This window comes from Pleurodeles waltl, chromosome 8 (genome assembly GCF_031143425.1).
Source record: "Pleurodeles waltl isolate 20211129_DDA chromosome 8, aPleWal1.hap1.20221129, whole genome shotgun sequence".
NCBI classification, from domain to species: Eukaryota; Metazoa; Chordata; class Amphibia; order Caudata; family Salamandridae; genus Pleurodeles; species Pleurodeles waltl.
Genome location: NC_090447.1, coordinates 68680601 through 68752689, shown reverse-complemented (window position 1 = coordinate 68752689; position 72089 = coordinate 68680601). Strand labels below are relative to the sequence as shown.

The 72089-nt window shown below is 46.5% G+C and overlaps 1 protein-coding gene across 1 annotated transcript; it reads left to right on the top strand.

Annotated features, from left to right (window-relative positions):
• The first annotated feature begins 26501 nt into the window (after positions 1-26501).
• Positions 26502-67940, top strand: RRM1 (ribonucleotide reductase catalytic subunit M1). The gene is made up of 19 exons (XM_069203703.1): positions 26502-26803; positions 33801-33889; positions 36274-36451; positions 37289-37389; positions 42359-42418; positions 47667-47706; positions 49080-49242; positions 49903-50044; positions 50164-50247; positions 53423-53584; positions 53685-53764; positions 60584-60785; positions 61476-61625; positions 62314-62535; positions 64547-64623; positions 64871-65006; positions 65446-65541; positions 66144-66332; positions 67455-67940. The coding sequence occupies exons 1-19, from the start codon at positions 26785-26787 to the stop codon at positions 67638-67640; spliced, it is 2376 nt and encodes a 791-aa protein (XP_069059804.1). The 5' UTR covers positions 26502-26784; the 3' UTR covers positions 67641-67940.
• Positions 67941-72089: the final 4149 nt, after the last annotated feature.

Sequence of the window (72089 nt, the reverse complement as noted above, 5' to 3'; positions counted from 1 at the left end):
GCAGAGCGTGTGATGCCATTTGTGCTGCAATTTCAGCGCAGAACGCATTACTGGCACGAAAAAGCAGCGCAAACGGTCAGTCAAGCACATTATTCCACCTGTTCCCAGAGTTACGCCGATTCTCGTGGAGTTGTTTTGCAATTCTGCAGAGCAAAACTCCACGAGTTCCTCCCAGGCATGTTAATGGTAAGCATTTACCAGTCCTTCCTACTGCTCGATTCGTCAGACAAATTACAAAGACAGACTGAATGAAGATTTTCTACTTAGAACAAGAGAAATGTAATATGGGTTACTCAGTGCACTGTTGTGGTAGGCTGATATCATACTGCCCTATCCCTTGTCTTGTGATAGCCAGAACAGTCTAAGATAATAAATGTGATATTAGTGTAAATCTGAGCTATTTCTACTTAAGTATGAAGTATGAGAAGGAATACAATATTGTGTCAAGAATGTCCTAAGTTGGTTCACTCACACTCCACAATGCAGTAAAAAAGGCAATTGCTGAAAGCTGCCATCTGACAGATGCCAGTGAGTTACCACCTTGCTTTGCTTCCCCAAGAATGTAAGTATGGTAGCAGTGTAAAAAACAGCCTCTTCACTAGTATTGTGGAGGCTCACCTGATAAGTTTCATAGGGGTCAGTGCTGATGTGATTCATTCTAGGACAATGGGGCATCAAACTTCCATAGAACTGGAGGACATGCATCATATCTTTGTCTGCTTTAAGGAGCTGATTCCTGACAACTTTCAACTTAAAATCAGACAGAGCATTGTGTATTGTGTTTTCCACTCCTGGAACATGCCTTGCAGTGGAATGCACATTCTTGGACAGGCAAATTCTAATTGAAGACTTAAGCAAGAGCAAACCAAAGGACACTGTGCCCTCTATGTATTAATGGCGAATAGGACTGACTTATTCTCGAACAAAATACAATTCTTCTTCCCACCAAGATTGTTCCTCAAATGTGTAACACCACCACAATGGGGAAAAGCTCCAAACGTTTACACTTCTGGACAGACCCTTTTGTAACAAATCCTCTGGACGGTGCTGCATCTACCATATTTTGGCCAGAATATCCCTGAAGTCCACACTCTCTACCACTTCTGTGTACAATGCTAACTCAGAGTCGCTGGGTGCTGCCTGCGGCCAAACCACTAATTTGTTGATGTCCTGCATAAAGTGATCCCATATATGTAGGTCCTTTCTGACCTCCCTGGGTAGCTGGATGTCATGATGCTTGGGCTGCAGGCTGGACATTGCTCCAACCATATTCTTTGAGAACACACTGCCTATTGGTGTGACTCTGAGCGCAAAGTTCAGTTGACCTACTAACACCTGAAGCTGGTTAAGGGTCACTTGGGGAGACTGCAGGCCACACGCTAGGGATTCTTGAAAGGCTTCTATCTTGGCTGGAGGAAGTCTGCAGCAAACTGGGCTTCTTTGCAGATGCCCCTGACACTTTTTGACCCCATTTTCTGCCTGATGCTGTTGCTTTTGACCTGAAAGTGTACTGAGGCTTGCTTACCAGACCCCAGTACCAGTGCTCTTTCACTTAAATTGTACTGAGCTTTTGCAAAACCAATTGGCAAGGACTTTACCACCCCTGTAAGGCTGTAGTAGATAGTACCAGTGGTACCCAGGGCAAGGATGGTAAAGGGGTAACCACGGCTGCAGCACTGATTGTGCCATCATGTATGGCCTAAGTAAAAGTGAAGCCTGAAGAGCTGCCATGTCAGCCTTCAAGAGCAGCTTGTCTGCTCAAGTTTGACTCTGTCCACACCAGGTGCAGGCAGAGTCCCTTCACTGCCACAGGTCAGTCACCCCTAAGGCAGGCCTCCTATAGCCCAGGAAGCAGAGTGCACTGTGCTATGAGTGTGGACATATATGCACAAGCATATATGACCCTGTGATAGTATTTAAAACATAATGCTATCACAAGTGACCAGCGGTCCATAGGATAAAATAGGCTCGCACTCTGGCAGTCCCCAGATGTCCAGTGCCATAATGGTTCAGACAATCTCCACTGTGTTTGGTATCAAACACCATGTTTTTTTTTTAACCCTGAGCATGATTCTTATGCCCATTATTAGCTAGCATGTACCCTGGTGTCTTCCTTAGAGGATGCCCTCCAAGATGCCAGCTATCTCTTGCCTTGGTGCGCTCTCCTGAGCCATTTACCACCAAGACAAGAGTCTGCCCTCATGCTGGTCATGCTAACACTTCTGCCAGGATGGAGACAAAGGACCTGGGCAGGAAGGAGGCCATACCTCCTCCCTCCCAGGATGGCTGGTGTTTACAATAGTCAAGGCATTAAGAGGGTCATTCTGACCCTGGCGGGTGGCGGGAGCCGCCAAATGGCCGCTCCGCGGTCAGAAGACCGCGGATGGCATTCTGGCTTTCCCGCTGGGCCGGCGGGTGACCGCCAAAAGAGCGCCCGCCGGCCCAGCGGGAAAGGCCCTGCAACAAGGAAGCCGGCTCCGAATGGAGCCGGCGGAGTTGCAGGGGTGCGACGGGTGCAGTTGCACCCGTCGCGATTTTCACTGTCTGCTAAGCAGACAGTGAAAATCTTTATGGGGCCCTGTTAGGGGGCCCCTGCACTGCCCATGCCAGCGCCGCCATGGAGATTCAGCCCATGCAGGGGAAATCCGGCGGGAAACCGCCGGATCCCCTTTTCTGACTGCGGCTTTACCGCCACGGTCAGAATGGGCTGGGAAGCACCGCCAGCCTGTTGGCGGTGCTTCCGTGGTCCCCGGCCCTGGCGGTCTTGGACCGCCAGGGTCGGAATGACCCCCTAAGTCTCAAAGGCTTTGACCGCCCTTAATGTGTAATCTCCTATCCCACACTTGAGGATAAAGCCCTTCCCACCCTATCCAGGCTGAGAGGTGGGAAAGGTGGGAAAATTAGCTAGTCAGGAGGTGTACATCTCCAAAAGACTAGTCACACCTTTAGGGTGGGCTAGGAGGTCTGTACAGCCGAGGGAAGGTTCTGTCATGTTGGCACACCTTAGAAACAGTGGGTTCTGGGTAGAAAAAGTATGTACTCCCACAGGAAGCCATAACTTCAGGGGCGCACTAGCCACAGGGACCAGTAGCCCATTGGCCACTGTCCTTCACACCCTTAACACCCCCTCAAACCTGGATTTAAGGGGCTACCCTGCCACCAGAACCTCAGTTCTGACTTTGAATCTGAGAAGAGACACAAAGAAGACGCCATCACTGACAACATGACTTGGAACTCCATCGGAGTACAAAGAGAGGACACTTAAGTGCACTGAGGAGTCCATATACTAGATTTTTGTGATTGACGTGTGCTTGTGTTGAAAACTCATTGCTCCCAGAATGAGTGACTCCAGTTGATGCTAGAAACTAAAGCACACTCCCCTAACTGGTGGAACCAGTCATCTGCAACCTGCAGAAGAATTGCTGTGCTGCGTCACAAGAAGAGCAACCCATCGGGTCCCACATGAGTGAGCCCAAATAAAGTCAGTGGCCTGCACCTTGGGAGTGGTAGTGAGGATCTCACCAGGTTTTGAGCTGCTACCCCCTTCTGGGCGACCTCCAGCCAATTAAGTAACCATGGACTACTTTTCGCTGCCAAGACTTGTCTGTCGCCAGCCCAGTAACCAACGACTTCTCTGACATCACCGACTCCAGAGTAGTTCCGACTTCAGCAATGACCCCACTCCTGAGATCCTGATTCCTAAAAGAGGCAACTTAGGGAAGAGCAGAAAAGCATCTTTGGCACGACCAGTCCCGTGAGTGACAGCTGCAAGGCAACCTCTGCACCCTGAGCCACCAGACGTGATGGTGAAGTTCCAATTGTGGAATCCAAGTTCTTGGACCCCAGGGCCTCTACTTTCCAAGGGTAGAGTGTAAGTTCACCCCAAACTGTGCTTTTGTCAAATGCTGCAATTTTGACCTCTTCGGCGGATCCCGTTAGCACCAAGGGCAGCCAGAGCACCTCTGCACCCGGACTCCCTGGGCACGGTAACTAGAAACTGACTGTTGAGACTTGGTCTAGGGACCCGCAAGACCTTAACTCTAAGTGGGTTCCCCAGAACTCACCCCACAAGTGACCGATTACACACTGTGATTTTCGTCATTGACTTCAATGGTATTCGTTTGACCATTAAAAGTACTCTAGTTTTGAATGCTTTAAAAATTCACATCTCTGGTTGTATGTAAGATAAAAAGTTTGTTTTGGTATCTAACTTAAGATAAAATTCTGCTTTATTTTACTAAATTAGTGTTGGATTTCTTTCAAGGTGTGTCATTTACTTATCATCCATGTGGGTGTTGTGAAATGCTTTACACATGATCCTCTAAGTAGCCTGACTGCCCTTTGCCACTCTACCAGGCCGGAGCTAAGATTTACTGGTGTGAACCTGAGCTCCACTTCTGGGTAATATGCCACATTGGTGTTTCAGAGGTGCGGATCTTGAACTTGTGTTTCACTTCACCACTTAGACAGAAGATTATTTTTGGGTACGCGAGAAACCCTCAATTGTCCTTAGACCCAAAAAGCATTTCTTAGATTTTTTTTTCAAAATCAACTTTAATTGGAATTGCTAGGGCATGCCTTACATCCCCATTTCAATAGGTTTCAAAAAGTTGTAAAAGTTCAAAAGTATCTCGGTAGTTAGCGAAAAGCAATTTTATACAGATATAAAAAGTACCCAACTCTATAGATAACCAGGGCACAATGGAGAATATCCTGAGCCTCGATCAGCCTATCCTCTCCATCCTCAAGATCAATGATCTGAGGGCTTTGTGCAAAAGTAGTGGCATAAGCTTTAGGGCTACTGCCAAAAGAGAGAACCTTGCAGAGGCTCTCACCTCATTTGAGGAAAGCAAGCTTGGGGAAGAGGCTTCCTCCTCAGAAGGAGAACCTGTAGAGGTGGATGATGGAGCTCTAGTAGCCCCCATTGGAAGTATGGGTAGGATTCTCAAGCACAAGCTTCAGCAACTCTCCCTGGAGGAGAGGAGGATTGAACTCGAAGAGAGGAGACTAGCCTTGGACGAGAGAAGGGCTAGACTGTGACCAGTTCCCAAGAATGGCAGCAGCAAAATAAATAGGAAAAGTGAGGGTTCTTGTGACCCTAGGGTCCCCAAAAGGATTGCCCCCATGTAAAGTGCAGGAGATGACATTGACAAATGGTTTGCAGCCTTTGAGAGGTGCTACAGAATGAGGAAGGTACTTCCACAGCACTGGGGCTCTCTACTTTGGGCCTTATTCCCAACTAAGGGCAAAAATAGACTTCTGACTCTTCCTGCAGAAGTGGCAGAGTCCTATCCCCACATGAAAGAGACCTTCATAGAAGGGTTTGGACTCACCACAGAGGAGTACAGAGTCTAGTTTAGAGATGTCTGAAAAGGTCAAGGCCAAACTTGGCTGTACTTTGTTGACTCCTCAGTCAAGGCCCTAGAAGGTTGGATAAAGGGCAATCATGTAGAAACATATGAAGGGCTGCATCATCTTTTGATGAAATAGCACAACTTGACCAATTGCTATGCAGAGGAATTGTGACAGCATCTAGTGGATTCTGAGTTGTCTTCTCCCAGGGAGCTGGGGAAGATAGCTAACAAATGAGTCAGGTTCAGGGTTACCCAGAACAAGGTCCATAGTGGAGGTGACTCCAAGAAGGGTGCCCAGACTTCCCAACAGGGAAAAAGGAGGTAGCACCGACAAGGGTAAAAAGAAAGAGTCCTCTCTAGGTCCCCAAAAGAACTCTGAGGACTGTGGGCCCGAGACTCCTCCCAGTCTAAAGGAAATGGGTATCAGGGTAAAAACTGGGATCCCAAGAAGGCTGGGACATACTTTGACTGTCAGCAGCAGGGCACAACAGCGGTGACCCAGTCTGTTCACAGAAGGTGGTTAGCAATGGGCTGTCCAATATAGCCATAGGGGAGGACACCTCAGATGAGGAGGCCCTCATAGCATTTAGCTGGGAAAAGGGTCCAGATGGCACGTAAATGCAATCCTGAGACCAAGAGGCCCCAAAAAACAAGAAATCATTGAAGTAGTGGACTATATCTTGCAACTCCAATGTAGGTAGCTCAGTGGGTGAGTGGTTTTGTCACAGAGATCATTTTGTTACTTGCAGTTCATAAGTTACAATCTGTTACAATTAAGAGAAGAAACCGTAGTCCTAGTATGCACGGTTTATTCATCACAACATCACCTCCAAGTCACTTCACTCCCAGTGACAGTTCTTACCCCAACATTCTAAACTGAGCACATTTTTATGTCTTACTTCTCATAGTCATAGTTATGTCCTATGATGTCCAGAGCTAACTTATCTGAGGGTTTGTTTAGTATTTTTATGGGGAAAACTGGGGTTCCCCTGGCTACCTTTGTTTTGTTACTTTGAACACATTTTACACATTCTTTGTGTCCATGCCAGGAAACCAATAGTGAGCATGCGCTTTATTTTTAATGAGACTCCTACCAGGATGTCCTTTATGTGCTAGGCTAACAATTCTGTCCCACAATTTCTTTGGTAGTATCAACTTTTCCCCTCTTTTGGTCAGTTTACCCTCAATATTAAGTTCTTGTCTGACTCCCCAATAATCTTGGAGTTGATCCGGTAGGTGAGACTGTCTGTTTGGCCATTCCTGTATTATTCAGTCTTCTAATAAAGGTAAGGCTTCATCCTTCTCGTCCCTGCACCCATTCATCTCTCATTATTCCAGGAGAGGTGATTTCAAGTACAGGTTCTTCATGTATGTGTTCATCCTTTTTGAGGCATAAGTGTTAATATCTAGAGAAAGATGAGTTGACTGTGATGAAATGTGAAAGAAGGCAACTTTATAGGTCCCCTTTCAGATGAAATTGGACAAACAGCAGTAGAAGCAGGCAGGCAGATCGTGAAATATGCATAGAAACAGGATACTGTGACAGAATATTGAAAGTCTGGCATCTTGATCCCACATGCTGTTGCCAGCATGCCCTTGAGAAAAGTGGGACAGCCTGTTTCCCCCCCATCTGACCCAGAGCCTTAATGACAACCATTGACCTTTCCTCCACCTAACAATCCGACTGATACTTGTCAGTGCACAAACCTATACCCCATGTACCTCCTTGTGTGTGCCAAAGGCTTGGACTGGAAGTGTTGCAGTCCCTATCGGACTCTGATGCTCCTCGCTGGATCCTTCTCTGTTGCTAATCTAATCTTACACATTTAGCATTAGAATAAGAGCATTTCTCAGGTTATTAAATTGTATCAGCAACATGCCTTACAATAATATAAAAGTACACATCATAAAAGACTAAAAAGAATTAATGGGGCGTGGCCAAGATGGCAGCGTGAGCGGACGCGTTGGTCCGTGCTCCGCCGCCTAGGCCCTGAATCGGCAGCCCAACCCCGATTGGAGAGGCCCGTGGGGTCCCGGCAAGATGCTTGGCGCTGTCGGGCCCCGGGGGCCCGTGCATTGAAGGCGCCCCGACATCGATTGGCGGCGCGTGCGGGGCCGCGTTTACTTTTAACCGGCACTGGCGGCTGGTGGAGGCGGCGGCCCGCGGCCCATTCAGGGCGGAGGGCCCAGAGCTGAGAGGTGAGCCAGGAGACAACTGTGGTGCGGCAGGCCCCTTAGCGGGGATAAGACCCCCTGAAGGACGGGCCGGTGGCGGGACCTCGCTGGTGGGCTCGGCGCCAGAGAGGGGAGACGGCGGGGCCCGCTGGTTGGGCCCGGAGAGCTGGCCCTTAAGAGAAGACGACGGTGGGGCCAGGACCCCCCTGAGTGACTGTGCTTTGCGGCGGTGGTGACACTGGGGGCCCTGGACGCCGGCTGGAGGTGTAAACGGCCTGTGGTGACCTTGCCTGGCGCGGAAGCGAGCTGCTTTTGGGAGTGGCCCCATGGAGTGCACTGCGGAGAAGAGGCTGACGGCTGCTGGCGAGGGGCCCGTCTTGGGGGTACGGAGCCCGGTGTTGGTGCCCAGAGGTCTGGCTGAATTCCTGGGCAGTAGCTGTCAGAGGTCATAGATATGGCGACCTCCAAGCCTAAGAGAGACCGGACGGTAAGAGAAATGCTGATGGGGGGACGCCCGGTGCTGGGGGGCCCCTGAAGATCTGCCGGCCGCAAGGTCCCCTGAAGCAAGGAAGGAGACATCGGAGGAGGACGCGGCCGGGGTCACGAAGGGCTTCCTCACCTCCCTGTTTGAGTCACTCCGCGGGGACCTGCAGGAACTCCGTAAAGATATATCGCAGGAGGTGAAGGAGTTGTGGGTGGAGCTCTCGTCCCTGGGTGAGCGGATAACCCAGGTTGAGGATGGGGAGGTGGCCCGAGGCGAGGAGGTAGCGGTCCTGCAGCAGGAGGTTCTGCGCTTGCGGGAGCAGCAGGACCTTCTTCAGATGACAGTGGAGGACCTGGAGAACCGCTCGCGCAGACACAATATCCGCATTAGAGGAGTGCCGATTGGAGCGGAGAGGGATGACATTAGAGTCTTTGTGGTGGCGTTGTTCCGTTCAGTGCTGGACCTGAAGGCGTCCCAGGAGATTGTCCTGGACAGAGTACATCGTGTGGGCCGCGCTGGGGGAGTCGGGGACCGCCCGCCGGGTATCCTGGCATGCGTCCATAACATACGGACTGAAAGAAAACATTTTGCAGCGGGCACGCAATACCCCGCAGGTCCACTTTAGAGGTCATCAATTGCAGTTATACCTGGACCTGTCGGTTCAGACCTTACAGCGGAGGCGGGAGTTTAAGCCTATCACAGAGCACTTACGGGCACATGCTGTATCCTATACATGGGGACACCCGTTCCGCCTTGTTTTCCGCTGGGAGGACCAGCTTCGCCAGGTGAAGACGGTATCGGAGGCTTGCCGGATCCTGGGCCTGGAGGGAGACGCCAGGGGCTCGGACACAAGTCTAGGTCCAACGGGAGGAGATCGCCCGCGCTGGAGGAGGAAGGAGAGAAAGAGGAAGCAGCAGCGCCCCACGGAGTCGGAACGGATACTGGAACGTCAGTCGGCAGTGAGCAGTGTAGCGGCTGGGACAAGTGCCTAGGCGGGGAGGCGGGCTGCCATTGTTCAGCAAGGGGTCGCTTATAGTGGGCTAGTGCCCTTGTGGGAGGGCCTGGGCGGCAGAGGTGGTGGACTTAACGGGCGATCTGGTGTGGTTCTACGGCACTGTGGAGACTTTCCTCTTGGGGATGGGTGTGAGAGGACTTTTTTGTTCTGAGCACCTGTTGTGCCTTTTAGACATATGTTTGTATGCTTCCCTGCGGGTTTGGTCATCATGGGCTCTAATGGGTCGGTCATGTTACTTGGAGTGGTGGAGATGCTGTTCTGAGTTCCGGCCCCTCAGTGGTTTCTCTCCCCCCCTGAGCGATTTTCTCCCCTTGATGGTATGGCAATTAAGTGCTTAAGTTTAATGTTCGTGAGCTTAACAACCCAACCAAATGGTTAGCGATACTGTCCGCTCTGGAGAAATCAGGGAGCCATATCTGTCTATTACAAGAGACCCATTTGTTACATAGGGATACGTTCCGTATGCGATCCAGATGGTTCCCTAGGCAGCTTTGGTCCTCAACAACTACAAAACATGCGGGGTGGCAATATTGCTCTGGAGGACATTTGCTGGGGAGATAGTGGGGAAGGTACATGAAGTCCCAGGAAGGTTCCTGGCTATTAGAATTAGGCTTGGGGCCTTCTCTTTTACCATTGCTTCCCTCTATGCTCCGAATTCCCAGCAGGAGACCTTCCTGAGACAGTCAGTTTTTCCGATACTTAGTTCGCCTGATAGTGCCATTTTGGTAGGGGGAGATTTTAATCTGGTGATGGATAATGTGCTTGACCGCTCGGCCAGCGCTTTGGGCAGACTAGAGCTTTGTCGGAGATGGGGCGTCAATGGCTGGCGGAGTGTGGGCTGGAGGACGTATGGAGGAAGTCGCATCCCAAACTCCGGGATTACTCCTTTTATTCAGCTGCGACCAAGACATATGCACGGCTCGATCTTTTTCTGGCCTCGCCTGAGTTTATGTCCCGGGTTAGGGAGGCTACGATTGAGCCCAGGGCCCTGACGGATCATGCCCCTATCACGGTCGAGCTGGCCATGGAGATAGGTCGCGTTGGCACTCCGAGCTGGCGCTTTAGAGACTCCCTGCTTCAGAGCGAGATAGCGGTGGACTCGCTTCGTCGTGCGATTAGGGATTATATCAGCTTCAACGATGAAGTCAGTACTTCTTTGGAGACTGTGTGGGAGGCGCTGAAGGCGGTAGTGCGGGGCGAGGTGATGGCATTATCGGCGAGGGATAATAGAGCGAGGAGGGAGGTGAGGGAGAGGCTAGAGCAGAGGGTAGCTGTCCGGGAGCGTTCCCATAAATCCACTGGTGTGCCTAGAATTTGGCGCGAATTAGAGAAGGTACGGCAGCAGTTGAAACGACTGGACTGGGATAGGGTGGAGTACCCAGTAGCACGACTTAAGCACAAATACTATATCGGGAGCAATAGATGTGGAAAGCATCGGTTACGAGCGCAGCGTGCGGCGTCGGCGGTCAAATTGATTCGTTCTTCTTCGGGCGAAGAGGTCTGCATGAGCGATCAGATTGCAGAGGCATTCGCGGGATTTTACCGGGGGTTGTACGCGGCGGATGAGCGGGTTGATGCGGCCCTGGATTCTTACCTAGAGGGCATAGCAATTTCTCCTCTTGGTGAGCAGGAGGCGCCCCTGCTGGACCAACAGATAAGGCCGGAGGAGGTTATATCGGCTATCTCCCGCTTAAAGAGCGGGAAGTCCCCTGGACCTGACGGGTTCACGGCACTGTTTTATAAAACCTTTTGTGTTGAGCTCGCCCCGCTTCTTGTGAGGCTTTTTAATTCCTTTTGGACGACGGGAACCCTGACGCCGAGTATGCTGGACTCTACCATTACTGTTAATCATAAACCGGACAAAGACCCGGAGGAGTGCGCTTCATATAGGCCGATCTCGCTTCTGAATATTGACACTAAGTTATTTACGGTGATCCTGGCTTACCGCCTTAATCCTTATAGGCCGGGTCTTATTGATCCGGACCAGTCTGGTTTTATCCCGAATCGACAGTGTGGCGACAATACGAAGCACCTTCTGCATTTGCTAGATAAAATTGATAGATCCCGCAGAGAGGCGCTTTTTCTCTCTGTCGACACCGAAAAGACGTTCAATAGGGTTAATTGGCCATATTTATTCCGGGTCCTGGAGCGTTTTGGTCTGGTCCCGGGCTTCAGTTCTTGGATCCAGTGTGCCTATCGGTCCCCTAGAGCCGCGGTCAGAGTTAATGGCGTGCTTTCAAGGCCGTTCCTGGTGGGGTGTGGGACCAGGCAGGGGTACCCGCTTTCCCCCCTTTTGTTTGCGTTATATATGGAGCCCCTTGCACAGTGCTTGCGGGATAGTCCCTTGGTTTCTGGGGTGAAATTTGGCGGAGACCACCATCTTATTACTTTATATGCTGACAATGTTATTCTTACACTTGCGGAGCCTGCGACCTCTTTGCCTGCGCTTATGGAGATACTAGTTGAATTTAGCCAGGTTTCGGGATTTAAAGTGAATATGCAGAAATCTCAGGTCCTTGGTCTGTCTCTGAGCGCTGATCATGAGGAGGATCTGAAGGCTCGATACACCTTTATTTGGTCGTCCTCACGCCTTTCCTATCTCGGGATGAGTTGGCGATGCCTGCCGTTAAAACGGCGAGTGTAAACTACGCGAAGTTGGTTCGCGATGTACGGCGGGACCTGGAGTTGTGGGGGAGCCATAAACTGTCTTGGCTGGGTAGGGTGGCTGCGGTCAAGGTGACAGTCTTGCCGCGAATACTGTATATGTTTCAGGCGCTCCCACTAGCCCCACCTCCCTGGACGATTGCCACCCTGCAGTCGGCGGTCTTGAGATTTATATGGGAGGGTCGTCCGGCGTGTCTACCGCAGCAGGTTTTATATCGTCCTAAGGGCAGTGGGGGTTTGGCGATACCATGTCTTCTGAGATATTTTCAGGCAATACAGCTGCGCTTTCTTGTGGAGTGGAGTCGCCCACTCACGGAGAAATACTGGTGTTTTATGGACCAAGCGGTGGCAGGCTCTCATATATGGAAGCAGCCCTGGCTCCGGCGCCGGCATAGGGCGGGGGGCCTTTATTCTTCCCCGATTACTGGAACAACGTTACGTGTATGGGATGCAGTTGCTTGCCGTCTAGGGCTGACTTCCTTTCCGTCCCCTATGACCCCCATAGGCGCGAACCCTGACTTTGAGCCTGGACTTCGTCTGGAGGGCCTGAGACGTTGGTATGAAGGGGGTTGCAGGAGAGTAGGGAGTCTTTTTGACAAACAAGGGGTGATGTCCTTCGACCAGATGTGAGAGGCCTACGGCCTAGTGGAGGCGGATAGATTGATGTATTATCAGGTTCGACACTGGGCTCTCTTGCCGGCATACAGAGCTCTGATAGACAGGCCTCTTACGCCATTTGAGAAATGGCTGTTCCTAAAGAAGGATGATAAGAGAATCATCTCAGAGCTTTATCGGCTTTTGCAAGGGGAAGGCCGCCCGCCTAAGTCAAAAGGGCAGTTGCGATGGGAGAGGGAGCTGGAGAGAGAACTCTCAGATGAGGAATGGGATAGCATATTCTATAGAATACACCACACAGCATATAATGCAGCTGGGACAGAGACATCATATAAAGTCGCTTCATATTGGTATTACACTCCAGCGCGGGTGCATGCATGGAATTGTGATAAGTCGGATCTTTGCTGGAGGGGGTGTGGAGCTACGGGTACGCTTACGCATTTGCTTTGGCACTGCCCCAAGCTGCATTGCTATTGGGAAAGCATAATAGATTATATTGATGCAGCGTTCCAAGTTAAGATCCCATTGTATATTTTATTGGGGTTGCCTAATTCCCTTACTTTTCCTTTACGGTCTTTAAAGGGGAGGTAGATGGCTTTAGCACTTAACGCAGCGCTGCAACTGATCCTAGCTCTCTGGGGTACAGATAGAGTTCTAACGCGTATCTCATGGCTCCAGAAGCTGTGGTTTATCTTGGCCATGGAGAAAATTACGCTGGCCTCCCAGCAGCGGGCAGGAGACTTGGGCGAGTTGTGGAAGCCGTTCCTTCGGATTCTCTCAGCAGAATTTACTGAGCTGACATGCCGGTTATACCTGAGAGTCTTGAAGCTGATTTGAATTCTTGGTTGGAGGGCTGGGGGGGAGGTTGGATGAGGGTGATGAGCTTGGATGATGCAAGGGGTCGAGGTGAGGAGAGATAGGAAGATGACATGGTTTCTCGGAGGGAGGCATAGTTGAAGTGTTTATGTTTGTATGTTTATGTGTTCTCATCTGTGGGACTGGTACCTCGGAGGACTATTGGGCATTGCCGGTGGACACATGATTCTGCAACGAGAAGACTGGCTGGGTGGTTCCGCGGGGTGTGATCTTCTGGTTACGAGAGAGACTTCTGCGTGAAGATTTGAGATTCCTACTGTGCTGATATCTTGCATTTATGTCCCGCAATGAGCTGTGTTTGTATGTTTCTTTTTTTTTGCCTTTTAAACACAATAAACAGATTTGATCCTAAAAAGAATTCATAATAGCCCCATAGTCACAGTTTAAAATACAATAGCAACAGTCTCTCTATTCATAAAAAATCACATATCCCCAGACGATTAGATATAAATGATTGATTTAAGAACAACTGCCCCCCCCATCCAAAACATAGAAGAGGGGCAGCTCTTTGTCTGTACCTGTCCTCTACTCGTGGGGGGACCCGAAGGCAAAGTGCTTGTGCTCACACTATTTTGTATTGGCAATAATAACTCACATAGCTACAGGGACTTTTAAGGGAGAAGAAGTGGCCCTAACGTTAGTGGGGGGCAGACCATATTTCATCATACCGTTATCGCCTAGGGCCCTATTAGATCTTATTAAAAAAAATGCGTTTTATTTAAAATAGCCGCCTCTAGTTTGGCTGGCAATTCCCTTAGCCTGGGCCATGTGGCCCGTATATATGAGGCGACCAGGTTATGTTTGCTCACAGTACCCAGCCTTGCGCAAAGTGCAAGTGCAGTTTTCGTAGAATTTACTCCACTAGCCTTAAAAAGAGGAAGAAGCCACTGACGCTTTGCCTCATCAAATTTCTTACAGGCGAGGTCGAAATGAGCCACATTATCCACCTCCCCAGGGTGCAGTCACAAAACTCTAAACCTTCCGTCAGCCTATGAGTGCGGACCAGGTATCCTCTTAAAGGCAGCACTCCCAACCTGTATTTCATATAGTGGGTCCGCTTCAATTCCGGATGCAACATATCCAAGTACGCCTGGGGAGCTGGGTCATAGACATTGTTAAAATAGTAGTGTGTGATTGAATCAGGCCTGAGTTCCTGGTACACCCTCGTCCTACTGACTTCCCAGTATCGATCTTTTATCTGGCCCACTGTATCTTTGGTAACTCTACCTGGATCCACCCACAACTCCTTCAACCGGAGGTTCTCCAGAGTCTTTTTAACATAAGCTCCCCAGGAACACCCCCCAGGACCATCATAGGAGATGACTTCCTCCAAAGTTTCTAAATACACCTCTGCCCTAGGGTTGCGCACTACTCTCGCCCAGTATAATATTGGCCTTATAGCTGCAAGTTCCGAAATCAGTGTCCAATTTAGTTCTGCATAGAGAGCTTTGAGGGGGGTACCTGGTCCCAGCTCCAGTAAAGTTCTCAGGAAGTTATTCTCAGCAACCTGCAGCACTCTAACATTCATGAATCCCCAGAGTTCCGCTCCATAGAGTGCTGCAGCCACTGCTTTTCTAGCATATATCTCCAGGATGATACTTACACTACGGCCTCCGGCCTTATGCTTAAATCTCAATATTTCCCCAGCTGCTTGTTTAAGGGCTATGGCTGCCTTCTGGACTTGGCAGTCCCAACTTAAGTTCTCAGAAAACTGCACCCCTAGATAATCAAAGAGCTTGGTAACCTCTATGGGGCATGGTTAATCATCAACTTCCTCCGTAGGCTAGGGGAGGACCGCAAGGTCATCCCCATGGTCTTCAGGGAATTAATAGTTAATGATTTTCCCTTGCAGTATTTCACAAAGCGGGTAAGGAGCCTATGGACCGCATTGTCAATGCGTGCCATAAGAACTGCATAGTCCGCAAACAACAATATTGGCAACCTCCTACCCACTACAGTGGGGACATCTATCTTAAAGGCTAAAAAGTAGGGGTGCCAGGACGCAGCCCTGCCGTACGCCCTTATGTACCTGGAAGGGGTCTGTACATTCCCATCCCATACCTTACAGTAGCCATGTTTCCCGTATGCAAAGATGCTATAGCTTTCACTAGGGAGGCATCAGCCCCCAAACTTAACAGTGATCTCCATAGTTTACCCCTATCTACTGAATCAAATGCAGCTTTCAGATCTATAAAGACCAGATATAATGAGCACTTCTTGATTATAGTAAATTTATACAAGATCAGGTAGAGACGGATGATGTGGTTGATGGTTCCAATTCAGGAACAAAAGCCCGCTTGCTCTTCTGATAACACACCCTGGGCGTTAACCCACCCCTGGAGGCGATTGAGCAGAACTTTCCCTAGGAACTTCCCGGCCCCGTCATGCAAAGAGATCGGCCGATAATTAGCAGGGCATCCTTGGTCACCCTTCTTATAAATCGGAACAATAACATCAGAGTGCCAGGACTGCAGTACTATATTCCGCTCCAAGGCTGCATTAATACCTTGGTGAGTATTTTGACACAATAAGGGGGTGCCTCATGGTAAAGGTCTACCGGCACCATAGCTGGGCCCGGGGCCTTATTCCTCTTCATTGCTCCCAGTGCTCTAATTACCTCTGGGATTAAAATTCTTATCCCACAAAGGGCAGTAAGAGGGGCATCACCCACGGGGTTACTGTATAATGTACTAAAGTAATGAACCCAGGCAAGAGGGCCTATGCAAGTTTCTACAACAGTTGCTGCCCCCTTCTCCACTCTTGCCACCAATGCCCAGAATCTTTTAGGGTCGTGATCAGCGTTAGTTTCTTTAAGTTCAGCCCAGAGTTTACTTTGATACATCCGTTTCTTAATTGCCAATAAATTCTTATAGCCCTTTCTATGTGCTCTAAATTTCTCTTCGGCAGTGGCACTATCATGGCGCTGGGATAGGGCAAGTCAGACCTCTCTTTTTATCCTCATACACTCCTCGTCAAACCAGCCTTTGCGACCCATCTGCCCTTTTCTACTAATATCACAAGGCCTACTCGTTGCAGGTTTGGACCACAACTCCCCTATCATCGCATCATATGCCGCCAGGATAAGGGAGTTGGCAGTGGACAAAGCATCTGAGATAAATTGGCTATAGTTAGCCAACATGAGTTCAAGTTGTGGGAGGTCCTGCAGGTACTTTCCCTAATCCCATCATATTCTCTTTCTGCAGTTGGTCAGGGCAATCTCCCTCTCATAAAACCCCAGTGCCTGCCCTATCATATTACCAAGCTCCAGAACATTTAGCCTCATGTTGAGAGCAAGTGGGTTGTGATCGCTTTCTATCCTACTAACCACAGCCATATCAAGGATAGCTGACCATGCTTCCACATTGACAATAACATAATCAATGACAGATTGAGATCTGCCATTGTCAAAGGTAGCCTTTGCAGCACCATCCGACTTGGAATGGCCATTAACAAAGCGAAGGCCGTTGTTGAGCATAAGGTCAGTGAAGGCCTCAGCTTTTTTTTGTAGACTTTGGGCAATTCATCGCTGTCTCCGGGATTCCCATACTCCGATCTTCTGTCACAATTTCATTGCTATTAATGGCATCACAAGCCGATGTATTAAAGTCTCTACATACCAGTATCACATCCCTATCGCTATCATGACCCCTTCATGTTTTATCATTTGCAGTACCTCTTCTAATTTTGCCAATGTATGAGGAGCATTCTTCACAGATTACCTGTACCACCGGGGACCATCACGGGGGATATATACATTCAAAATACCCGGTACACTCCCTTTATCCCTTGCTTCCCAAAGTCTCACATGTTGGATATTAGCACAAGCCAGCAGGTGTGGCACATCTATTAGTTCTATTTTGCAGTTTTGCCTGCACAAGACCCAAATTGAGATACTGCCAGATGAGCGTCCCTTCTTGGGCCCAGTGGCCAGCATGTCAAAACCCAGCAACCCATTAATACACTTGCTTTCAACAGCCCAGATTTCTTGGAAGCAGCAGATATCATATAGACTAACAAATTGTAACCAGTCGTTATCTTCCAGCCTGCTAGCCAGACCAGCTACATTCCAGGACAAAATTCGCAAGCAGCCCCCTTTCAATTTGTTACATGGAATAGGTGTGGGGGGGAGCATGATGGAACAATAGTATAATTCCTCATCGTTCAATCCGCACTTGTTCTAAATGATGCTCCGGAGCTCCCTGCCAATGCCGCTGCTACCCATGACCAATCCTCACAGTCGTCCCCTTTACCCCTCCCATCGTGACTGGGGATCCTAATCTGCCTACAGTTCTTATGAGTAGTAATGGTCAATAATTCTCGCCCTTCACTATCTTTAGCTATGGTTTTCTCCTTTTTTTGCCATAATAATGGTCCGTACCTGGAAGAACTCCCAGTCCTTAACGTATCTAGATTATTCCCACACTGCTCATCCCACCTAGGTTCCTCCTGGCTAAAGTTAGGGCACGGCTGCACATCAACCCCCATTATATGAAAGCAATCTGCATGGTTAAGGATTAGACTAGCTGTCCCTTTCGAGGCAAATTTAACCAGGGCCAAAGGGCAGGGGTGGGCTGAGTCACTTTGGAAGGATCCAGAACAGGCATACCCCCTGCAATTGTCAGTCTGGCTATGTTTGTAACCAGGTTTTACTAGTCTCATATCACTGGAAGAGAGGACTCTCACCTATGGCACAGCATAAAAGAGGCTTAGCAATCGTGATCTATTTAGAGGTAAATTTAGGCCCACATCTGGGAATAGATCAATAAACTCCAGGCAGTGTCCACTGTATCTTCTTGCCGATGCAGTACCAAGAGTGGCGGCTGTAACAACATAATAAGCATGGTGATCATCCACACTAGCCATGCATCCAATTCCCGGGGGCACCGAGAATGGTGCAGCATCCGGGTTCAAGTTCGAATCAGGATGAACCCTCGGTTCACTAGATGTTCGCAAATCACCCTGTTCAGTTGAAATTGCCGCCCTCTCCTGGGAGTGGGGCAGAGGACTACCTGCCTTGATAACTCTTCGTGCACCAGTCCTTGCCACCATTCTTTTTCTCTTCCTCTTTGTGGCGCCTTTCTTCTTATTCCTAGGCTTCCCTATCCCTTGGGGGTGAAGTTGGCGATCAACATCGTCCTCGTGCTGAGTAGTCTAAGGGAGCATGAACTAGTTGGATCGTGGGGTGGCTACTTCACTCCAACGTCTAGCAGCCTGGCGGCAAGCAATATCAAGCGTGGGGAGAGATGGATTGCTGGTATCAGTATTCTCCCCTTAGGGCATCCTTAGAGTTTGTGGTTGAAATTGGCCCTCTGTCTGCATCATCCTTAGTATTAGAAAATAGCCATTTGAGGGAGTACACTGGAAACGGTATAGCTCTTTTTCCCTTTTTCTCTTTTTTTAAAATTTCCTTTCCTCTTGGTGTCCTTACTCGGGTTTGCACCTATTCCATCAGTGGCTTCCTCTAGCGGCCCCCCAGCCATCCTTCCACACCCCCCCCAGAGCCCACTGCCAAATCCTTGGGCTCAGTGGGTGCGGGTGTCACTCTACCTCCAGGATTAGCCTGATGCTCTTCTGCAGAGTGTCCAGCCAGCCCTACTTGAGCAGGCCAAGTGCATCCTTCATTACCGTGTGTAGGGTTGCCATGGGAATGAGCCATAGCCATAGGCCCACTACTCCTTGGTAATCTCCCGGTTTGGACAGTATTGTGATCTACAGTTTGCGTCTGCACAGTGCTCCTAGAGGGCTGGGGAGGTTAGATTGGCTATGAGTAGCATACTGAAAAGACTGGTGGAAGAAGTCCTGATTCGCCCCTTCTGCTCTTCCACCCGGGACTAGAGTCTGTAATATCGCAGTTAACAATGACTCTGTATGCCCCGATCACCCAAGAAATTTCTCCAATAATGCGAGGATCGATGCTAGAAGATTTTTTAGTGTGATCATAGCTTCTGAAATTATAGACTCTTGTGGGGACTCTGCAGGTACAGGATTAGTACTTTGATGCGGGCAGGGAGAGAGGTGCCGATGTATAGAATCAATCGAGCAGATGCTCCCACTAGGGGAGGAGCTATTATTAATAAACGTAAAATCAGGGGTGGCCTCCACCGAACTATCACCAAAGGCCAGCCGAGCATTAGGTGGTTCTCCGGGTCCTTTTGCATTCTCAGTTGGCGCTCAGCTACACGGTATGTCGGGAAGCGTGAAGTCCAGGAACATCAGGGAGCTCTCGCTTAGGTAGTCGCTTTTCCCTCTTGTGTTACCATTACTCTGGTCGTTCCGATCAGCAGATCCGTTGCCTGATGGCAGCAAATTGCTGGTAGAGAGATCACGGGGGTGGGGGCTTGAATATGCCACCAAAGTCCTCCCCTTGCTGTGATATCTGAGGCCTACACCTTAGCCTCGGGGACCCCGATACACTAAGTTGGCTCTTCGGCATAGAACACAGATTTCCACAAATTTGCTCCTCAACCACCTTCACCACCTCATCCACTGGCACGAACCCTAGTGGTCCAACCAGAGTGAGTTCAGTGCCTTCGACATTGCTTCCAGCAGCTCTTTTCTCACCGTCTCTCGCTAAACATTCATCGGGCTCTCCATCCTCATCAACCCCATGGTCATTAGCATTGTCATTTTTTCTGATTTAAGAACAGACGAGAACTAAAGTTAAAGGGTTTTACTCAAAGAATATCAATTACAGAAATGCATGAGTTAATTATAAATCAGTTAGTACAATAAGCGTAGACATTGTTAGGAACGCAAAAGAACACAGTAAAGATCTCCTAGAGATCCAGCATAAATTCTCCGTCTAAGAAAGGGAAAAATGTCAGTTCCTCCAAAGAGAAATAGCACCCTTTTATAGGGCTTTAGACAAATGTTCCATATGTTTACTAAATTAATACAGGTTTCACACGACCCACAACCAATAGAAACAACGCAGTTGGTAAATAATGTATATTCAAGGATTTTCTCACTATACTAGTACATGGAGTTTTAGGCCCTCATTATGACCTTGGCGGGCGGCTACAGCCGCCCGCCAAGATCTGACCGCCGTGCGGTCATTAGGAGATCCCCGCTGGGCCGGCGGGCGGAAACCTGGTTTCCGCCCGCCGGCCCAGCGGGGATCTTGGCCGCAACATAGGAGCCGGCTCCAAATGGAGCTGGCGGTGTTGCGGCTGTGCAACGGGTGCAGTTGCACCCGTCGCGCTTTTCACTGTCTGCATAGCAGGGGCCCCACTACTCCCCGTACCACCAGGAAAAGGCTGGCGGTAGGGGGACTCGTAATCCCCTGGGCAGCGCTGCTAGCATCGCTGCCCTGGCGGATTACTACCGCCGCGGTCATAATTACCCTGGAAGCACCGCCAGCCTGTTTGCGGTGCTTCCATCATTTTAGCCCTGGCGGTCTTGTACCGCCAGGGTTGAAATGACCCCCTTAGTTTTTCCAGCATGTGCTCTGGTTAAATGAAGTATGGCATAAAGGCCCTCATTATGACCTAAGATCTGACCGCCGTGCAGCCGCCAATACGGCCGCACCCCCGCCGCGGTCATTAGGAGATCCCCGATGGGCCACAACATAGGAGCCGGCTCCAAATGGAGCCGGCGCTTTGCACTGTCCGCATAGCAGACAGTGAAAAGCCGCATGGGGCCCTGTCAGGGGGCCCCGCGACTCCCCGTACCGCCAGCCTTTTCCTGGCGGTTCAAACCGCCAGGAAAAGGCTGGCGGTAGGGGGACTCGTAATCCCCAGGGCAGCGTTGCTAGCAGCGCTGCCCTGGCGGATTACTACTGCCGGGGCCATTGTGGCGGAAAACCGCAGGCCCCGGCGGTGCGACCGCAGCGCTTCCGTCGTGGTCGTAATTTCCCTGGAACCCCCGCCAGCCTGTTGGCGGTGCTTCCGTCATTTTAGCCCTGGCGGTCTTGTACCGCCAGGGTTGAAATGACCCCCTTAGTGTTTCCAGCATATGCTCTGGTTAAATGAAGTATGGCATAAAGATCTGACCGCCGTGCGGCCAGCCTAGCGGGGATCTTGGCCGCAACATAGGAGCCGGCTCCAAATGGAGCCGGCGGTGTTGCGGCCGTGCGACGGGTGCAGTTGCACCCGTCGCGCTTTTCACTGTCTGCATGGCAGACAGTGAAAAGCCGCATGGGGCTGTGTCAGGGGGCCCCTGCACTGCCCATGCATGCCAGTGGCATGGGCAGTGCAGGGGCACTGCGACTCCCCGTACCGCCAGCCTTTTCCTGGCGGTTCAAATCGCCAGGAAAAGGCTGGCGGTAGGGGGACTCGTAATCCCCTGGGCAGCGCGGCTAGCAGCGCTGCCCTGGCGGATTACTACCGCCGGGGCAATTGTGGCGGAAAACTGCCGGCCCCGGCGGTGCGACCGCAGCGCTTCCGCCGCGGTTGTAATTACCCTGGAAACACCGCCAGCCTGTTGGCGGTGCTTCCGTCATTTTAGCCCTGGCAGTCTTGTACTGCCAGGGTTGAAATGACCCCCAATATGTTAATCAGGCTGGGCAGTTGCTCTGTCCTTGAGAAGGTACACTCTTCCTCAGGTATTCATGGGAAATCATTTCTCAACCAATGGAAAGTCTACAAGTCTTTATTACAACATAGAATGAACAGTGACTGGAATCACTTATTAAACTGACAAACGAATGAAAGAATAAAGTTAGCTTAAATTTCATGAAAGCTTGATTTCTATCTAGTGTTTGGTGCAGCACAAAATAGAAAACAGATTTCACAGTCTAGGACACTGACATCAGCCAAATGCTGACTGTCATTCTTCCTGAAGCGTGGCAGACAACGAACAGCTCCCGAACTTGCACTCCAGAATTGTGTGGCAAGTTAGTTAAGTGCGGGACTGACTAACGATTTGTACTAGTCTGACGCGCAGTGCGTTGCACTCTGCAGAACTGCCTGTAGTTTTGAGTTTGGTTATTACATACATGCCAACACTTTAGTAGAGGAAAGTGGGGAAGTTTTTTAAAAAATATTCGGGAGAATGCCTTTTCCCCATCCACCTCTATTGAAGGAGAGGCAACTTTAAGGCCAGAGACAGCCAAAATAAAGTCATTTTTGACTTCAGAAATCTGGAGTCTCCCACCTGAATCTGGTCTATAGGTATGTATGTTATTAACCCCTTCGCAGCCAAGGGCGTAACGGTTATGTCCTTGGTTGCGGCACTGGGGCGCCAAGGACACATCCGTTACGTCCTGGGACCGGCTCATGGGGGGAGCGCTGGCACTCCCCCCATGAGCCTCACCTCAGCGCCCCCACTGAGGGATGGAAGGGGAATCGCTTCTCCTTCCACCCCTGCCCCCCCCCATGGCGTCTGATTACATCAGCGCCCAATCGCACGCTGACCTCATTAGAGGCCTGCCCCTCTGTGCTGGAAGCTCAGCATCCAGCACGGATCAGAGGAGAAATGCTTTAGCATTTCTCTTGCGATCATGTGGAGGGGCCGAGAAAGGCATTAAAGGAAAGGAAAGGCCTTTCCTTTGATGTCTTTCTCAGCATTTCTGCTGGCCGATCGCAATGCAATTGGGCAGTAGAAATGCCCACTAGACATCAGGGAATTTTTATTTGACAAGTTATTGACATGAGGGGAGCGGCCCCCTGGGCAAGGGCCACTCCCCAGGGGGACAAATTATTTTTAGACCATTTCTGCCCCCGGGGAGAGAGGGGGGGGCAGAAACCCCCTAGACACCAGGGATAATTTTCTTTTTTATATGTGTGGAGTGACCCCTTAGGCAAGGGTCGCTCCCTGGGGGGCAAAATTAATTTTAGGCCATTTCTGCCCCGCTTGGGAGCAGATCGGCCCATTTTTATTAGGCCACTAGACACCAGTGATTTTTATTTTTTTGCGTCAATTTCACGCAAGGGGGGGGCGACCCCTTAGGCAAGGGTCGTTCCCCTGGGGGGCAAATTTATTTTAGGCTATTTCCGGTAGATCAGCCTATTTTTATTAAGCTGATCTGCCCCAAAGGGGAGCAGAAACCACTAGACACCAGGGATTTTTTTTACTGCGACAATTTCACGCACGGGGAGCGACCCCTTAGGCAAGGGTCGCTCCCCTGGGTGGGCAAATCTATTTTAGGCCATTTCTGCTCCCCTTGGGGGCAGATCGGCCTATATAAATTCGGCCGATCTGCCCCCGGGGGGATGAGAAACCACTTAGGCACCAGGGATTGGTGTGTGTATGTGTGTTTTGTTTGGGGGGGGCAGCCCCTTGGGCAAGGGTCACTCCCCATGGGGGCACATTATTGTTGGCCATATCTGCCCCCCTTGGGGGCAGATCGGCCTATTTTTGGAAGGCCCATCTTCCCCCAAAGGGGGCAGAAAGCCCACCAGTGACCAGGGAAGACTTTTTTTTTTTTCAAAATAAGAGGGTGGGGTTATGGCCATACCCCCACCCGAAAAAAATGGGGACAAAGTTGTTCTGCCCACCAGTGAGCAGATGGGGCAATTACCCCCCTTTCACACCTGGGGGGGGGGGCAGAAAGTCTACTAGATAACAGGGAATTAAAAAAATAGTGGGGTGGTGGCTACCAACCAGTATGGGCCTGGTTATGCCCCACCCCAACTGAAGGGGGTAACAGTCTTTCAGCTCTCCCCCGCACACTAAAACATCGTATCCCACGACAACCAAGAGGACATTTGATTATTTTGGGTTTTGGTTTTACATTTGGGCCATGAGAGCTTGACTAACTCTCAAAATCGTCCCTCTTGGAATGGTGAGGGCTGCACTTTTTGGACTTTAGGACGCTGCCATGTAGAAAAATCCACAAGACCTAGAAACATCTGAAAACTAAACATCTGGGTGATTCCAGGGTGGTGTGCTTCACATGCACCCCACATCAATTTCTTACCCACAATGCCCAGCAAACCTCCAACTTTGCTGAAAATCACACACTTTTCCCACATTTTTGTGATGGAACCTTCCGGAATCTGCAGAAATCCACAAACTTCCTACCACCCAGCATTGTCTCCTCTATACCGATAAAAATTCTGCTGCACTTGTCAGCCTAAAAATGTTTTTTTTCAAACTGCCCTTTTGGTTCCCTCTCAATTTCGACATGTTTTTGGCTCTTCCCTGTCACAGGCACTTGGCCCACCTACACAAGTGAGGTATCATTTTTACCGGGAGACTGAGGGGAATGTTGGGTGGTAGGAAATTTGTCCCGTTGCGGTGATCCCACACACAAATGTGGGAATTTTTTTTTTTTTTTTTTGCTAAATCTGAGGTTTGCTAAGGATTCTGGGTAAGAAAACATTGGGGGACCCACGCAAGTCACACCTCCCTGGACTCCCTCAGGTGTCTAGTTTTCAGAAATGTCTGGGTTTGGTAGGTTTCCCTAGATGGCTGCTGAGCCCAGGACCAAAAACGCAGGTGCCCCCGCAAAAACAGGTAGTTTTGTATTTGATCATTTTGATGTGTCCACATAGTGTTTTGGGGGATTTCCTGTGGGGAGCACTAGGCCTACCCACACAAGTGAGGTACCATTTTTATCGGAAGACTTGGGGGAATGCTAGGTGGAAGGAAATTTGTGGCTCTGCTCAGATTCCAGAACTTTCTGTCACCGAAATATGAGGAATAAGTGTTTTTTTGGCCAAATTTTGAGGTTTGCAAAGGATTCTGGGTCACAGAACCTGGTGAGAGCCCCACAAGTCAACCCATCTTGGATTCCCCTAGGTGTCTAGTTTTCAAACATGCACAGGTTTGGTAGGTTTCCCTAGGCGCTGGCTGAGCTAGAGGCCAAAATCTACAGCTAGGCACTTTGCAAAAAGCACGTCAGATTTCAATGTAAAAATGTGATGTGCCCATGTTGTGTTTCCTGTCGTGAGCATTAGGCCTACCCACCCAAGTGAGGTCCCATTTTTATTGGGAGACTTGGGGGAACACAGAATAGCAAAACAAGTGTTATTGCCCCAGGTCTTCCTCCACATTTTTTCCTTCCAAATGTAAGACTGTGTAAAAAAGACATCTATTTGAGAAATGCCCTGTAATTCACATGCTAGTATGGGCACCCCGGAATTCAGAGATGTGCAAATAACCACTGCTTCTCAAAACCTTATCTTGTGCCCATTTTGGAAATACAAAGGTTTTCTTGATACTTATTTGTCACTCTTTATATTTCAGCAAATGATGTGCTGTATTCCCGGCATAAAATGAAAACCCATTGCAAGGTGCAGCTCTGAGTACCTAGGGTTCTTGATGAACCTACAAGCCCTATATATCCCCGCAACCAAAGAGTCCAGCAGACGTAACGGTATATTGCTTTCAAAGATCCGACATTGCAGGAAAAAGTTACAGAGTAAAACATGGAGAAAAATTGCTGTTTTTTCACCTCAATTTCAACATTTTTTTAACTTCAGCTATTATTTTCTGTACAAAACCCTTGTAGGATCTGCACAAATTATCCCTTGCTGAATTCAGGATTTTGTCTACTTTTCAGAAATGTTTAGCTTTCTCGGATCTAGCATTGGTTTCACACCCATTTCTGTCACTAACTGGAAGGAGGCTGAAAACACAAAAAATAGTAAAAATGGGGTACTTTCCAGTAAAATGCCAAAATTTTGTTGAGAAATGTGGTTTTCTGATTCAAGTATGCCTGTTCACGAAAGCTGGGAAGATGGTGATTTTAGCGCCACAAACCCTTTGTTTGTGCTATTTTCAGGGGAAAAACCACAAGCCTTCTTCTGCAGCCCTTTTTCCCATTTTTTTTTTTTAAACTAAATTTTTGCTGTATTTTGGCTAATTTCTTGGTCTCCTTCAGGGGAACCCACAAAGTCTGGGTGCCTCTAGAATCCCTAGGATGTTGGGGAAAAAAGGACGCAAATTTGGCGCGGGTAGCTTATGTGAACAAAATGTTATGAGGAGCTAAGCACCAACTGCCCCAAATAGCAAAAAACGGCCTGGCACCAAAGGGGTTAAAAGGAAGAGCTGTGGGCGTTGCCAATAGTTGTTTATAACAAGGACTGATAGTGAAGCATTCACAAGGACCACGTCCAGCTGTGCAAACAGTAGTATGTGTGAAGTAAATGTGCTGCTTCAAATCCATTCCTGTTAGACCTTTCCGTGGTTGGAAAATATAAAATTAAATTCTGCAAAGTTAAGGGGCCCTGCGATGTTTATAGAGGTTTCCAAACGCGGCTGCTGGACTGGGGCGGTGCCCGCGCCCCCGGTTGCTGGGTTTGCATCCCGGTGTCCCGCGAGCGCCGGCGGCCGGGGCGCCCTTCCAAGATGGCGGCGGCGCGCGCGGCTCCTCCCCGCCGGTGCGCGAAGGGTCGGGGCGGCGGGTATTTCTCTGACGCAGGCCGTGGTGCGGGGCTGACGTCCGCGGGTGTCCGCCTCCTTTTCTCTGTTCAATTTTGCTGCGCGCTTTGGCGGGAGCCGGCTTCAGTCGGTTGTTGTGAGGCGTGTGGTGACAGCTGCGCGGGAGCCGGCCAGAGACTCCTCACCCCGGGCCAGCCTGCGCGACAGACGCCATAGCGCCGCCGCCACCACCGTCCGACCGGGCCGAGTCACTCCGCTGCTGCCAGAGGGAGACCCGTGCCGAGCCCCCGCTTCCCGCCGCCTCTCCACCCCCGGCTGAGCAGCCCGCCGCAGACATGCACGTCGTCAAGAGAAGTGAGCGGCCGCCCGGTCCCCTGATGCTACCGCCGCGGGGGGGCGCGCGCAGCAAACGGCCCCTGGGGGAGGAGGGGGGGGGGTGTCTCGCGCAGCAAACGGCCCCGGGGGGAGGGGGGTGTCTCGCGCAGAAAACGGCCAGCCGGAGCGCAGGGTTTCCCGCCCTTTCGGTCGCGAGCCGCAGGGAGGGGCGCGCGGGGCCAACCGCCTCGGCGATTCAAAAGACAACCGGCTTCCCGCCCAGGCCTGGCCTCTGTGGGGAGCCACATTTTAAACGTCCCTCACCCCCCCCGTCCCCTCTACTCCTGGGACGTTTCCTCTCCCCGGTTTAAGTGGACTTGCCCCTTAGCTGTCAGCTTCCCGCGCCCTCTTTGTTAAACCTAACATTTAGTTGAGCATGGAAAGGGCTTTAAGTGGGCCGGGTTCTGCCGGTGCTCAGCGGCGGCCGTGCCAATAAGGAGATGCTGAGCCGGGTCTCTCGTGGGCTGTCATTCTTTTGTTTTCACCGTTAGTTGGGGGGGCTAATTGCAGCAGTGCCACCTTTCACTGCCTTTGTTGTGACTTGGGACTCTTACCGTTCTTTTAGTGTAATTATTCAGAATTGAAGCGTTTCAAATATGATTTTTTTTCCATTCACCACTGTTGCTCATTTATCGTCTGTACATAGCAAGCATTGGCAAAGCTGCAGCTTGTTGTAGGTGTAATGCCAGTTGTTGTATTAAATGTATGGATGATGCACCCACAGAAAGAAGCAGCAAAATAGGTAAAGGTGGCGCACTATGCTAAGCACAGATTTTTAGCTTGCGTCTCTTAAGTTACACCATTATTTACATCAGCCACGGCCCTTTGAGGGGGCCCCTTCCCCCCTATTTTTTCATCCCACTTGAATGTCTGAGCATGGACATTCTTTCCCTGGACTTTTAAAATACTCATATGGTCCAGGGCCTTTCAGTGGCAGGCCCGATCTCGCCCGCTGGTTTTAAAGTTTGTTTTAAGGTTGGGGTTCGCTGTAGCTCGGCTGCAGCCCCTGCTCCCGGGTCTGGCTTTTGTCCAGTTTGGCGCGTTGGCCTGATGTGAACAGAGGATCCTCTGGAAGGTGGCCAAGATCACAAGCCGAGTGCGAACATTTACACTGCACCACTATAAGTGATCATGCCCCACCACAAGCTTTTCTAAATGTTAGAATGGACGCAGTAACGCTTTTTCTTATAAGTAAAGATGGTAACTGAGTGGTGGGGGTTGCTCTTTTGTGCTGGCGCGAACCCGCGACCCTCATTGTGCAATTAAAGTGGCTGCATGAGCTCCTTCCCCACCGGCAGCATCCGTGAGCCGGGTGTGCATCCAGACCCTGGCACCCAAGCTGTCGGCAAACACACTTTTGTGCAAGGGGGAACTGAGGATCTGAAGCCACAGTACTGTAATTCTAGACAGTCCTACTTTTGTTGGAAGTTTGCAACACATGCCAAGATATTGGTTTTACCCTAGCCACTATTAACCCCTTCGCTGCCAGGCCTTTTCCCCCTCCTGTGCCAGGCCTTTTTTTGCCTATTTGGGGCAGTTCGCGCTTAGGCCCTCATAACTTTTTGTTCACATAAGCTAACCAAGCCAAATTTGCGTCCTTTTTTTCCAACATCCTAGGGATTCTAGAGGTACCCAGACTTTGTGGGTTCCCTTGAAGGAGGCCAAGAAATTGGCCAAAATACAGTGAAAATTTCGTTTTTTTAAAAAAAATGGAAAAAGTGGCTGCAGAAGAAGGCTTGTGGATTTCCCCCTGAAAATGGCATCAACAAAGGGTTTGTAGTGCTAAACTCAGCAGCTTCCTAGCTTTCAGGAACAGGCAGACTTGAATCAGAAAACCCAATTTTTCAACACAATTTTGGCATTTTACTGGGGCATACCCCATTTTTGCAATTTTTTTGTGCTTTCAGCCTCCTTCCAGTCAGTGACAGGAATGGGCATGAAACCAATGCTGGATCCCAGAAACCTAACCAGTTCTGAAAAGTAGACAAAATTCTGAATTCAGCAAGGGGTCATTTGTGTAGATCCTACAAGGGTTTCCTACAGAAAATAACAGCTGAAAAAGAAAAATATTGAAATTGAGGTGAAAAAAACATCAATTTTTTCTCTACGTTTTACTTTGTAACTTTTCCCTGCAATGTCAGATTATGGAAAGCAATATACCGTTACGTCTGCTGGACTCCTCTGGTTGCGGGGATATATAGGGCTTGTAGGTTCATCAAGAACCCGAGGAACCCAGAGCCAATAAATGAGCTGCACCCTGCAGTGCGTTTTCATTCTATACCGGGTATACAGCAATTCATTTGCTGAAATATAAAGAGTAAAAAATTGCTATCAAGAAAACCTTTGCATTTCCAAAAAGGGCACAAGATAAGGTGCTGAGGAGCAGTGGTTATTTGCACATCTCTGAATTCCGGGGTGACCATACAAGCATGTGAATTATAGGGAATTTCTCAAATAGATGTCTTTTTTACACACTCTCCTATATTTGGAAGGAAAAAATGTAGAGAAAGACAAGGGGCAATAGCACTTGTTTTGCTAATCTATGTTCCCCCAAGTCTCCCGATAAAAATGATACCTCACTTGCGTAGGTAGGCCTAGCGCCGGCGACAGGAAACACCCCAAAGCGCAACGTGGACACATCCTAAATTTTGGAAAAAAACAGAGGTGTTTTTTGCGAAGTGCCTACCTGTAGATTTTGGCCTCTAGCTCAGCCGGCACCTAGGGAAACCTACCAAACCTGTGCATTTCTGAAAACTAGAGACCTAGAGGAATCCAAGGAGGGGTGACTTGCGGGGCTCGGACCAGGTTCTGTTACCCAGAATCCATTGCATACCTCAAAATTTGGCTAAAAAAACACATGTCCCTCACATTTCTGTGGCAGAAAGTTCTGGAATCTGAGAGGAGCTACAAATTTCCTTCCACCCAGCGTTCCCCCCAAGTCTCCCGATAAAAATGATACCTCACTTGCGTGGGTAGGCCTAGCGCCCACAAAAGGAAAGGGCCCAAAACACAACGTGGACACATCACATTTTTTTATAAAAAGCAGTGCCTACCTGTGGATTTTGGCCTGTAGCTCAGCCGACACCTGAGGAAACCTAGCAAACCAGTGCATTTTTGAAAACTAGAAACCCAGGGGAATCCAAGATGGGGTGACTTGCGGGGCTCTGACCAGGTTATGTTACCCAGAATCCTTTGCAAACATCAAAATTTGGCCCAAAAAACACTTTTTCCTCATTTCGGTGACAGAAAGTTCTGGAATCTGAGAGGAGCCACAAATTTCCTTCCACCCAGCGTTCCCCTAAGTCTCTCGATAAAAATGGTACGTCACTTCTGTGGGTAGGCCTAGCGCCCACAAAAGGAAATGACCCAAAACACAACGTGGACACAACATATTTTTTCACTGAAAACAGAGGTGTTTTTTGCAAGGTGCCTACCTGTGGTGTTTGGCCTGTATCTCAGCCGGCCCCAGGGGGGGGGGGGGGGCAGAAATGCACTAAAATAAATTTGCCCCCCACCCTCCCCCGCCGGGAGCGACCCTTGCCTGATGGGTCGCTCCCCATCTCTAAAAAAAGAAACAAAAAAAAAAAACACAAAAAAAAATTTGCCCTGGCGTCTAGAGGGTTCTGCCCCCCCTGGGGGCAGTTCGGCCTAATAATAGGCCGATCTGTCCCCCGGGGCGGCAGAAATGGCCTAAAATAAATTTGTCCTCCCCCCCCCCCCCCCCCCCCCCGGAGCGACCCTTGCCTACGGGGTCGCTCCCCCTGCGTGACATTGGCGCCAAAAAACAAATCCCCGGTGCCTAGTGGTTTCTGCCCCCTTGGGGGCAGATTGACCTAAAATCGGCCAATCTGCCCCCAGGGGGGCAGAAATGGTCTAAATACAATTTGCCCCCCAGGGGAGCGACCCTTGCCTGATGGGTCGCTCCCCATCTCTTAAAAAAAAAAAAAAAAAAAAAAAAAAAACAACAAAAAAAGAAAACACAAAAAAAAATTTGCCCTGGCGCCTAGAGGTTTCTTCCCCCCCTGGGGGCAGAAATGGCCTAAAATAAATTGCCCTCCCCCCAGGGAGCGACCCTTGCCTAAGGGGTCTCTCCCTTTGCGTGAAATTCACGCAAAGAAAAAACTCCCTGGTGTCTAGTGTTTTCTACCCCCCTTGGGGGCAGATTGGCCTCATCAAAATAGGCCAATCTGCCCCCAAGGGGGGCAGAAATGGGCAAAATATAATTTTCCCCTAAGGGGGGCGACCCTTGCCTAAGGGGTCGCTCCCCACAAAAAAAAAAAATGAAAAAAAAAATAAAAAATAAAAATGGTCCCTGGTGCCTAGAGGTTTGTGCCCCCCCGGGGGGCAGAAAAGGCCTTCCCGAAAATATGCCCCCCCCTGGGAGCGACCCTTGCCCAAGGGGTCGCTCCCTTTTGTCAATTTCAATTAAAAAAAAAAAAAATCCCTGGTGTCTAGTGGGGTTTCAAAAGCCGGATTGCAAGCAATCCGGCTTTTGAAACCCTCGGAGGGACTTCAAAGGGAAGGAAATACTTTTCCTTCCCTTTGAAGCCCCTCCGGGCCTCCCATCGATTGAAAGAGAAATGCTTTTGCATTTCTTTTTCAATCGCGCTGGAAGCAGAGCTTCCAGCGCGACGAGGGAGGCCCCTGTGACACATCAGCGCGCGCTGACGTCACAGGGGGGGGTCGGGGGTGGAAGGGGAAGGTCTTCCCCTTCCATCCCCGACTTGGGGGGGGGGGGGGGTGCGCTAGCGCGCCCCCAAGTTCCCCTGTGCCATCTCGTCCAAGGCACAGGGGAACTGTAGCCTTGGACGAGATCATCTCGTCCAAGGCACAGAAGCGGTTAAAGGCATGCTGCATCCCTAGAACTATTCTGTTTTCAACAAAGCCAAACGTTTCTTGACTGGCATAAAACGGACCATCTAAGTTGGAGAAGCAGCCTGGATTTTGGCCAGTTTGCCTTTTTTAGGCCATGTTACGCGCTCTGCGCTTCCCAGCTGGTAAGGGGCCCTCCATCGCGGTACCGTCTGGGTCGGTGGAGCCTTCCAAGGTGTCTCTCGTCTTCTGCAGGGGGGTGCGCACTGCTCGACCACAACTACATTCTTTAGACTAACTCTGCAAAACCTTACTGCAAAATTTTGCCCTTCGCCGGCTCATAGGATTTTTAAAAATGATTTTTCCCAACGTCTTTTTCCTCCGGAAATCATGGGATCCGCAGTATGGAGTTACTACTTTGTGTGGAGACCCTACTGATGTCCTTAAGCGGCAAGAAACTGCAAAAATCGCGCAGCTCTCGACTCGTCAGATATTTTTACAATTTGGTTCCAGTGTAGAAGAGGATTACATTCATCCCGCTGGAGGGTACTAAAATGTGGGCCTGTTGTTCCTGAATCAGTAGCCACCAACATGCGCCAAGTAAACATCAGATCCTGAACTCCGTTGGTCCATGTCCCTCACTTCAGTAGAACTATGCGCAGTACTGGCATATTACTGGGTGGTCTGAAAGTGACCCTCTCTGGTCTCCTGACATGCCGGACAGCGAAATTCAGTTTAGCGGTCAAGAGAACATTTGCTTCTTTTTTTCATGACTACTTTATTGCAGTTTGAGTGAAGCAGGCGCTCGGCTTTATTGGTGCACTTTTTTCGTCTTACACATTTTTTTTCTTTTTGTAAGTAGCATTTTCCCCTATTTAGCCCAGGCTCTTTTGAGCGTTTCACCAAATGTGCTACTTCTACTGGGGAAAAAATATGCTTAATGTTTAACAAATTGTTGGCTGCATATGTCTGCAACACCCTTCATCTCTGGATCGGCCATAGTCATGAATCTCTGGTTTACATCTGGGGTAATGGGGCATTTCTTTGTGGTGAAACTTCCCTGAGCTGAATATAGAGTGCCAGTTTGCTTTCTGTCGGCCTGTGACCAAGGGTCATTGCTGTAACCTTGTTTCAAGTATAAGGTACATCAGTCAATCACTTCTTGGTGTCTATCATGGTCATCCTGACTTGTACTTTGGAAGGTTTGTGCCTTTACAATGGAAATGTTATACATGGTAATGCTGGACTCAAGGGTGCCCTTGCTTAACTTGAAAGGTAACAGGCTTGTTTATTTGAGCCTGAATAATACATATCTATCCATCTAAAAACCTGGTGCCTTACAACAGTAGATCAGTGATGTCTGCTCCTGTAGTGGAGGCGCAATACTTATGGTGTAGGAAGAGCCTTAACTAGCTGTCTACCGAAGTCTTGATCATGAGTTATTTAATTTGTAGGCCAAAGTGATGGTTGTGACATTTTACAAGAATTATCACCGCTTAAATACTTTTTGCTTTATCCTCATGTTCAGCATTTGTTGCTGTTGGTGCAGCCTTAGTTTGTCTGACCAGTGACAATGGAACTGACAGGAGAGGACCAAATTATGCAGCAGGCCTAACTTAATTATCCGTCAGTCAACTTATGCAACTTAATATGGCACACTTTGAATCTAATCACTATGGTATTTTTATACGTTATCACTGGACAAAGATTTCAACTCATTCGATTAGATTCACATCAAGTACAGCTATCAGCAACTCAAAGGTAACTAGCCACTGCATAGTGACATATGTGATCAAGTTTTTAGTAACTGGATCTGTTTGAGCCAGAAATATTTTCCTTGCAAACTATGCAGAAGGTGGATTGTGACAAATCCTTAATTATTTGGAAAACGTCACTGAATCTCATAATTCCAATTGCCCTACCTCCAAGCTGAGGAGGCCTAATTCCTCTTGGGACTTTAGTCATTAATGCTATATGAGCAGTAAATATGTAATGGATCCAATTTTTCATTGAAAAACATAACTGCATTTATTCCCCCCCGATATCTATGGTAATTATCGTGTCTATTGCCAACTATTTGCAGCTTACTTGTGATACTAAAATCACAAAGTACTTAATGAAACTTTTTTTTTTTTTTTTTTTTTTTTTTTTTTTTTTTTTTTAGATGGACGTGGGGAGCGTGTCATGTTTGACAAAATTACTTCCCGAATTCAGAAGCTCTGCTATGGACTCAATCTCGACTTTGTTGACCCAGTAAGTTGAATGTCTCCTAGGAGTTGCTGTGTTACCCGAATCCCTAACTTAGTGTGTTCTAAACCCCTGATCATGCCTCGTAAAGCACAAACCTCACCCAGCAGGGCTTGAAGAATAGGGTCTTTATAGAAGCTAAAGTTACAGCTAGCAATCTGTAGGTAAGCTTAATAGTGACATAAAAGGATGATGGACCGGAGTGCTGAACAATGCAAACACTCACCCCCAGTCTCAGATCTGGGTTTAATCCATCGTTCTTTTGCTCACCATGCCACCCCAGTTTGGACCCAGCCATATGCTTGTTAGTACCATATAGCGCATTGCAAGAAATGCCATTGTAAAGTAACACGCACTGACATCATAAGGGTGCGGATTCTAAGTACCACATTGCCCAGTGTGCTCCAAAATCAATCAATCAAAATAATTTATAGAGCGTGCTTCTCACCCGTTAGGGCCTCAAGGCGCTGGGGGTCACTGTTCGAACAGTCATGTCTTCAGTTTTTTTTCTGGAGTGCAGGAGGTCCTGGGTCTTGCGGAGGTCAGTGGGGAGGGAGTTCCAGGTCTTTGGGATGAGGTAGGGGAAGGATCTACCTCCTGTGGTGTGTTTGATGCGGGGTACTGTGGCGAGTGCGAGGTCAGCAGATCAGAGGTGGCGGATGGGAGTGTGGAAGTTACCTCTTTGGTTGAGGTAGGCTGGGCCGTTGTGGAGGGATTTGTGGGCGTGGATGAGGATTTTGAAGGTGATCCTCCTGTCGATGGGGAGCCAGTGAAGGGATCTGAGGTGTGGTGGGATGTGTTCATGGCGAGGGAGATCCAGGATGAGGTGTGCGGCTGGGTTCTGGATTCTCTGGAGTTTGTGTTTGAGTGTGATGCCGGCGTAGAGGGCGTTACTGTAGTCTAGCCTACTGCTGAGTGCGTAGGTGACTGTCTTTTTGGTCTCTATGGGAATCCATTTGAAGGTTTTTTTTTTCAGCGTGAGGAGTGTTGAAACAGGAGGTGACAGTGTTGGTTTGCTGGGTCATGACGAGGGAGGGGTCCAGGATGATGCTGAGGTTGCGTGCGTGGTTTGCGGGTGTAGGAGTGGGCCCTAGGGCGGTGGGCCACCAGAGGTCATCCCATATGGTTTTGTAGGTCCAAAAATGATTATTTCGGTTTTGTTGGAGTTGAGCTTGAGTTGGTTGTCAGTCATCCCGGTGGCGGTGTCGAGGAGTGCAGCGTGGAGGTTGGGTTTGGCGGTGGTAAGGTTGCGGGTGAGGGAAATGAGTTGGGTGTCCTCTGCCTAGGAGAGGATGGTGATTCCGTGTGGTCGGAGGATGTTGGCGAGTGGGGTCATGTAAATGTTGAAGAGGGTGGGGCTGGGGGAGGATCCCTGGGGGACACCGCAGATGATTCTGGTGGCAGTGGATTGGAAAGGAGGAAGGCAGACTTTTCGGGTTATATCGGTGAGGAAGAAGGTGAGTGGATCATGTCTTTTTTCACATAGTCTGCATGTTGCAAGTGAATCCATGATTGTGTAAAATAATAAAGAAAAATTTGAATTATTAAAAATCTAGAATACCTCTTTATCAAAAAAAAAATGAAAGCATGACCTTTAAGTTCAAACAACCAATCTAATGTCCTTCAGGGAATAACTTGTTCCCAGCCAGCAATGCAACGACTCTCGTTCCTATTATAAAAGGTGCACACCTGTCGATTCCAAAAGTTAGTAACACGTCCCTGTTGACGAATTTGAGTAATAGTTGTGACGTAATTATACACCTTACCGAGTTATTTATTTTTAACCCTCGGGTCACATCATAGTAAACAAATTGTAACAGTTCAGTTTGAGCCTTGATTAAATGTGAAGCACTCTTAACAGGTGTTTTCACACTTATTTCTTGTGGTGCTTTTCATTTGAACACTGACATTCTTTAGGTCTTGAAAAAGTGTATGTAAATGACAATCTGTTTTTGTATTGAACATTACAATCATATGTTGGCTGCTTGTAAAATAAAAAAATCAAATGCATAGTCATATTTGACAAAATGGCACATGTATGAACTGGAGAGGGGTGAACATAATCTTGTTTTCCTGTTCTAATGCCAATGACGCTCACATTTGTTTGAGTCAGCTGGGACGCGGCAGAACCTTTTCAGGTTGACAGTTAATAGAAAATTGAGTATCTGATATACCTCTCATTAAAGATGTTACTTGCATTCAATAGCAGTTATCTCGCAGACATAAAATCTGGCCATGTGCTCAATGTGTCGATTTTCATCTTTGGGGACGGAAGGGGGGTTCAAGGTTCAAAAAGTATCTGATTTAATCAACCCTGTATGAAAAATGCTCCACAAGTACAACAGTGCATTAAAATACTGGAATAACATGCAGAGCTTTTTCCTATTTAGGCGCAGATAACCATGAAAGTAATCCAAGGTCTGTACAACGGGGTCACCACTGTGGAACTGGACACCCTTGCAGCAGAAACTGCTGCCACTCTTACCACCAAACACCCAGACTATGCCATCTTGGCGGCAAGGATTGCGGTTTCTAATTTGCATAAGGAAACTAAGAAGATATTCAGTGGTAAGATTCTTTCAAATGTTTTTACATGGACATATGAAGTCTTGCACTCTGCAGATGGATGTAGTGTGTCCTTCAGAGCACAGGCTAACTTTGCTGTGTAGGGATGAAGACGCTAAGCATTGCATTGCTCAGCAAGACTCCTCATTCTGAGGGCCGCTGATGAAAACAATGGTAATGGGTGTTTTGAACAATGCAATAAAGGAGACACGTCCTTTGGAGCCATGGCTGTAAAGCAAGAATTGCTGCAATTTTGTCCTTTTTAATTGTTTACCTGTGCTTGCTGACGTTAAAGTGCACATTTTCTTCTTCCTGCACATTGCTGTGTTACCAGTTTGCCTAAGAGGCAAGGGTTTCTTAAGGGTACCCTTCTGTATTGGAGGAGTGAATCCTACCCACTGGGGTGACGTGTGTGTGTGTGTGTATATATATATATATATATATATATATATATATATATATATATATATATATATATATAAGCCTTATCTTCTCAAAGTAACCACAGTAGATTGTGGTTTCACCACTTGAGAGCAAATTGCAAGCAGTCGAGTTCATTATGGGTTGTTTGGTTGCGCAGCATTGCTAATGGGTTTAGAGGGAAAATTATTGTAAATGAAAATTGTATTTAATTATAAATGATTTCTCTGCATATTGCTTGTTCTGCTTTTAGAGATGCTTGAACTCTCTTCCAGTTTCAGGGCTCCTCTCATGCACCCGGCATTCCTCTGAGCTAAGCTTTTGACAATTTTCATTTTTTTTTTTAGCAGCACTGTTATGTATACATTGTTACCTAGAAATGCAGGTTTTCATCTAATCTGTTGTACTTTCTCTTTGCAGATGTGATGGAAGACCTGTACAACTACATCAACCCCCTCAATGGACGCCACTCTCCAATGATTTCCAAAGAGACTCTTGACATTGTCTTGGCCAACAAAGATGTAGGTCGAGCCATAAGCTATGTGATGCTTTGTTAGTACCCACCAATACAAAAAATGCATATTAGCCAAAAAAAAGGGCCCAACAGTATATGCTAAATGGACCTTATCACCTGCATATGTTTCTTTCCTCCCCTTAGAACTGGACAGATTAGAGTGACCTCATGCCATTTTCTGCAAACAATCCCACTAAAGCTGTAAAATAGGGATCTTCATTATATAGAACTGTTAGAAATGGGGTATCTGGTTGGCTAGGATGGGCACCTCAGCAGGCAGGGGCCACCTCTCTAGAGAGGGCAAGATAGGTATACACCCAGTATAAACCCTTCTCACCACCTTGGTAGCTTACCACAAGCAATCAGGCTTACACCAGAGGCAAAGGGCAAAGCTTTTGCACAACACACTTAAAACCAGTGACACAATAAATAAACCTCAAAAGAGACTCCAAGTTTTATAAAAAAAAACTGTATTGTACAACACCATTAGACCAAAAACATGTCTCAGTAATATCCTGCTACACAAGCAGTTGTCAGAACATCCCACTGATTACTAGTACTCCGTGGAAGCAAGCAGTAGTCAAGTAAACACCTAGGTTACTGAAATTCTGCAACATAAGCAATAGTCGGGTCATCGCCCAAAATGCACGTTAGACTAAACACATTATCAGACATGCCAAGACTTCATGAATGCACATAAAATGAAGCATTCCCATTGGGTGCATGTCAGGAGAAAAACGCCATGGAAGAATCATTACTGCGTGTCGCAGGTTCCTCAAACAGTATTTGCACACACATCAACCCCAGGGCAGGGAATTATGTAAATGCTGGTGGCTTCATTACCCCAGCAATGCCCCCGAAGACTAGCGCAGCTTCTCTCATCGGCTGCTCTGGGAAGGCTGTCGGAGCTGAGGGAGGTGGCCGGTGGATCCAGCTGATGGCTCCCCTCTGAGGGAAGCTTGTGACGCAGTGGTCTTGGGTTCTCCCTACTGCAGTGTGGCAACTTTGAAGCACATCGTGTCTACCTCGCAGTGGGGTGAGGGGGAATCCCTCACTACAGAGTGCAGGTTGAGGTGGTTCACCTGTACTATGGGGATAGCTAGGAGAGTGCTTTTCACTCGCTACCTTGCACCAATGTATGGCGCTTCTCTAGCACAGTGTACAGACTAACCCAAGGAGCTGCAATCTGTGTCCTCCCTTTGCTGGACTCCTAGGGAAGTAGTAAAAAAGGGGGCGGGAGGGCACAAAAAGGCTTTCAGGCCAGCACAACTAAGCAGATGGCGGTTCCTCCTGGCACCAGGGGCAGGCTGGCAACAAACAGAAGCAATCCTGATGAGTCTTTTGGAGCCACCAAGCAGCAGGGTAACAAGAGCAGCCCGGATGAGCCCTTCGTGTAGTCCAGCAGTCCGTCTGGCAGAGGTTTGATCTCGGGTTGCTAAAGTGCAATGCCCATGTGGGGGGACAATCCCCTGTACTTATACTCATTCTCTTCAGCTTCCACAAAGGTGGGGAGGTAGTTTAAACCACTAACCAGTTTCAGGAATGTCACCTTCTCCAACACTGGCTCCAGTCATCAGTAGGGGGTAAACAAACCCTTTGTGTGAGGCCAGGGCACAGCCTTTACAGATGCATGTGTGCCCTTTCTCTCCCAGCCCAGGAAGACCATGTAGTATGCAGATGTATCCCTATTCACCTCACCCCCTCCCTGTGTGATGGCTATCTGAAAAGTATGCACAAAGCCCAGCTGTCACTCTACCCCAGATGTGGATTGGAGTCAGGCTGCAAAAGCACCAGTTATAAGCACAGAGAAATGCCCACTTTCTAAACATGGCATTCTTACAATGGTAATAAAAAAAATCCACCTACAGCAGTAAGCAGCATTTCTCACTACCATTCCAATCATACCAAACATGCCTATGCCACCCCTCATAGATCAGAAGATACCACTTAGACATGTCGGGGCATTTCCAATGCAATCCTATGAGAGTAGCAGCACTCGCTGTAGTGCGACGCTAAATAGGCTGTATGTCACTACTAGGACATGTAGTACACCAAGACATGTCCTACCTTTTACATACAATGCACCCTGCCCATATGGCTATATAGGGCCTTGAGGGGGGTTAACAGGTGTAGCGAAAAGGGAGTTTAGGCCTTGGCAAGTGGTTTGAGTTGCCAAGTTAAGGTGACAGTAAATGGTGCACATAAGCTCTGCAGCGGCAGGCCTGAGACGGGTTTGAAAGGCTACTTCTGTGGGTGGTGCAAGCTGCGCTGCAGGCCCACAGGTCGCATTTAATTTACAGGCCCTGGGTATAGGGGATACCTCTGGACCAGGGACTTACTGGTAAATTAAATGTGCCAATCAGGTGTAAGCCAATTACACCAAGTTGTAGGGAGATGACTTGCACTTTATCAGTGATAAAGGTCCAAGAGCCAACAAAGAGTGTCAGGAAAAATAGGCAGAAGGCTAAAAGTTTGGGGATGACCCTGCAAAAGGGGCCAGGTCCAACAAGAACACATTCCGTTGATGATCCCAGAACAGTTCAGACCCTGAAAACTCTACAGTGCCCTACAAATGGTAACTGAAACATTAGTGTACACCATACAAAATGCCTTGCTTGGCATCATTGAGTTTCTGCTCTTACCAGACAGATGGTCTGGATATAGCTTGGAAAAGATGTGTGCCTGTACCCACTGCAGGTGCATCTAATGGAAAGTGAAGTTTCAGCTCTGAAAAAGGTGGGGGCGGGCTAACAGTCTACCTCAACCTCCTAGTTGAGTTTCTACCCCTTGAACCCAAATAGGTATAGACCAACTACTGTTCATAGTATCAGGGATACATGCTTTTTACTTTAATCTCCAGTTAAAAATTAAGGAAAGCTGACTGGTGCCCTCTGCATAATCGGACTTGCTCACACTGTAAATGGTGGTCTTGTCTCCACTATTACTGAATGTTTCACGTAAAATGTATGTAGTTTCAGGAAATGTCACCAGACTTCTGGGTGGAGTAAAGGTGCCCTTCTTGGTACAGTAAGATGCATAAGATCTTCCCTGGGATGACTTGGCCTACAGTGGGTGTGATATTCCTGCTTGTCGTTTGTCCACCTCCCTTTCCTAAGTAATGTACTTGTTTCGGATAGTAGGTGGTATAAGTCATCTGCTCTTAGTCGAATCAGTTCATGTGCTCTCCACTGAAATTGACGTTTTCCATTTCCTACATTGTGATAACAATCATCTAGTGACTAGGGCACTGTGGCTCCAGTATTTTGGCTTCAATACACAACAGCTTGGCTATGTCTGACCAGCTATTTAGGCTACCACTGGAAAAGCCTGGGGCACAAGAAGACAAAAGGCCCATGTTGTGCTTTCTCTTGATTGAAGGTAGATTTCAATTTGTGAACACAGCTAGACCACTGGGTGTGGCTCCAGAAAGTGCCCATAATAAACGGACGCACTTCGCTTAAAGAAATTGTTCTGTATCTAAATTTGAGTGTCTTACCCTGTTGTAGAGATGTTTGCCAGTAAAGTGAACTTTGCTAGTGCTTATTTCTCTTCAAGTACGGGGAACCAGCTCTGGACTATGCAGAAGTATTTGCTGCTGTGCCCTGACTGGAAGAAAGGGAAAACTACTACCTAGAAAGGAGTGTGACCCTGACTGAAAGACTCGCAGAACGCCGCTCTGGCCAAGTTGTCTAGGAGCCACAGAAACCATTCGGCCCTAATACCCAAGGAGAATAGTCTGACCACGAAATCATCGCTAGAGGTCAATGAACTGTAATGTTTCTTGGAAGATTCATTGGTCTTCCCTGGTAGCTTAGGAAGCCTGTATGTGGCCCCACCTATCTCCACTGGGACTAGATGGGGTTTCCTACTCACTCCAGCTGTTTGATTCATGGTACCTGTTCACCCTGAATCCAGACCACTAAACCACCCTGCTAGCTGGGACGCTTCTCTGCATTATCTTTAAAGGCTTTTAGTATCCTTACCAAAATCTCAATTCCCAGCAGGAAGTGGTTGCGTTGGTTGGCTTTGAAAAATTGCATCCCCAGGGGAACATCCTTGTTGGTCCTAGCAAACATCTTTCCTGCTCCCTACGGATCCTAATTGCGGAGCCACTTGTGTCCTTACCCTGGCTCAGGAATTGACCTCTGCTCAATTGCACAGTTTTCAGGAACTTTGCTGACACTAACCTTGACATCATAGCAAGTGTGAGCTTAGAAACCTAACATATTTCAGCCCCATACTTTATTAGGTGCTATAAACACCCTCTGGTGACCTCCTTTCTGCTCTGGAAGAGGTTAACCTGTCTCTTGTGTTTTTAGTCTATCATAGTTTTAACTGCTGTATTTGCTATTTTTGTGTAATAGCAAGTGCTGTACACTCTTATTTGTCAACAGTTGTATTGTAAAGGAGTTGGTAATGTCGCCGCCTCCAGTAAGTCTTAACTCATCAACTTTGCTGGCAGCTTGAGTAAAGTGCCAAAAGACTAATTTATTTAATTACAGCATACCGGTAGTAACTGCTGTGGTACACCAATGATAACTGTACCGTGCGGGCACATCGCCCAATAACTGACAGGTCCCCAAGAGCAGGGTTCTTGTATTCGCTTTGTTTTAGTGTGCGTGCTAAGACTGAAGAATGCATATAATTCTTTGACCAATGTCCTACCACAGGCCAACGGATCAGCTATTAAGCTACCACTTCACCTTAAAGACTAGTGTTGAAAATCAGCTTAGTGAAAAGACATGAGGTATCTGAAAAATGTAAATTATGCTTCAAGGTGCACCCAACTTGCATGCTATTGCTCCCCACCAACACAATGGTCTCCGTCCGTGATAAATGGTCCCGTTTGCATTTTCCTTACAAATGTTTTGTGGTACAAAGGTTTACTAGTATTTAAGTGTCTTATTGGTTTGCAATTGTCTATACAATGCAGATGCAACCGTTCATTTGTGCTTTTTTTTCTTTTTCTGGTTCAGCGGCTGAATTCTGCCATTATCTATGATCGGGATTTTTCCTACAATTACTTTGGATTCAAGGTAAGGAAAAGCTCAGTGCCTGTTAAGCAGCTTGTTAATTTTTCTGCATTTATATCTTACCCCTTACTGCCTACGTATGCGTTTGTTACATGGAAATTTCCTTATGTGAAGGTAAAGTAGAGTTCACAAATTTAGGAACCTGCAAATGTGTTATCACCAGCTTTGCTGGAGACGTATTTTATAGCCCATTATTACTGTATTCATATTGGTTTATACAAACTCCTACATATGCAGCATATATACACAAGAAGATCCACAGACCTTTTAAACTTGTAATTCATCCACTAAAGCAGTGTTAATGCGAGGGAGGTGGACGATAGTGAACTGTCATGGAAAGTACTCCTTTTTGTTCTGGTGCCTGTCTGAGGGGAATTTACCACCTGCCATTAGAGCTTTAAGTGAAAAGAATTGGAAAGTAATTTACTCTAGTGTCTTCCTCTGAGTGAGTTTCATGGCATACTACCTATATCAATTCCGTCAGACGCCCTCTATACATTCACTAAGGTAGGCCAAATGGAAACCCCACGGTTTTAATACTGTGGCTTAATTTTGTATGGAAACACCGGGCCAAGACCAACATCATATCAAAGTTCTGCTGGCAAGAGTAATTTTCTTTTTGTAGAAAGAAACCTTTGTGCATATTTATTTAAAAGTGGTGGTTACAAGGTTAAGACAATTTGGACGGTTGCTCGGGTGAGAAGTTAAGTACAACGTCCTATGGTGTTGTAGATGAGATCAGCAACAAAGTGAATTGTCTACCGTAGCTACATTCTGCCATGATTTGAAACGCCTGTCTCAAGCGGTAGTTATCACTGGAAGATAAAACACTACATGCAGGTACTAGTTCACGATATCACACTTTATTCATGTTTCTCCATGCTAAATAAAATCACAAACCAGAAGAGATGGTCTGTTGGTCCCGAAGATGCCTACATTTGCTTCTAGAATCCTAGAGCGAGTAATGAGGTTGGCTATTGCATGCCTAAATGCTTCTTACCGGTTAAACTGCACACAGAATAAATTAAACGTTGATAACTTGGTTCTGTTTAAGTGGCCAGTGCAATACGTCGTGAGTGGTAGGTGGTAATTGCAATTGTCTGCCATTTAGAAAACTCTACATTTTTTCTTTTTTAACAAATGATTGTCGTGCGCAGTACATGGTGCAGATTGTATACAAATAACGTATAATCCAAAAATTGGACTGGAGGGTTGCACATCAGAACTGGGTCCAGTCTAAGAACTGGGTTCAGTCATTTGAGTATGAGCCTCTTCGCTAGCACACTTAACAAAATGCGCTTCCAATGCAACTTTCGCACTAGTCTGAGGGTAAATTTACTGTATATAGATGCAGAATTATGTTGTACACCATTTTTTTAATAATGTGATGTGCCCTACTAACTGGTTTAAACACTGAACAGATTCAGTGAGTGTCTCAGCCTGCTTTTGAGATGATTGTTCTTTTGTGGTTGGTTGTTTTTTTTTGTTCTGGTTCCCAATGGGTTTGGCCTCCTCACCCACTTTAGGAGTTGATCTCGAAGGGTCTCTAAGTAAGCGAACCCTTGCAACGCCGAATGGATTAATGGGGCCATACCGGTACATGTAATTATTATAATTTATTGAGAAGTTGTAAGGAAATGCCTCCTTGGCATGGTTACCCCCTGACTTTTTGCATTGCTGATGCCAAGTTATGATTTGAAAGTGTGCTGAGGCCTGCTAACCAGGCCCCAGCACCAGTGTTCTTTCCCTAACCTGTACCTTTGTTTCCACAATGGGCATCCAGGTAAGTCCCTTGTAACTGGTTCCCCTAGTACCAAGGGCCCTGATGCCAGGGAAGGTCTCTAAGGGCAGCAGCATGTCTTATGCCACCCTGAAGACCCCTCACTCAGCACAGACACACTGCTTGCCAGCTTGTGTGTGCTGGTGGGGATAAAATGACTAAGTCGACATGGCACTCCCCTCAGGGTGCCATGCCAACCTCACACTGCCTATAGGTATAGATAAGTTACCCCTCTAGCAGGCCTTACAGCTCTAATGCAGGGTGCACTATGTGCATGTGCACTATGCCCCTACAGTGTCTAAGCCAAACCTTAGACATTGTAAGTGCAGGGTAGCCATAAGAGTATATGGTCTGGGAGTCTGTCATGCACGAACTCCACAGCACCATAATGGCTACACTGAAAACTGGGAAGTTTGGTATCAAACTTCTCAGCACACTAAATGCACACTGATGCCAGTGTACACTTTATTGTAAAATACACCCCAGAGGGCATCTTAGAGATACCCCCTGAAACCATACCTGACTACCAGTGTGTGCTGACTAGTTTTAGCAGCCTGCCACACACCATACATGTTGCTGGCCACATGGGGAGAGTGCCTTTGTCACTCTGTGACTAGTAACAAAGCCTGTACTGGGTGGAGGTGCTTCTCACCTCCCCCTGCAGGAACTGTAACACCTGGCGGTGAGCCTCAAAGGCTCACCCCCTTTGTTACAGAACCCCAGGGCACTCCAGCTAGTGGAGTTGCCCGCCCCCTCCGGCCACGGCCCCACTTTTGGCGGCAAGGCCGGAGGAGATAATGAGAAAAACAGTGAGTCGTCACTGGCCAGTCAGGACAGCCCCTAAGGTGCCCTGAGCTGAGGTGACTGACTTTTAGAAATCCTCCATCTTGCAGATGGAGGATTCCCCCAATAGGATTAGGGATGTGCCCCCTCCCCTCGGAGGAGGCACAAAGAGGGTGTAGCCACCCTCGGGGCTAGTAGCCATTGGCTACTAACCCCCCAGACCTAAACACACCCCTAAATCGAGTATTTAGGGGCTCCCAGAACCTAGGTAACTAGATTCCTGCAACCTAAGACGAAGGACTGCTGAGCTGAAAAACCTGCAGAGAAGACGGAGACACCAACTGCTTTGGCCCCAGCTCTACCGGCCTGTTTCCCCACTTCAAAAGAACTGCTACAGTGACGCGTTCCACAGGGTCCAGTGACCTCTGAAGCCTCAGAGGACTACCCTGCATCTAAAAGGACAAAGCACTCCCGAGGACAGCGGCTCTGCTCCAAAGAAGAAACCTCTTTGCACCAAAGAAGCAACTTTGAAAGAACACATGTTTCCCGCCGAAAGCATGAGACTTTGCACTCTGCACCCGACGCCCCGGCTCGACTTGTGGAGAACCAACACTACAGGGAGGACTCCACGGCGACTGCGAGCCCGTGAGTAGCCAGAGTTGAGCCCCCACAGCGATGCCTGTAGAGGGAATCCAGAGGCTCCCCCTGACCGCGACTGCCTGCTTCTAAGAACCAGACGCCTGGTAAGGACACTGCACCCGCAGCCCCAGGACCTGAAGGATCCGACCTCCAGTGCAGGAGCGACCCCCAGGTGGCCCTCTCCGTTGCCCAGCTGGTGGCTACTCCGAGGACCCCCCCCCCCGCCTGCCTGCATCGCTGAAGAGCCCCCCCCCCGCGCCCGGTGCCCTACAAAACCCCCCTGGTCTGCCCTCCGAAGACGCAGGTACTTACCTGCTGGCAGACTGGAACCGGGGTACTCCCTTCTCAATTGAAGCCTATGCGTTTTGGACACCACTTTGACCTCTGCACCTGACCGGCCCTGAGCTGCTGGTGTGGTAACTTTGGGGTTGCTCTGAACCCCCAACGGTGGACTACCTTGGACCCAACTTTGAACCCTGTAGGTGGTTTACTTACCTGCAAAACTAACAAACACTAGAGCCAATACCGGTTTCAACTAAAAATAAAACAAAGCGCATCCTTCAGTGTGAAGAACTATTAAATGATAGTTTCCAGTCATGCATAGAAAAGCCCAAGACATTGAAATGAACAAAATGCTCGTTAGTTTTCATCAACAAATTATTGTGGAGTTCTTTGAATTTACAATGAATGCCATTGTCAAAACAACTGGTGGCAATGCAGCTGAATCTGGCACCAGCCGCCAGTCTTCTGGCTTTAATTTTACACTGTGGTGCTTGGAAGCTGCTAAGCCCCATCACGAATTAAAACCTTCTGAAAGCACTCAATGCTTCATTAATCCTTGGCTTTGAAGTAACTACTTTGGGTGTGGGAATGGCTCTTTGTGAAAGGACAGAATTCTGCATCTCATTGAAGTTTGCCAGTTGCTCTAGTGGGTGGAAGAAAAAATGTGAATAATGGTGGATGAAGAGGAATGGCTGCCCAACAGTAAGTTAGTTAATTTTAGTACAAAGTCCTGTATAACACAAGATAGAGAGTGTGTGTGTGTGTGTGTGTGTGTGTGTGTGTGTGTGTGTGTGTGTTTTTTTTTTTTTTATTATTTTTATTTTTTATTTTTATTTTTTTAAGATCCAGGGTAGAGCCAGCTCTGTCTTAGCCAAGTTATTCGAAACAATTCATATATATACATAATCTAGACTGCTTTCTTCATCTACTGGTTTGTCTTGCTATATTTTGTTTGCACCCAACATAGCGTGGGGGCAGTTGTTTTTTGGGGGGGTGGCATTTCGGCTGTTGGTTTTCGTGCATTGCGATTAACGGCATTGTACCTAATCGCATGCATATCTGCATAAAATGGAGGGTGTTCAAGTGCCACGGCTGGTGAGCCACTACATTCCTACTGCTTTTTCAGTTCAGTATCCTTTGCTTAGTCATCCTTGTGCATTTTAAACTGTTTCCCGGTCAAAGCAGTTGAAAGCCAATGGGTACCTTCTCCTTGCACCACTAAATCACGTTTTCCTGAGACTGGCATTATGACTTGAGGGCATCCATCTGTCAAGTACACTTTACTTCAAATGAAACATCTGCCCATGCCTATTAAATGATTTGCCTTTTAATTTAAAAAAACTATTGTACGACTAACACCTGCACATTTAAATGCCATCTTGGTAGCTTTTTTTTTTTTTTTTTTTTTTTTCCCAGTGTGGCATATCCTTGCAGTAAAAATAGAACTATTCGTTTCACCATCTTGCCACGGCCAGACATGTTTCATGTTAGCTTTGAAGATGTTTGTTTGATCTTGGAAAGTACTGATCCCGATACCCTCAGTTCTAACTCGGCCCAGAGACTTAAATGGTTAATCAACCCTACCTCCTTCCTACACTTCCTTTTGTGTCCTTTTAAAATGAACATATCAGTTATGACAATGTATAACTAGTAGAAATGCATGATGAGCATTTCCTTGATTAAGTTACTTTTTTGTATGAAACACTGGGTGCAGTGTTTTTGTTTAGTCTTGTAATTAAGATATCCACCATTACGTTTTATTTTCAGACTTTGGAACGGTCATACCTGCTTAAAGCTAGTGGAAAAGGTATGTTGTATGTTTTTTTTAATTTATTTTATTAATCCTGATCTTTAGTGGTGGAAAGAGTGTATTGTGAACTTTCCAATCCTTGCATCGCTGTTATCTAGTTGGACAGCGAATACTTGGTCAATGAGGTTTCTTTGATGTAAAGAACCACCTAAGAATTCACCCAACGTGTATCTGAAAATATGCCTTTATTTTATTTTGTAAATTTATTATAAGGCTCCTTTTGAGCAACAGCCATGTTCTCTTCATTGATATTTCAGGTTTCCTCGACTGTTGTTCCACCCCTCTTCTCTTCCCCCCCCCCCCCCCTTTTTTTACCACAACTTCAGGGTCTGGGAAACTTTGTGGGGGGGGGGGTCATGCTGATTTGTCTGCGTTTTGGCGCCTTGTTTCTTTTTTGCTGCGTCTGCCCTTGCCTGTTTGACCTTCCTAATGTAAATTATTATTATTATGGTGTTATGCATTGCTCCAGAAATTCACCATTCTTCCCAGACTTTCATGGTGCCCACTGGCATTGTAAATTCCTCGATTTATATTTTATTCCACTAATTTAAATGAGTGCTTTCTCGTGTATTACGCCCCATCGCAGGCCCATCCTCTCAGGAAAGAATGTTTGTCTTGTAAGCATTTCACTGTGAAGTGCCGTTGATTTGCCTCAGGCCAGACTTCCTAGGCAAGCCTGGTGAGGACTTGCACAACCGGCCTATATAAGGCTTACATTTCCTTCTAGCAATTTAAGGTAAAAGGGATTGCATCATGAAACGCCGAATTGTGGTCCACATTAGTGAACAACTCGGACTGTTAACGAATTGTGACACTGACGCAATCCTGAAGATAACGCAAATCCCAGGAAATCTAGATGGAAAGATTAAGGGTGCATAACGTTGTGAATTTACCAAACTTTATTCTGACAAGTTCACTACAAAGCATATGTTTATGCCTTCATTATAACACATCTGGGCATGAATCAAGGTGTTTTTTCTTTTTTTGTTTTCTGCTGGCTCCACAAAACTCCTGATTAGTTACGGTCCAAAATGAATTTTGTGGTGGTTTAAATAAGATATCAATTGCAAACTTAAGTTGTCTAACGATTATTACAATTGTGGATGATTTAACCAGTCTTAACATTTGTATAATTTTGAATTGAGAATTTTCTTTCAAAACAATAGGATTGTATTTTTGGATTTTTATTATGTTTTGGCTGGGCGTATTCTTTTAACAGATTATTCATTCACTCAATAGAATCTCATTAATCATGGTTAAGTTTAGTACTTGATGACCTAGATTTAGGACTGTGCTCCCCATGAACTTTAAAGCAGTTCAAGCCAGTGTTAGGTCTGTACAATCTTAACCATTCTCTTTCCTGTCTCCAGTTGCAGAGCGTCCCCAGCACATGCTTATGAGGGTGTCTGTTGGGATCCACAAGAATGACATTGATGCTGCAATTGAAACCTACAACCTGCTGTCGGAGAAGTGGTTTACTCATGCATCGCCCACGCTCTTCAACGCTGGAACCAATCGCCCTCAGCTCTCCAGGTGTGCTTTAGAATCGATGCAATGTTTTGGTGTGCATTTGTAAATTTGTTGGCCGCTGGGGAGTGTTTTGAAAGTAAACTGTTTGCATCTTACACAACTTCAGTGCACTCCAGAAGCTAGAGGCGGTGAATGAGGTGTGCAACAGAAATCCAGATCCAGAAAAAATTATGAATTAACATCTTTATGGAAAGAAAGGCCTGGGGCACTGTTGTAAAGTGCAGTGAAAAGGTATTCACACCCTCATGGCAACAGTTTCCTGTAGACGCTTAAGAGCCTTTTAGCTAAAGGCTGAGATCCTCTCCTACTTAAAGGACCGTGGGATGTCACAGGAGAGGCCTTCATGTCCACGGAATTCCTGCTTTAACAAGAAATAATATAGCCGATGGCCTGTGCAAAGAAACATTGCCTACCCCAGCTGGAGGTTTCCACCATCATAGCTCCGTTATCGCAAAAAAGTGACCATATATATTCGCATGAGGGCTCCTGGCTCAGTTTCAGATCTTTCTTTTCTGGGGACAGTAGCAGAGCACATTTTACCACTGAAGTCTGCAAACAGCATCTAGTCATGCCATGCTAAATCTTGGGCGGTGTATGGATATCTCTTGTGACTGGTGTCTTCGTCTTTTCCGGAAAGTAACTTCTTGCACATTTCTTTTGAAGCTGTTTCTTGCTCTGCATGAAGGATGACAGTATTGAGGGGATCTACGACACCCTGAAACAGTGTGCTTTAATTTCCAAGTCTGCTGGCGGCATCGGTGTAGCTGTGAGCTGTATTCGAGCCACAGGCAGCTATATTGCAGGGGTATGTTTCTGGTTTATATTTCCTCTGTAAGCCATTTTCTGCATGAAAGATTGTTATGCTGTTGCTGTTCTGGGAGGCTATTTTTTTTTTAATAACAATGGTGTTTCTCCGGATTACAGACGAATGGGAACTCCAATGGCCTTGTCCCAATGTTGAGAGTGTACAACAATACAGCTCGCTATGTGGATCAAGGTGGTAATAAGGTAAGGAAGGGTTATTAATAGTTGGCTATTCACTCTGAACCAGGTTGTCTAGAACAAAACTTTTTATTTTAAAAGAATTAAACAGGGGAATTACATTTCAGGGTAGAGATCTAGGGTGGCTCTGCTCCTGGCAGCTTTCACTTCTGACCGCCTGCTAGGGGAATGAACTGCCTTCATATTTAAAGAGACATAAGGTACCTCTAACATCAGCGTCGAGACTCCTTGATTCCGGCATATACAGGTTTGGCAAAATAGACCTTTATTACAACTGTTGTATTGCTAAAACTCAAACCATGCATTATACATGTAATTAATATTTATAATGGGCATCCTTACAATGGTGGACTTATGTGAACAACCCAGGTGCCAAGACGGTTCTTGTCAAACATCCTAGCACTGCCTTGTTTCTGGCACAAATGTATACTAGACAACCTCACTGTGGCTTTTGCAAAGCTCTCTGTGATGTCCTTTTCACTGTAATTAATCACACTGCCAACGTCTGCAGAGCAGGAGCTGCAGAGTTTTCAGCATCTTGGTTGTGGCATAAAACTGCTTCTGAATAGGCTTTTAATTTGCTTAAAACAAGAAGTTGTTGGGGTGCACGTCCATGATTAACTCTTCAGTGAGTTGTCCAATGGAACCCATTTTACAGGCCTCTGGATGACCAGGATGAATCATGTGGCAGTTTAGGCTGAGGTGCTTTGTTGGGGGTCCATGCATAATTTACTGGTGGGTCAGCGTTTCAGGATCCTGTTGTCTGGTTTTTAAAGCAGCTGGTCCTTCGATGACAGGTTTATGTACTTATTTCACCACATGCATGAAGATGCAAAGTGATGTTATCAGTCCAACTGGGGGACGAGTGTGAGTGAGTGTGTATATATTTTTTAGGCTTCATGGGAGCGGAATCAAACCGCTGCAATGTTTTACGTGAAAGCTGGAGTGATAAGTTCTTGCCTCCTTTGCAGTGCAGCTGTATATCCATACCCATGGCCCATAAACTGGCAGATTGATCCATTGGCATTCATCTTTTCAATCACCTGGGCACAAGCAGATTTGTTAAGCAAGCAGTTGCTCGTCACAAATGGAATCAGGTGTGGCATGGGGATCTCTGCCAATGAGTATTGTATCGGGAAACCTTTTTCCAACTTTAGAGAACCGTGAATTGGGAATTCCTTAATAGCTTGAGGGGTGGCTTGTCTAGGTATGGAACTCCCTTGGGTGTTTGAGCTGCCAGCGGGTGGTGCAAAAGGCTTGTCTGTTCTGATGCTGATCTGTTCAGGCTTCTGCCTGAAGCCGTGGCTTAATCTTTTTCCGCAAATGGATGGCAGTTTCATCCAAAGGCCCATAAACGCAGACTTGGTTTAGGCCCCAAGAGGTATACCCTCTTGTTTTCCCCCTTCCTGGGGTGGTTATAGCTGTGATGCTATAAGATTCCTTCGATTAGGAATTCGTTTTCCAGTTGACTGTGTAATTTTGTAAAAACAAAAATGAACTGCAAAATGAGGCTAGCAGCTTAACCTACTTAAATTTAGGAATTTTGTTTTTCAGCTGAAGGCTGTTTAGATGCTGTTAGGGGTTATTAGGTGGCAGTTTGTCTGTTTCCTCATAATTGGTGATTGTTACCAATTGAAAAGGGTTGCCAAATTCCCTCGTTCAGTTTGTGCCTTCAGAATGGGATGTAAACTTGGTCCTTTCTTACGGGCTACCATTTGAGACAGTATTTGAAGTGCTTAATTCTTTTTTTTTTTTTTTTTTTTTTTTTTTTAAGAATATTTGAACCTTCACTAGAAAGGTGAGTGAATTTCAGTTTTGACCAACTTTTTTGAGTTTTCTCAAAGGATAAGTGAGTTGAGATTTTTTGATCACTTGGGTTTGTCTGGCTCAAGGTGCTCTTTTTTTGGTAGGTGGATATAAGGCTGACGGAACATGCTGCATAGGCTTGATCCTAGTTGAACAAGTACTAAGAATTTTGCATAGGATTTTGTTTCCTCTGTGGTGAAACCGCGATACAGTACTTAAAAATGGCTCTCCTGTGGCCTTTAGAGTTTATTTGGCTTGGGGGGGAAAGGAAGTGACTTGCCCTTTTTATGAACTGCAGTAGAGATTTTCAGACTAGTCCTTGATGGCCCTTGCATTCCTTCTTGAAGTATGTGTTTCCTACTTGCTTTAGGGAGCTACCAGAGTTTGGGAATAGAGAGCTTTCCAATTTCCTGTTGTAGTTCTTCATTCAGCCCTGCCTAGAAGTGCTGCTTTGGGAAGGATTTGGATGCGGAAACTGCAGAGGTATCATCAGAAGAACAGTTTACCTGTGCTAATGGTCTTTTTGATGAAGGTAGTTGCCTGCAGATTCCACAGGATATCCAATGGTCTCAGTAATATTTTGTTAGATTTGAGAAAACTGACTACCTGTGTGTAATGTAGTAGAAGTGACTGTTTCAGACAGTGTCTTGCAGATCCATGATGAAGCAGTACTGTACCACCTGGCCTTGGAGGGGGAGGGGCAGCTAATTTTGCTTGTGGGTGTGTTTGTGTGTTTTTTTTTGCGGATGGGGGGGGGGGGGGGTCTGGGTCTTGCTTTGACACCAGAGTATAGTCTTGTAAGGAATCTATAGGAAGCTTTATATCAGTTGGAAAGAATATTCCTGCAGGAAGTAAATTGTACTTCTATGCAGCCACTTAGGTGCTGCCTGGATTCTTTTTTTTTTTTTTCTCTGCACGCCCACCCCCACCTTCTTAAAACATAGGTGCTAATCTTGGGTAAAGGAAGATTAGTCCTACCAGATTTTCGGAATACCTACTGTAGATACTTAACTTAGTGCATCTAATTTATGTAGCTGGTTGGCCTGAAAACCTGTCTGGGCTTGTTCTTCCTGGACCTTTGATAGGTTTTCCTCCTTTGAAGCTATTCACACTAGAACTTGCTTATGTCTTGCATTAATCTCTAAGTGTGGTCCATTTGTGAGTAAAATCTGCAATTCCCATTCCATCTACTGGAATATTTTTGTAGTTTATCTGCGTCCTTCACTACCCTTGCCCCAGACAAATGTAATTTTTGCTGTGGGAAAGAGGCTAGATACAAGCACCTCTGCCTTTGTTCACTCCTTGTAACCAACCTTCCTTTTCAACTACCTCGTTAAGATCTTCTTTTTTTTAATTTTTTATTTTATTTCATCAGAGGCCTGGTGCATTTGCCATGTACTTGGAGCCTTGGCACTTTGATGTCTTTGAGTTTCTTGACCTGAAGAAGAACACCGGCAAGGAGGAACAGCGAGCTCGTGATCTCTTCTATGCTCTCTGGATTCCAGATCTCTTCATGAAACGAGTTGAAAATAATCAGGTGAACTACCTTCTGCGCTATGCTGGTTGCTGTAGCCCCAGTGCTTGCTTGTGTGGGGGGGAAAAAAGAATGGGTCATGTAACTTGTCCTTCTCCCTTAGGATTGGTCCCTGATGTGCCCAAGTGAGTGTCCAGGTCTAGATGAAGTTTGGGGAGAGAAGTTCGAGGAACTATATGAAAGGTATGTCTCATTAGTTAGCGTGGCACGTCTATCTACATTTGTCGTTTCATTGCTTGACTGGGGCATGGATTGCTGGTTAAGGGCATCTGTGCACTCCCTACTTCTGTTATATTCTTGATGTAAGGAATCTTGGAGGCAATAGCTGCTGTTGGGTGTCGGCATTTAAAATTAATTTTAACATGTAACCATTAAATTTACAACAAATGAAGATGTTGACTCTTGTCATGACTGATAAGAAAGTGGATATCAGTACTTTATATTAAAACAATATGTTCGATGGCATCTGTCGCTGTAGATACGCATGTTTTGCAATAGCTCGCCATCTGGTGTTGGGCCGGAGTGTTACAAGTTGTTTTTCTTCGAAGAAGTCTTTCGAGTCACGGGACCGAGTGACTCCTCCTTTTGTCTCCATTGCGCATGGGCGTCGACTCCATCTTCGATTGTTTTTTTTCCGCCATCGGGTTTGGACGTGTTCCTGTCGCTCCGAGTTTCGGAACGGAAAGATAGCTAATTTCGGAAGATTTTCGTCGGTATTGTTGCGTTCGGGATCGGCGTAGTTAGATTCAACACCAGATCGAAGAGCTCCGGTGCCCTTCGGGGTAGTTTTTCGATCCCCCGTCGGGGCCTGGTCGGCCCGACCGCGTGCTGAAAAACGCCGATGGAACGGACCCCGTTCCGTTTCTGCCCCAAATGCCACAATAAATACCCCTATAAAGACCAACACTTGGTCTGTAACCTGTGCCTGTCACCTGAGCACAGTGAAGACACCTGCGAGGCCTGTTGTGCGTTCCGGTCCCGAAAAACACTCCGAGACCGTCGAGCCAGAAGACTTCAGATGGCGTCCGCGTCCACAGCCCACCGAGAGTTCGAGGAACAAGAAGAGGAAGGTACCTTCTCGATCCAAGACTCAGACTCCAAAGGATTCGACGATACACAAACCGTGAGTAAGACGTCGAAAACCACACAGAGGAAGATTTACAAGGCCCAGGGGACGCCACTGCCATCAGGCCATGGCTCCACCCATAAATTCGGTGACCGACCGTCGGCACCGAAAAAGGCCCAAACAGTGCCGAGATCGTCCGACTCCGGTCGAGACACCGGCACGCAGCCTTCTCGGGACCGAGAAAGTGCTGGAGACAAGCCTCGACACCGAGATGCCGGTGTGGACACGGCTCGACGCCGAGACAGCGGCACCGAAGAAGATCGACGCCAAGAGGTTTCGGCCCGAAAAAGAAAAAAGTCAACTCCGAGCCAAAAAAACACGCAGACAGGGTTTCGATGCCGAAACAAACTGCAAGCGACCCAGCTTCAGGCTCTTATACAGAAGAGCACTCGCTAACCTCCCAAATGCAAAAGCATAGGTTTGAGGAAGAGCTACAATCAACTGATGTGGACCATACGCAAAAGCGTATTTTCATACAGCAGGGGACAGGAAAAATAAGTACCCTTCCCCCCATTAGAAGAAAGAGAAGGTTGGAGTTCCAAACTGAACAGACACCACAACCAAAAGTGGTGAAAAGAGTTACCCCACCACCCTCTCCTCCGCCCGTGATTAACGTCTCACCAGCACAAACTCCATCACACTCCCCAGCTCACACCACCATAAGCCAGGGTGATCAAGATCAAGACGCATGGGACCTATACGACGCCCCAGTGTCAGATAACAGTCCGGAGGCATACCCTACGAAGCCATCTCCACCAGAGGACAGCACCGCGTATTCTCAAGTGGTGGCTAGAGCAGCACAATTTCACAACGTAAGCCTCCACTCAGAACAGGTCGAGGATGATTTTTTATTCAACACACTCTCCTCCACCCACAGTTCATACCAAAGCCTGCCTATGCTCCCTGGTATGCTCCGGCACGCAAAAGAAATCTTTAAGGAGCCGGTCAAAAGTAGGGCTATCACACCAAGGGTGGAAAAGTATAAGGCGCCTCCTACAGACCCGGTTTTCATCACTACACAGCTGCCACCAGACTCGGTCGTTGTAGGAGCAGCTAGGAAAAGGGCCAACTCCCACACATCTGGAGATGCACCACCCCCAGATAAAGAAAGCCGCAAGTTCGATGCAGCTGGTAAGAGAGTCGCAGCACAAGCTGCAAACCAGTGGCGCATCGCGAACTCCCAGGCACTACTTGCGCGCTATGACAGAGCCCACTGGGACGAGATGCAACATCTCATTGAACATCTGCCCAAGGACTTACAAAATAGGGCAAAACAAGTGGTTGAGGCGGGACAGACCATTTCCAACAACCAGATCCGCTCCTCCATGGACGCTGCAGATACAGCTGCACGGACAATTAATACATCTGTAACTATCAGAAGGCATGCATGGCTCCGAACGTCTGGATTTAAACCAGAGATTCAACAAGCAGTTCTCAATATGCCTTTTAACGAAAAAGAACTGTTCGGTCCAGAAGTGGACACAGCGATTGAGAAACTCAAAAAAGATACCGACACTGCCAAAGCCATGGGTGCACTCTACTCCCCGCAGAGCAGAGGCAATTACAGCACATTCCGTAAAACACCCTTTCGAGGGGGGTTTCGGGGTCAGAGCACACAAGCCAGCACCTCACAAGCAACACCGTCCAGTTACCAGGGACAGTATAGAGGAGGTTTTCGGGGACAATATAGAGGAGGGCAATTCCCTAGGAATAGAGGAAGATTTCAGAGCCCCAAAACCCCTACTACTAAACAGTGACTCACATGTCACTCACCCCCTCCACACAACACCAGTGGGGGGAAGAATAAGTCATTATTACAAAGCATGGGAGGAAATCACTACAGACACTTGGGTTCTAGCAATTATCCAACATGGTTATTGCATAGAATTTCTACAATTCCCTCCAAACATACCACCAAAAGCACAAAATTTGACAACACACCATTCCTATCTCCTGGAGATAGAAGTGCAGGCACTATTGCAAAAGAATGCAATCGAATTAGTGCCAAACACACAAATAAACACAGGAGTTTACTCACTGTACTTTCGGATACCAAAGAAGGACAAAATGCTGAGACCAATCCTAGACCTCAGAGTAGTGAACACTTTCATCAAATCAGACCACTTTCACATGGTCACACTACAAGAAGTATTGCCATTGCTAAAACTACACGACTACATGGCAACTTTAGACCTCAAGGATGCTTATTACCATATACCAATACACCCATCGCACAGGAAATACCTAAGGTTTGTATTCAAGGGAATACATTACCAATTCAAGGTACTGCCTTTCGGATTAACAACCGCACCAAGAGTCTTTACCAAATGTCTAGCGGTAGTCGCTGCACACATAAGAAGGCAGCAAATACATGTGTTCCCATATCTAGACGACTGGCTAATCAAGGCCCATTCGTTAATAGAGTGCTCAAATCGCACAAATCATATCATACAAACCCTCTTCACACTAGGGTTCACCGTCCATTTCACAAAATCCAAAATTCTGCCGCGCAAGGTACAACAATACCTGGGAGCCATAATAGACACATCAAAAGGAGTAGCCACTCCAAGTCCCCAAAGAATTCAAAATTTCAACACCATCATACAACGCATGTATCCAACACAAAGGATACAAGCAAAGATGGTACTACAACTCCTAGGCATGATGTCTTCATGCATAGCCATTGTCCCAAACGCAAGACTGCACATGAGGCCCTTACAACAGTGCCTAGCATCACAATGGTCACATGCACAGGGTCACCTTCTAGATCTGGTGTTAATAGACCGCCAAACTTACCTCTCGCTTCTGTGGTGGAACATAAATTTAAACAAAGGGCGGCCTTTCCAAGACCCAGTGCCACAATACGTAATAACAGATGCTTCCATGACAGGGTGGGGAGCACACCTCGATCAACACAGCATACAAGGACAATGGAACGTACATCAAACAAAACTGCATATAAATCACCTAGAACTTCTAGCAGTTTTTCAAGCACTAAAAGCTTTCCAACCAATAATAGTTCACAAATACATTCTCGTCAAAACAGACAACATGACAACAATGTATTATCTAAACAAGCAAGGGGGGACACACTCCACGCAGTTAAGCCTGCTAGCACAAAAGATTTGGCGTTGGGCAATTCACAACCAAATTCGCCTAATAGCACAATTTATACCAGGGATCCAAAATCAACTCGCAGACAATCTCTCTCGATCACAAACAGGTCCACGAATGGGAAATTCACCCCCAAATTCTGAACACTTATTTCAAACTCTGGGGAACACCTCAGATAGACTTGTTTGCGACAAAGGAGAACGCAAAATGCCAAAACTTCGCATCCAGATACCCACACAAACAGTCCCAAGGCAATGCCCTATGGATGAACTGGTCAGGGATATTTGCTTACGCTTTTCCTCCTCTCCCTCTCCTTCCTTACCTGGTAAACAAACTCAGTCAAAACAAACTCAAACTCATATTAATAGCACCAACTTGGGCAAGGCAACCCTGGTACACAACGCTGCTAGACCTATCAGTAGTACCCTGCATCAAATTGCCCAACAGGCCAGATCTGTTGACACAGCACAACCAAAAGATCAGACACCCAGATCCAGCATCGCTGAATCTAGCAATCTGGCTCCTGAAATCCTAGAATTCGGGCACTTACAACTTACCCAAGAATGTATGGAAGTCATAAAACAAGCCAGAAGGCCATCCACCAGGCACTGCTATGCAAGTAAATGGAAGAGGTTTGTTTGCTACTGCCATATTAATCAAATACAACCATTACACACAACTCCAGAACATGTAGTGGGTTACTTGCTTCACTTACAAAAATCTAACCTGCCTTTCTCTTCCATTAAAATACACCTTGCAGCAATATCTGCATACCTGCAGACTACCTATTCAACTTCCCTATATAAGATACCAGATATTAAAGCATTCATGGAGGGCCTTAGGAGCATTATACCACCAAGAACACCACCTGTTCCTTCATGGAACCTAAATGTTGTCCTAACTAGACTTATGGGTCCACCTTTTGAACCCATGCACTCCTGCAAAATACAGTTCCTAACCTGGAAGGTGGCATTTCTCATCGCCATCACTTCCCTAAGAAGAGTAAGCGAGATTCAGGCGTTAACAATACAGGAACCTTTTATACAACTACACAAGAATAAGGTCGTCCTAAGGACCAACCCTAAATTTTTGCCAAAGGTTATTTCACCGTTCCATCTAAATCAAACAGTGGAACTTCCAGTGTTCTTTCCACAGCCAGATACCGTAGCTGAAAGGGCACTACATACATTAGATGTCAAAAGAGCATTGATGTATTACATTGACGGAACAAAAAACATCAGAAAGACTAAACAACTATTTATTGCATTTCAAAAACCTCATGCAGGAAACCCAATATCAAAACAAGGTATAGCCAGATGGATAGTTAAATGCATCCAAATCTGCTACCTTAAAGCTAAACGACAGCTGCCCATTACACCAAGGGCACACTCAACCAGAAAGAAAGGTGCTACCATGGCCTTTCTAGGAAACATCCCAATGCAAGAAATATGTAAGGCAGCCACATGGTCTACGCCTCACACATTCACCAAGCACTACTGTGTAGACGTGTTATCCGCACAACAAGCCACAGTAGGTCAAGCCACATTAAGAACATTATTTCAGACTACTTCCACTCCTACAGGCTGAGCCACCGCTTTTGGGGAGATAACTGCTTACTAGTCTATGCAAAACATGCGTATCTACAGCGACAGATGCCATCGAACTGAAAATGTCACTTACCCAGTGTACATCTGTTCGTGGCATCAGTCGCAGTAGATTCGAATGTGCCCACCCGCCTCCCCGGGAGCCTGTAGCAGTTTGGAAGTTACCTTCAACTATTTATATATGTATCATCTCGACCTTAAATAGGTGCATACTTAGTCACTCCATTGCATGGGCACTATTACTACAATTCAACTCCTACCTCACCCTCTGCGGGGAAAAACAATCGAAGATGGAGTCGACGCCCATGCGCAATGGAGACAAAAGGAGGAGTCACTCGGTCCCGTGACTCGAAAGACTTCTTCGAAGAAAAACAACTTGTAACACTCCGGCCCAACACCAGATGGTGAGCTATTGCAAAACATGCGAAGCTACTGCGACTGATGCCACGAACAGATGTACACTGGGTAAGTGACATTTTCATTCTTTATAGCTGATTGCAATTGCCCTTAATATGAGTGTTCGGCTGGGTGAAAACCTTCGCAGATGCTTATGTTTTTTTGAACTACTCGGGCTTCTAGTTTGTGCCACTATCATAGCTGTAATGAACCTTTACTGGAAATCGCTTGCTAGATTGTGGTGTTTCTCTTTCATTCGCACTTCTAGCCTGCTGCCTGTCCTTCGATCAGTTGGCTTGCGTCCTTGTTTATCTTTAAGTGGTGGAAGATTAGTCCTACAAATCCACACACATCGAGGCTTTAAGTGAAGCAAATGAAATTCTTACTTAGGCGAGCATAATCTACTGATAAAGCCCTTATATTTCATGTTTTGAGCATGCGCTTTCCATCCTCTTCCCATAGGTTGCTTTTTTATTTTTTTTTATTTTTAATTTTTTGAAACCATAGTGAACTTTGTGATAATTGGTTTGGCACCTGCTTGCTTTACGGTGATTTCTTTCTTCCCTACCCCCCCCCCCCCCATGTTGTATTTAATTTTAGAATCCTGGTTAAAGTTAAAATATAATGTAAGTTTGTTAGCCTGCTCTTTTGTTACGTTTTTATTACTGCAATCGCATGATCACTTAGTTGCAACAAGTGATTGCTTTAATCAAAACCGGTCATCTAGCGTGTTCGTTCTTTTGATCCATCATTACTCTCTAGGTACGAGAAAGAGGGCCGTATTCGCAAAGTAGTGAAGGCCCAGCAGCTCTGGTATGCTATCATTGAGTCTCAGACTGAAACAGGTACTCCCTACATGCTCTACAAGGATGCCTGCAACCGAAAGAGTAACCAGCAGAACTTGGGAACAATTAAATCCAGCAACCTGTGCACAGAAATTGTGGAATACACCAGCCACGATGAGGTGAGATCATGCTTTTGCCTGCCTCCATTTTTTTTATTTTTTTATTTTTTTTAAACTCCACTGACTAGAAGATTGTCATCGCATTTTAAATCATGATTTGTCGTAGAGGAACTTTAACAGCTTTGTAATTGTAGAGCTATTCAATTGCTGGAATGGGTGTGTGTACTTGAAATCAAAGTATGTTAGAGATCAAGCGCTACACCATAGCATTCTGGGGGCTTGCAGCAAATCAGGGTGGTGGAAACTGATCTCTTCAGCCTGGGAAATTTATGAAAGTGCCACCGGGCAGAAGTCTCATCTAAAAGGAGACTAGCACATGCTGTGGGGAACAATGATCCCAGCTTCAGTAAATATTTAATTCTACAGATTATGACCATCTTGGTGCAGGTTGAAGAGAAGATACGAAAGTTACCATTAGTGTAACTGGACTTTCCATTTTCATATACTTTTTTCTGCACAGGAGTACAGTATGTTTGATTGCACGACGCGTGTATGCCCTTGCACACGTCAAATACCAACCTTGCAATACTTGTTTCAATTGCCTGGTTGTGGACCTAAGGCTTTAATTCTGGTGACATTTGAACCCCTGGTTCCAAAAAAAAATGCTGTGCTGGCTAGTTCACATTGCTTTTATTATTTACTGTATATAAGGGATCCATCAACCTTAACACTGCTGTTTATCTTTTCCAGGTCGCTGTGTGTAACTTGGCTTCCATTGCTCTGAACATGTACGTGACCTCTGATCGCACTTTTGACTTCAAGAAACTGGCTGAAGTCACCAAAGTGATAGTCCGTAATCTAAATAAAATCATTGAAATAAACTTTTACCCTGTGCCTGAGGTAAGATGATAGCCAAGCGTGAGTTTACAGAAGTGTCCGCCTCTCCATCTTTCTAACAAGCTGTATCGTGTTTCGCCTCTTGCTATGAGTGTTGCACAAATGTCTCTGCCATGTGAACTGAAACTGATCTAAGGAACAGAGCAAGGTCGCTGCTTTTTGCAGTTGCAATTGTGGAATAGAAATGTATCCCTTGTGGTTTACTTATGCTAAAGTGTGGGAATCTATACTTTTTCTATACAGGGCACCTGTACTTTAGGTATCCTCTTGCTCAAGGGTATTTTCTTGGTTCACAAGCATTTGTTTTGCTAGTGAGCATTCTGGTTCTCCCCTTCCCGCCCCCGAACAAAAAATAACTTGACAATGGTAGTTACGTGAGGTATTGTTTTGCTTCCTTTACCAGTGATATTTGGGGTGAGGGAGGTTTAAGGGGATTTTTCTTCTGCTTTTACCGCTTGGTAGGTTGCTGATGAGCTTGCAGTAGCATTGCTTTCATTCATTTAATCTTGGTGGTCATTGCATGCCTTAATTTTTTATCTGGATTTTAGCAGCACCTCCAATCCCAGAACGTTTTTTTTTTTGCCTTGGCTCAGTGTTAAATTCCTGTTGTAACCAATACTATTGTACAAGGAGACTTGATTGAAGTAAAGTACAAACTAATAAATCACTTTTTTTTTTTCTTCTTTTTTAGGCTGAATACTCAAACAAGCGCCATCGTCCCATTGGCATTGGTGTTCAGGGCCTGGCTGATGCCTTTATCCTAATGAGATATCCGTTTGAGAGCCCTGAAGCCCAGCTGCTGAACAAACAGATCTTTGAGACCATTTACTATGGAGCATTGGAATCCAGCTGTGAATTGGCAGAAGAGCTTGGACCCTATGATACATATGAGGGATCGCCAGTCAGCAAAGGAGTACGTTCTTACTTTTACCAGAGGCCTTCTGCTTGATTGCAAGTTTTTTTTATTTAAAAAAAAAAAAAAAAAAATTGTGTGGAATTAAACTGTCCGCACGATGTGGGGTTTTGGATTAATATGTGGGTGCTACTGTTTAGAAACATTTTATCAGATGAGGGTGCGGGATGGGTATAAGAAAGCCAATCACCATTGAACATCATGGTAGTAACGTATGTTGTCGGGGAAGGTCTTGTCTGATTTAAAAAATATCCTATTGATTTTGTTCACGTTTTACAATACCAGTAGTGTGACTGTTGTGGATTTAAACTTTAAAGAACACTAGTCTTTTCCTTCTCTAGTACATTGCCCTGCTCAGCAGAGTTTGGGGGAGCCATGTGAGATGGCCTCTTCAGTCTATTGCGTTACTGTATGGTGTGACTGCTATGGCGCTTGTGGCAGAGCATGTGGGCACGTCCCCCATGGCTGTCTGCTTTGCTAGGTTGGATGTTTGTGTGTGTGGGGGGGCGATTGGGGTGGAAGGGTTTTGAAGTTTGGCGTTTCCCCTAGGATAGCTTTGCCTCTAGAAATAGCCTGTGGTGATTGTTGTGTCGGCTGGTAGACACACTTTAAACCTATGATATGTCTTTGTTTTTTGCCTTTTCTCTCCTGAGCATTGTGATGTAATTTTGAGTTTTGCCTGCGGCTTGTGCGCTGCGCACCAAAGATGCTCGGCAAGGTGTAAAATTGTATCCGATTCATGCGCTCTTCCGTATTCCGTCCTCCAGAGGCGAATGCTCTGATGGCGGGTAGAGGCCATCTGAAATGAACGTGACTGTACCTGTAGCAGTTGTCTATGAACTGCTTTCTGCTGGTCTGGACGGGCTGTTGCATCCGTGCTGGAAAAGATTCATCTTTCTTGTTTTGAATCTGGGGGGGTTTGAGTGGCAGGACCGTACATGAGTTTGTTCAGTTTATTTTACCTGCAGTGAAGCAATCTGGAACTGGCTATGCCAGAAAGTCATCATGGAAATTGTTTCCACTCAGACTTCTGTATCCACCTGCTATCACAGCGGTAGATGTGTATGTTGTGGTAGCAGTTTGATACACAAATCTGCACTGCAGAGAAGCTTTCCACAGGCTAAAGTTTCATTAGGTTAAGGGCATAGATCTTGTAGCTGTCCGCCCAGTTAAACTTAAGGGTGTACGGACTGTATGGGGTTAAGTGTGATCAGCAAAGCACATCAGTCGCTGTGAAGGCCCCTGCAGCCACAAGGCGACTTTAGATCGCACCATCACTAACCATAACCAAAATGATCGTTAATTTTAACAAGATTGTAGTCTGTCTCCACAGTTCCACCCAGTAGCTGGAATCCATTTTCCTAGATTTACTTTAAGCTCTCCCTGTGTATCTGAATTTAGAGCCGGACTTCCGCGCTATTTGAGTTGTAAAACTGCTGTGATCTTTGCAGCAACTCGAACCTGCGTGTCAAACTAGGGACGCCGGTCACCCCGGATTGCAGGGAAGCTTTGGCAATCAGTGCACGATTCATTTGTCAAGAAAAGGCAATATGTGTTAAAGTGCAGAGCTAGAATGTAATGAATTTTGGTGCTTTCTAATGTATAGCAGCCGTGCTGAATGGAGTAAAACATACTGTACAGAGCACAACGCATTAAGTATTGCTGGAATACTTCCTTCTCCTGTATGCGCCTTTGCCTGAAGTGTTGCAATCTTTGCTTCTGAATTAGTGTGCTTTTTTGTGTTTATTATTTTTTTTATATATTTTTTTTAAAGCCTTTTAGCTCTGTTCACTCCCACCCCGCATCATCTGTCTTAAGTGCCTTTTTGAGTGGTCCGATGAGGTCTTAAGCACTTTGTGTGTGTGTATTGGGTGGTGGGGGGGCAGATTTACCGCTTTCTGTGGTACTGGGGTGGATTCATATTTACCGGGCAAGGGTTTGTGCTAGGAGTGGAGTAAGGATGGGTGTTCGTGGACCTACAGCCGTTGTGTAATCTTGTGTTCTATTTCAGATCTTGCAGTATGACATGTGGGACGTCACACCTACTGGTTTGTGGGACTGGACAGCTTTAAAGGAGAAGATTGCGAAGTGAGTCGTTTCACAGTATTTTCAGGCATGAGCCCATTCTGCACATATTTGAGATGTGACCTTTGCTTTGCAGCCCATGCACCAAAATGTCTTGTTCATCTGAGTACAAGAATGAGAGATTCTGTTCCTTTTCGGTTATGTCGGCCTAATTTGGCTTGCCTAAAATGTTAGAACCCCACTCACTCTAACCTCCGTTTCATTTGTGACCTCTTTTTTTTTTTTTTACTTTGTACTTTTTCCCCCTCAGACATGGTGTTAGAAACAGTCTGCTTCTTGCACCAATGCCAACTGCCTCTACAGCCCAGATTTTGGGTAATAATGAATCCATCGAGCCATACACCAGCAACATCTACACGCGCAGAGTTCTTTCTGGGGAGTTTCAGGTAACTAAACCCGTTGTAGAGTGTTGGAGCTAGATCGTCTTGCTTTAGGTTATGTTTATCTATTTCTCTGCCATTGAAGGGTCCAGTTGGATGTTACTACTGAGAATGGCGTGTCTTGAGCTTTTTTAGATTTTCATATCTATTTGTTAAAGACATCTTGTTTCCACAATCTGTCATTTATTCTACTTACTGATCATAAATATGGTAGTGAGTAACTGCCAAATCTGTAGACATGAAGGTTGTTTTACTCTTTAGGCTTGAATTACCGGCTCTCATCTCTTGGTCATTTTAAAGCACTTGTAAAAAGTTGGTTAATTTGGGTATTTGGAGAGAAGGGTGCAGGGAGAGAGACAAACTTTCTGGCTATGTTGGCAGTAAATTGTATTTTTTTTTTTTTTTAACTTGACATAAACAGGTTACCTTATTTTATTCGTTTTAGATTGTAAACCCCCACTTGCTGAAAGATCTGACTGAAAAGGGTTTGTGGAGCGAAGAGATGAAAAACCAAATCATAGGCTTCAACGGCTCCATTCAGGTAACTTGGTGGAGGTTTTCTATTCACATCCACTGTGCAAGGCTGTAGATTCTCACCAATATTCCTTAAATCTAAAAAGGACCATTGTGACCGGAGGGTGGCTTTATTAGTTCGTATAATATAGATTGTTTTTGTTGTGAATCCTCTGATACCTAGTATTTTTAATTTCCACAGAAGTTTGAGATCTGTGACTATTAATGTCTTTGATTGCTTAGTTGGCTAATTTCCGAACACGACTTCCACTTGTGTGTTCTGTGATTCTGGCTTGTGGTCTTGTATTTCTGTGGTGTAGGGTACAGGTAGCCAAACAGCCTTTTTTTTTTTTTTTTCTTTGTCAATTTAGAGTTTATTAACTTTCCCTATAATCCTAGTGTGATTTATAGTGATCGCCTCTAAGAATTCTTGGGAGGATCTCCTCGTATTACTATTATAATAACCTGTTAAGAATGGGACTTAATCGCTGATACACTTTTTTATTATGAGTTTTTTCTTTTCTGGAAGTAGTTGGACCGTATTACCATGCTAATTTTTTCTGCCCTTGATGTCTCCTAGTCCGTTTCAAAGTATGTTTAATACATCTCTGCTCTTATATTCTTTCCTAGAGTATTCCAGAGATTCCTGACGACATTAAAGAGCTTTACAAAACTGTGTGGGAAATCTCACAGAAAACCATCATTACCATGGCAGCAGATCGAGGCGCTTTCATCGATCAGAGCCAGTCTCTAAATATCCATGTTGCAGAGCCAAACTATGGAAAGCTTACCAGCATGCACTTCTTTGGATGGAAGCAGGTAAGTGTCGCTGAAGGAGACTGGCTAGTTACAAAAAATCTTGTGTAGTTTGGGGTGCTTTGGGAAAGCTACTACAAGCTGTGAAAAACAAGGTGGCATGGTCCGTCTTAACCCACTAGAATGCCTGGGCATAATAGCCATAACCTTGTACTTAGTGTTTTTTATCCCAAGCCCAAAACTACCTTATCAAGACACCAAGCACATGGGTAAATCATCCCTTCGTGAACATGTGCACCGGCGCCATGCCCTGCCTAAAGATCTAATCTCATTTCTTGATTGTATAAACTATCCCACAGTTAAGTGTTAATTGCTGGGGCTCAATATGTAAGCTGTACCTTTTTTAAGTTACTGAGCACTGTCGTATGAGAGCTTGCGAACTGGTTACAATGACAGACCACATCACAGAATTGTAGACTATTTCAGGTTTTCACCTTGTGTGCGGTAGCGTTTTTGTGTTTTTTTTTTTTTAACTTTTTTTTTTTTTAAGCTAATCAATTTCTTTTAAACTGGTTATGTTTGCACTGTTGCAATCTGCACAGATTTGAGTCATTTGTTTTAGTCTGTATATCATTTATTGGCCCAAATGTTGTAAGAAGGCTGTCCACATCAGAGGGATGAACATGAGATGCCACACTAATTTACTCTAGGCTAACTAAGACCTTAACTGAATGCCATTACAGTTTAAGAAACCCACCTTCTGTGAGTTTGTGAATGTCGTCCAATTCTTAGCATTACATTTTGAGTTTTATTCTTGAATATATATCCAGTGTTGATGGCCTAATTAAATAGTTAATTTAATCACTTACTGCAGCTATCAACGTGTGTGGTCAATGCTGTAAATTTCACATAAATAGATCGTTATCAAATAGGATTTGACTGACATTCTTAGTATTAAAACATCAGATATTGACCAGTTAGGTGAGCAATGGAGCCATTAAAAAAAAATATTGGTGAACTAATGGGAGTAAACTGGTATTTGTCCCGTATGAAACTAGGCCGATGACTGCCACCACTCTGTTTGCATGAATACTGAGGCCCCCAGTGTTTTACGTGAGCGCTTTTGTGTGTCATACGTGGTTACTGTTGGCGTCTGAAGTACTTGACTTGTGTTCATACTTCCAGGGCCTAAAGACTGGCATGTACTACCTCAGAACCAAGCCAGCCGCCAACCCAATCCAGTTCACTCTCAACAAAGAGAAGCTGCAGGAGAAGGTGGTGACGGAGGAGAAGGAAGAGAAGGAGAGGAACACTGCGGCCATGGTGTGCTCCTTGGAAAACCGAGACGATTGCCTGATGTGTGGATCCTAATCTGAGCCTGCGAAGATCCTGAGCGTCTGTGTGAAACGTCAGAAGCCGCGCCTTTTGGAAGTGTTTGTAGGGTCCTTGGGACTAGTGAGCCGCTAGTGGTGCAGCCCTTCCTGCAAGTCCTATGTGGTTAGTCCGCTCTCCGCAAGGTCAGCTTCACTCTGAATATACAAGGAATATTTTTTGTACAAATGTGGACTTTGTACATATACTGCTTCGACCTCCTAGAAAAGGGGATAATTTTGTATTGCTAACCCAGTATCCACTGTACTGTTGCTGCAAATGAACCTGTACAGAATCAAACGTGTGTGGTAATGAACTTCTTTGGCGCATTTGTTGGAGCTGCTGTTGTTACTAAGGCAATTCTATTAAGGAGGCAGGTGGTGGGATCTAATTTGTCAAAGGGGCCTCATTGGGTGGTCGTCTGGACAATGTGGTGCAGCTCAACCGGCTTTCTTCTCATTGGCTTTGATTACAAGATGCTGGTCCCGAGTACTCGAAGTGCTCGTTTCCTTTACATTTGTATCAGATTCCGGCCTTTCTTGCTGGTTCCCACTGCATTACGAATTTGATTTTCCTTGGGTGGGGCAGGCTTGGCTGCGGAAGGGCGTGTGTGGGGGTTGGGGGGGGGAAGGGGGGTGGTTCGAACAATCTATTTTTGCCTAAGCTACTAGATACAAAACTCGAGTGCTCTTGCATTGACCTGTCAAACACTGCAGTTCAGTAAATAAACGTTTAGTCCTGTGGGTTGAATCCTCTCATCTCATAGCAGACTACCACACACTTGTAGAAGATGGAATCCTTATATCAAGCCAATAGGTTGAAGCCTTTACCTTGCTAAACTACGTGGTAATGCACTTGATGCATCCAGGAGTCTGATGTTACTGCTGCTTGCAGATTCATCACCTATTAAATGTCCAGAGGTGTGAGACTGGATCTGGGGACTGCCATGGCTCTCCTGTTCTGATATGTGGCACTGCGATCTAGTGAAGTCAGAGCTTCAGCTGGCCAAAATCATCCCGGAAGGGCCTCAACTGGCCTGGAGACATCTGTTTTGGTCCTGTACCACTTACAAATACTATGATGGCTTTGGTTTAGGATGCGGAGGTTGCCTGTGCGAACATCTGTCTACCTCTGATTTGACATGGCTAGTGGGATTTACCTTGGTGCCAGTCAGTATGCATGCACTGTGGGAGATGAGTCGTAGGGTTCTTGAGTCTGCCTGGCCATCTGAAGGACAACGTGGAGGTGGTCAAGAACAGCCAGGATGTTTCCTTCTAGATCGGGTCAGGCCTGTACATAGTGTGGTCTGTGTCCAGGACAGTTGGATCCTCTGGACTACATATAAATGCTGGAATATATTCTATGAGCTTTTCATGTGATACTGTAGCCTACTGGACCTGTGTTTTGGTGGTTCATGCCTTAGTGGGGTGGGGGGGGCGGGCAGGTAGTTTCAGCCTTGGAATGCCTGATCTTTGGGCCTAGCATCTCCAGCGTGTGTGTGTGTGTGTGTGTGTGTGTGTGTGTGTGTGTGTGTGTTTTTTTTTTTTTTTTTTTTTTTTTTTTTTAAGCCATATTGGAAAGCCAGCAGCCTAACCAGTTTGTTGGGCATTACGGAGGCTGTGGCAAACTTGAGAGTAGACGGGCCCAGGAACTCATTTGCCTTTCCTCTACCATTAGTAAGAGTGCCTTAGTGTAGGAAGGCTGGCCTGGCATGTGGTGGACACCTATTGTATTTACACCTTACACCAGGTCCAGGCAATCCTTATTAGTTAGTGAACAGTGTTTAGGAAGCCACAGAGAAAACAAGGCTGAATATAGTTCAAGAAGGATTTATTGAAGTAACAGCATCTTAGATAAAATGGCATGTATTACAATAACTAGGATGTTAAAACACACTAAAAGCAAAAAGGTGACAAGTGTGAAACACAAAAACAGTCCCACCATACTGTTATTAGTAGTAAGAGATAGATATCTCGATCTTACCTAAACTATGTTAGAGCACAGCGTGATAAGCCCTAATCTGCCCTTCCGTCCCCACCTCCGGGAGACATCCCCCCTCTTACTGGAGCAAAGAAGCCTGTTGTCTAAAGACACTGCCTTCGTAGGCCAGCGATTTGGTAGTCTGAGCAAGTAAATGTAGCGAAGGCAATCTGCATGCTGTCGTGGTCATCTGGCTGGAATCTCCCTCTAACATGAATGGGACAAACTGTTTTTTATAATAAAACAGTTGATATTCCAGTAAGAGGTTCCCACGTAGGATATGTATGTTTCTTTCAATGTTGGAGACACAGCGTACCACTTTTGCTGGTAATCCTATCTGACTGTAGCATTGAAAGCACAAAGTGAAATGCTAAGAACATGCTTTCCTAAGCAAAGGAACAAATAGAGAAAATAAAACAGCACTGCTAATGCTAGAAAGAGCAGTGAAGTCAGTCCCAGTGCAACAAATTTGGCATGGGTGCTATCCTGAGTGTTTACTGGTTTCCAAGGATGGAGATCAACTTGTGATTCTTAGGCTCTTGAACTACTTTAAAAAAATAAAAAAAAATAATTCAAGATGCTGTTCCTGGCTCTGGTTGTGTTGGTGTTAGGAGTATAAGACTGGATGGTGTCCCTTGCTGGACTAATTTCAAATGCAGATCATGCAGTTGCACATGAGTTTTTTTTAATTTTTTTTTTTAAGTTGTGGTAGGTTCTACCTTTTACCAATTACTGGTCCTCTTAGTTGTCCCGATACCAGCATCTTGGGTCTTATGTTTGTAGTACACTTTTACAGGTCTAGTTTCTATGTTCGTGTACCTCAACAGTTGACTGCTAAATAAGGGATTGCCACAGCCTTTTTTTTTTTTTTGGTTCAACTTGTGGTCTCATCAGCTTGTCAAGTCACATAGATACTTCTCAGTGCCTCTTTCTTATACAGGTGATGCTGGATCTGACATCTTCATAAGCATTACCTTCTCCTTAGAGGATCCAGGGCTATCTTGATAGGATTCCGATGTTTCAGGTGGGTGCTGGAGTTCCTGTCCTAATGGTTCTTTGCCTGGCAGATCTTTTGGCCTTCTGTAGGTCATGCAGTGGCACAGGAGGCTGGTCAACAGTGCAGCCTCGTGTAGTGGTTCCAGCATGAGAATAATATGTCAGAATTCCACTGTGAGGTGCTTTCTTTGGTCGTTGAAGGAAAATCTGGCATAAGGAAAACTCCTTTTGTCTGTCATAAGCAATAGCCCCTATAGTGATACTCATCTACCTTGGGGTGTGCCTCTATGAGCTTAAGTTCAGAGGCCTCTGGGCTTCAAGGGAGAACAGGTTTTGTCTGGCCCGATAGGCAGCGAAGAGTAGTAAAGCTATTGGTCTAGATGTTTAGAACCCCCCCTCCTCTCCCCAGTGCATTGTGTTCTCAACCAGTAGAGAAGTGTGTGGTTGGTCTTTGTATGGAAGCTCCAAAACTGGGCCTGGGCACTAGTCTATGAAACTTGCATGTTTGTCAGCCAACACACATCCTGAACTGGTGTCCTTTTGACCAGTGATCTTCATCTGGAAACAGTCCAGGTCCTCTTTGCCCTACGCAGCACTCCTTAGATGAGCCTATCTACCCACCTAAGGAGTGCTGTCAAGCTTATGCTATAAGGAGCGTTGGCTGATGAGTTTATTTTGAAGTGGAACTGTCCACTTCACTTCTCATTTCTCCTTTGTGCCCAATGCCATTACATCCTTGAGTATTGAGGAAGCTGTGCCAAGATAGGGTTTAAGCCATTCTGATTGCCCTGTTCTAGCCAGGGAGGGTGTCGCAATCGGGACTGTTGTGACACTTCATGTAATTCCCACTCTGCCTATCTCAGAGTATGAAATATACACATAGTAGGGTAGACCCAACTCTCTTCAATCCTGTTTATTTTTTTTTTGGCTATTAAATGTGAGACATGCCAAACATCTCAGGTTGGGTGTGTGAGCTGCACACAATGTGTCCGTAATATGGAAAGGTGACAGGATCACAGCAGAGGCCTTGGTCTCCTGCCTGAATTGGCAGGATAGAAATTTGAAGTTCACTCACACCTTGAACAAGAACACATAAATGTTACTTGATCGGACTACTTTCACGTTGGAGGCAAACGCAAGGCTGACACTACATGCCTATGATAAACAGTTGCTTAAGATTGGACAGTTTTCATGCCTGCCCTTTACAAGAGTCTCCCTTTAGGACAGTTTCTGTCTCCGGGTTAACTGTATCCGGATTAAGTACTTCAGACATCAGGTCAACATAATATCCGATAAACTGGGGCCATGCAACTATCTATCACATCTTCCAAAACACCAGGAAGAGAGCAAGGAACCAGGACAGATTCACTACTAGAAATTCACATGCCAAAAAGCAGAACCACTGCTAGTATGTGTGACGCAATACAATATGGAATCAGATTACATATAATCAAATCCAATTGGTGAGTTTTG

Coding starts and splice junctions, on each gene's coding strand:
- RRM1 (XM_069203703.1), top strand. Junction 37,390..42,358: donor TTGTCTTGGCCAACAAAGAT/GTAGGTCGAGCC, acceptor TTTCTGGTTCAG/CGGCTGAATTCTGCCATTAT. Junction 42,419..47,666: donor ACAATTACTTTGGATTCAAG/GTAAGGAAAAGC, acceptor TTTTATTTTCAG/ACTTTGGAACGGTCATACCT.